Source organism: Chanos chanos, chromosome 5 (genome assembly GCF_902362185.1).
Source record: "Chanos chanos chromosome 5, fChaCha1.1, whole genome shotgun sequence".
Classification (NCBI taxonomy): Eukaryota; Metazoa; Chordata; class Actinopteri; order Gonorynchiformes; family Chanidae; genus Chanos; species Chanos chanos.
In genome coordinates, this window is record NC_044499.1 from 48673700 (window position 1) to 48734647 (window position 60948).

The 60948-nt window shown below is 40.5% G+C and overlaps 6 protein-coding genes across 6 annotated transcripts in view; 3 read left to right on the forward strand and 3 right to left on the reverse strand.

The window, feature by feature from the left end:
• Positions 1–6453, forward strand: part of LOC115812652 (alpha-N-acetylgalactosaminide alpha-2,6-sialyltransferase 1-like) — a 10714-nt gene extending 4261 nt beyond the window's left edge. Inside the window, exons 4-9 of the mRNA XM_030775136.1 lie at positions 2197–2365; positions 2844–2982; positions 5082–5185; positions 5719–5802; positions 5928–6027; positions 6268–6453. Of these exons, the coding sequence (XP_030630996.1) occupies positions 2197–2365; positions 2844–2982; positions 5082–5185; positions 5719–5802; positions 5928–6027; positions 6268–6453 (782 nt within the window). The remainder of the gene's footprint in view (positions 1–2196; positions 2366–2843; positions 2983–5081; positions 5186–5718; positions 5803–5927; positions 6028–6267) is intronic.
• A 4138-nt stretch (positions 6454–10591) lies between these two features.
• Positions 10592–16137, forward strand: kctd17 (potassium channel tetramerization domain containing 17). The gene is made up of 6 exons (XM_030775535.1): positions 10592–10936; positions 14120–14228; positions 14383–14474; positions 14939–15034; positions 15561–15686; positions 16045–16137. Exons 1-6 carry the CDS (start codon positions 10592–10594, stop codon positions 16135–16137), a joined length of 861 nt encoding a protein of 286 aa, XP_030631395.1.
• An 8122-nt stretch (positions 16138–24259) lies between these two features.
• gucy2cb (guanylate cyclase 2Cb) lies at positions 24260–38791 on the reverse strand. Its single transcript, XM_030775137.1, has 27 exons — positions 38665–38791; positions 36839–36951; positions 36335–36402; positions 35757–35972; positions 34851–34972; positions 34415–34514; positions 33960–34068; positions 33563–33704; positions 33150–33232; positions 32820–32946; positions 32514–32598; positions 32222–32324; positions 31848–31910; positions 31304–31375; positions 30722–30826; positions 30487–30573; positions 30146–30278; positions 29221–29358; positions 28279–28367; positions 27702–27793; positions 27365–27520; positions 26504–26696; positions 26106–26280; positions 25697–25795; positions 25434–25528; positions 25032–25108; positions 24260–24455 (listed from the first exon to the last, which is right to left on the reverse strand). Exons 1-27 carry the CDS (start codon positions 38789–38791, stop codon positions 24260–24262), a joined length of 3165 nt encoding a protein of 1054 aa, XP_030630997.1.
• Positions 38792–42688: 3897 nt separating this feature from the next.
• Positions 42689–43668, reverse strand: csdc2a (cold shock domain containing C2, RNA binding a). The gene is made up of 3 exons (XM_030775818.1): positions 43499–43668; positions 43060–43182; positions 42689–42851 (listed from the first exon to the last, which is right to left on the reverse strand). The coding sequence occupies exons 1-3, from the start codon at positions 43666–43668 to the stop codon at positions 42689–42691; spliced, it is 456 nt and encodes a 151-aa protein (XP_030631678.1).
• Positions 43669–50224: 6556 nt separating this feature from the next.
• aco2 (aconitase 2, mitochondrial) lies at positions 50225–58772 on the reverse strand. The gene is made up of 17 exons (XM_030773130.1): positions 58737–58772; positions 57316–57458; positions 56791–57049; positions 56387–56479; positions 55997–56155; positions 55646–55796; positions 55250–55354; positions 55042–55133; positions 54333–54438; positions 53485–53642; positions 53262–53335; positions 52917–53028; positions 52380–52658; positions 51804–51995; positions 51294–51426; positions 50726–50847; positions 50225–50390 (listed from the first exon to the last, which is right to left on the reverse strand). Exons 1-17 carry the CDS (start codon positions 58770–58772, stop codon positions 50256–50258), a joined length of 2349 nt encoding a protein of 782 aa, XP_030628990.1. The 3' UTR covers positions 50225–50255.
• A 392-nt stretch (positions 58773–59164) lies between these two features.
• Positions 59165–60654, forward strand: phf5a (PHD finger protein 5A). The gene is made up of 4 exons (XM_030773132.1): positions 59165–59241; positions 59796–59819; positions 60113–60279; positions 60500–60654. The coding sequence occupies exons 1-4, from the start codon at positions 59190–59192 to the stop codon at positions 60587–60589; spliced, it is 333 nt and encodes a 110-aa protein (XP_030628992.1). The 5' UTR covers positions 59165–59189; the 3' UTR covers positions 60590–60654.
• The last annotated feature ends 294 nt before the right edge of the window (positions 60655–60948 follow it).

Below are 60948 nucleotides of genomic sequence, written 5' to 3' on the forward strand. Positions count from 1 at the left end.
CCCATACGAACCACCTGAAATTAAGAAACTAATCACAGGAATCCTTTCTTCTTCTGCTCATTGTGATACCTGGAAAGCATAGAAGTTAAAGACAGGTATGACAGGCATTAGAAATTCGTCGTGATGGATGAGAACATCGAAAATCCACGTGTATTTTCACAAATCTACACATTGAGAGCAACAGCACAAACTGGTTCTCAGATAATGATCTTTGAAACTAAACACAATGATGTTGTATACCAAGTAACCCTTATTGTCTTAAGAAATACCAGCGCCTATTACCTTTTGGATCACTATGACCCCGGTCCAATTTTTCATAACTCAACTAGACCTTTGGATACAAATGTGAAATTTTGCACAATGTTACCGCCATAAGTGTAGAATACAACCAAATAGTCATAAACAACATCAGCTGTTTTGTTAACTCTCTAGCCCTCCCATGCACTGGAAAAACATGAAAACTGTTTTGTATTTTGGTGAAATTGTCATAATATTCCTCAAAATACAATTCTTAGCCTTTTAAGATGTATGGGACTCTGATATTTACTAATCTCAAGATAAATTAGGTCTATAGTACATTAACCCTCCTAGCCAGCAAACTGAAGCCACCCCATGATCTGGGAGCAGTTTTTATCCTTCTTCACAAATAAAATAAATGAAATAAAAAGGGTTATGTAACCTTTAACGCTATTCCATTGCCACACTACAACCCCTCTGCCTTGCTCAATAACTTTGAGGGCCTTTCTCTATGCACTTTGACAGACAACATGGCCAAATTAAAACCTTCAAGTCCTTCCGATCTGATGCCTGCCAGGTTTCTAAATGAGATTTTTAACAGTGTTGGGCCCACTATATCTTATCGACTGTAAATAGCTCTCTGTCCACTGGATGTGTTCCCTCCTGCTTTAAGCATGCAGTAGTCCACCCACTACTTAAGAAACCTAACCTCGACCCTACAGGTTTAAAAAATTTTAGACCCATCTCTAAATTACCATTTTTATCAAAAGTTTTGGAGAAGATTGTCCAATAGAGTTGATTTCTTTTATGAACAACAATAATGTTTTTGACATATTCTGGTCTCCGTGCATGCCATAGCACTGAAACTGCTCTCATCAAAGTGACAAACGACCTTTTACTTTCAGCTGATGCTGGTGATTGTTCAATTTTAATTCTTCTTAATTTAAGCTCTGCATTTGACACTGTGGATCACTCTGTCCTATTGGATCACCTTGAAAAGTGGGTTGGCATCAGGGACACTGCTCTAGACTGGTTTAAATCATATTTACTGAGAAAGTTCTGTTGGATAGTGATGGGAAATGCCTCCTCCTCTGTGGCCCCTCTGTCCTGTGGTGTTCCTCAAGACTCCATCCTTGGCCCCCTGTTGTTTTGTATATATATGCTGCCACTAGGACATATCATACATAAATACAAAATCCACTATCATTGTTATACAGATGACACACAAATCTATGTCCCACTAAAAACCAGTGAAGAAGGCTGTCTTCATCATCTTTTATCTTGCCTTGCAGAAATAAAAGGCTGGATGTCACAAAAGGTTCTCCAGCTCAGTGAAAACAAATCAGAAATAATTATCTTTGCTCCATCCCCATTTTTCATAAACATCTTGGATTCCTATCTATAATTATCAGACCTGCTGCCTGGGTGTAATATTTGACAGTGACCTTTCATTTGAAAAGCGGATTACTAAAGTTGTGCAATCATGTTTGTATCAGTTACGTAACATCTCAAAAATTAGGTCTTTTCCCTCTCGGCCTCATCTTGAGAAGGTCATCTATGCTTTTATTTCATCTTAGGAAGCTACATAGGAGGCCATCTACTTAGATTAATGTTTTATATCATTTTCTTCTGTTTGAATATGATTTTGGGTCATTATGACCCCAGGACAATAGGAGGGACAGGTCCAACATGAATGTATACAATCGGCTGTGTGTGTGTATATATATGTATATGAGTGTGTTTGTTTTATTTTAGTTTGTTTATTTTTTTATTGGTGTGCAATATGTTTTATGTTTGTATTCTTTTTTTTATTCTAATTCTTATTCTGTGTTTTATTTTTTATTCTTTATTTAACCATGTAATTCTCAAAAGATCTAAGGTCTATTTTAGAAACCTTAGTGGAATCGCTGGCTCACAAAATCATCTTGTGCTTTTGTTCTATGTTCTCATCCGGTGCAGTTGTAAAACAGGCAGTAGATACAATCCCTAAGCCTCAGAACTCTCGACTGCTGCTTGTCCCGAAGAGTGCGAAGGATGGATGCATCCGCTGTGCTGTCATTGGCACCGGGGGGATCCTCAACGGCTCCAGACTGGGAAAGGAGATTGACTCCCACGACTATGTGTTCAGGTGAGTGAGGCACAAAACATCTTTTGACTGTGTTCTCTTTACAATGTGTAGAATAACACAACAAATTGTGTAAGTCATTGGGAGCACACTGTCCTGTTTGGTATCAGCCCTCATACTCCTGGTTCCAGTCCAGGATGCTGAACTCCTTCATCAGCTAAATAACAAATGTTAGATGAAGGATGGAACAAAACCCTACAGCAGGTCAGATCCCCCAGAAGGATCCGGGGCTATGTCTGGTCTTAATGACAGGGGGTCACACTGTGTTTGTGAGCAGTACTTCTTTGTCTATAACTGTTTGCTGATATGTCTTTCAATAAAGCAATCAGGGTGTTGAAAAATTTTAGATTTTCTCCCATTGAAAAGGGTTGAAGGCAGACCCCTGCCTTTTCCCCTGGGGTGACATTAGGATTTTTTTTTTTTAATGTCTTTTAATCTGGTTGGTTTGATTAGTAATTCAATTGCTTTGTGATGTCTGCAGGGTAAACGCAGCCATTACTGCAGGTCATGAGGAGGATGTGGGGAATAAAACCTCAGTCTATGTGCACACGTCCCATTCTATCATCACTTCCCTGATGATGCACAAGAAGAGAGGTTTTCGAAAAGTCCCTCATGATGAGGTAACTGACTATGCCAAAGCAAGATGACTGAGATCACTACCAAAAATGTGAATGAAAGTACAGGTTACGTATTCAGGTCAAAGAAACGAAATCAGCCTCTGCTTCTCTCAAATGTTAGAACAAAAGAGCACATTTTCATCATCTTAGCACGGAAAACCGGTGGCATTTAAGTGTAATTCAGTGATTCTTATGGAAGACAATACTGGACTTTACATATGATTTAAAGTCATATTCTGAACTATCAACTTGACGGTACTGCCATGTAGTTTGATTGGCATAAGGTAATAAGAAACAACTATAAAAAACAACAACAACAAAAACATAATTTTGGACTTCATGCTCCCTTCTATTTTTAGTTATATTGTGCAGTAAAGCAGTTGAAGGCATTTGCGCATTTGTTTTTTTGGGCACCAAACATTCATTGAACTGGTCACTGAAAATCATTTGACTGGCCATTTGGAAATCTTTGTTACCACCTGTAAAGGTCTAGTGGGAATTATTCTGGGACTGTGGGTATTTATCTGGAATCTAGGAATGTTCCCTCTTCTTCGCATTTTTCCACAAAGCAACAGGTCGCTGAGCCGGTCCGTCGTACTCTTGACTGATACATGCACAGATGCTGTCATCATGCACCAGTGGTACTGATTTATATGAAAGCTTTCAACAGTTTGTCATGTGCACCATAGTTGCACAAGCCAAGTGAGAGACTGAGTGAATACAGGGCTTAGATAGGCAGGGTAGATTACTCATTGGAGTCGCAACTGTCACTCTCTGGTTTCATTTTGCTTCACAATGGAAGATAAAGCAGTGAAAAACATCTCGTCTTTCTTGTGATGTTACAGCTGTCTTTGTGCATGCTGGAAGTATTTTGTGTTTTGCCTTGTGACTGGGTGTTTCTACAATGGAACCCTTTGAACGGGTGATAGCTGTAGCTCCGTCTTTTCAAGGAATTCATCTAGTTCAGTAACTCTCAACTTTTGATTCGTCAAGGATGTCAAGCAAGCACATGCTTCCTTTGACGTGTTTGACCAGTCTCATTCCTTAGCACTCCTGGTTTACGAGTCTCAACAGGAAACATTTAATTCCCATCTCAAAGAATCCGTTTCGTGCACTGATGAGTTGTTAGTCACTCTATGCACTGCAGAGGGACAGCAAGAGATGAGGGCCAGCCATCATTAAGTGTTGTAAAAATCCAAACTCGATACCCATGTGTAGTAAAAAGAAAATAAAAAACAATAGAAGCACAAAGCAGAAAATACCAGCTTTTTTTTTTTTATTCTTTTGCCACCTCAAAACTTAAACAGAGTTGTGTTCAACTTTCCATCTGTTTCCGTTTCGGCCACGGCTGCATTCTGCTGGCTCTGCCCTGCATACGCCCAGAACTGAATGAAAGCTGTTTTTGACATACTTTCATAGAGCCCCTCCCTGTATATTGTATGTACGCTGATAATTGCGCTCACATCATTCGAAACAATATTTAATTCTTTGGAGAACAATAATACCAACCTCTTTGAAAGCCGTGTCTTGCCTTGTCAATCCTGTTATTACTTTTTCTTCTCACCATTTGAGAATATGATGTTGTAATGCCGTACAGGTGTGTCAGCCAAAGGAAAAAGTGAAGAAGATTCTAGAAAGCTGAGAATGTATCTCAATGCAAAAATAACTAGACGTCAACAAGTATCTTTGCAAGAAGCTTTTGTTTTTACTCAAAGAAAGTTTTGTGCTGTGTGTTTTCTCAAGAAATCACACTGAGAATATTTATTAGGTTGAATTTACTCAAATCATCTAATCAAAGGCCAAGATTTTAATATTGTTTCAATTAATGTTATAATTACCCACACATTTAAAACACATTAAACCCTGGGGTGGCAGCATATTAAAATTCACAAAACACTTTGCATTTTGTTTTTATACATACTGACAAAACAGCTCATCTGCCACACCATGCAGATCATGTGACAACCTTTCACCCCCTGCTGCACAACAAAGTCTCATTACTTAATCTGACAGATTAATTTCATATTTTTGTAGTTAATTATCTGTCCTGTGTAACATGTTTTCACATAAGTTTTTTTTTCTATCATTATTTTTTTTGGAAGGGCATAAAGTATGTTTTGATCCCAGAACATCCAAGAGACTACAACTTCCTTCAGTATTTGATGAAGAACACCAAAATACCATCTGGCCATTATCGAGGGCGGAGGTGAGTTTTCCGCTTTAAAAATGGTGACAGTGGTCTGAATTCAGACAACCAAATTCTGAGGGAAATGGTACAGGATAAATGGTGAGCCTCAAACTTCATTACGTTGTCGTTTAACTGGGATCTCTTCCCGAAAAGACATTTAATTTCATCTCTCCAGTCTTTCAAAAGATACTGAGTCGCATGAAGAGGGCATATGTATAATCACTATAAGAGTGACAGAATAGTCAGAAGAGACAGAATTTCTCCATTAAAGTAGGCTGTATGTATCCAGGCCATGGTTACAGCACAGTCAGAAGTTAATGCTAATCTTGGTTGTATGAGGTGCACGAATCCCAGTTAATCACTGCTCAATATATTGTTCAAGAGCCTGTTTAACATTAAGTTAAAAGACTATCAGTAATAAAGCTACAAATGATAATGCCTAAACACCACAATCTGATAATATCATACGTCAGGGTTCATCTTTATGGTTGGTGCAACTGAAGTTGGGAAAATCCTTTGTACAATGTATTCATTGAACTGTTCTTCTTAAGTCCCAGGAGTTATTATGGCGGCCATTTCAATGAGAGTATCTATTATGTTCTCCACCCTGACTTCCTCAGATATGTGCGGAACCGGTAGGACATCAATTAAAACAAAAAAAATGTATTGTGGGTGAAGCTACAGATTTCATATTGAATTAACTTTTGGTCGGGAGTGGGTGCTTCCTTCTCGTGGCTAATGTGATTTTGCCTTCCTGTAGGTTTCTTATGTCAAGAAGCCTGAGGACCAAAAGATGGTGGTGGTTCAGACCAACTAATGGAGCGTTCACCTTGTTTCTGGCGATGCACACTTGTGACATTGTAAGGATTTTTTTTTTTTTTTCAAATTGACATTTTCCATGTTGATTGTGCAGTACGTCACTCTCAGTATAATGACTACGCGCTAGCATGGGCGGCTAGCTTGGTCAGATTTTTCAGTTAGCTGGATAACCACAAGTCAGAAGTCAAAACTGCCCAAGAAGAGAAGAGAGAGAGAGGTATATAATGCTACAGTAAAGTTTAAATCTCTCTCCCCCTTTTTTTTTTTTTTTTTTTTTTTAGGTGAGAGCCTATGGTTTCAGCACAGCGGATTACAAGAACTACCCAAACTACTACTATGACAGCAAGCACACTCGAATGACATTTTTCTCCAATCATGACTACAAACTGGAGATGAAAACATGGAAGAAACTACATGACAGCAAAATGATATGGTTATATCAAGGGAAAACAGATGATATAGGTTAGCTGACTGAGTTTTTAAAAACTCATAGTTTTAACCTTGGAAATATGGGTGCTTTTTTTCCCTACAGTACATGAAATGAAATGAGAGAGAGAGAGAGCAAGAACAAGAGAGAAAGCCATAAGAACCATATATATTTATAAGAAAACTGGCTGAGATTCATTGTCTGCTCTATAATGTTGTCTACCATCCTGCTGTTGATTTTCACCTGTCAGCATTCACAGTAATTCACACCCGGGGGACGGGGGACGGGGGACGGGGGGGGGGGGGGGTTGGAGAGCACGTTCTTGTAATCTCTGACTGCATTACTCTTACCCTACATCACACCATCACAGTTTCACCGAACATGGGGAAAAGCTATTGGGTAATAATTACGCCATTCTGACGAAGGCAGAGAAGATTGTGAATACCATTTCCCTCCTCTTTGAGAGATGGGCAACCTCCATCACTATTTCTTTGTTTTTGGTTTTATGCACACACGATATTTCTGATATATCATCTTTCCATCTTTTACTCTACAAACACTCTTTTTATAATGTTGAAAAGTCAATAAATATATTGTCAATGTATAGAATGATGCAGCTTGTCTGTATGTTGAAAAACCTGTTAGTACTGTTCTAGTAGTGGTCTGATGGTCTCTTTCAAAGGATCGAAAGAATTGAGCCCATGAAAGTTATTGTCTGGATTTAGCCTGTGAAGTGAATTGGTACTTCAAGTTTATTTCTGTTACTTGTTTGCCCAAGGTTGTGAGTAAAGGCACCAAGTCTGCTGTTCTGCAGTGATTACAGTTAGCAGATAGGACATTACGTCCTGAAAGTTTGTGCCTTCGAAACATCACAGAAGCATTCGGTCACCGCTGTCTTCTCCTGGAACACAGCTGGACTGACACATAACTGCCTAAAATAATCAGCATTCTTTTACTTATTACCACACACAATGAAGAATAATGCAATGTTTATGCAAGTTTAGGAGAAACAGTCATTTTCTTAGACCATTTGTTTGATGGTGTACCTCTGTGGCAGCATCCTTTGTCAGTGCAGGGTAGTACTGACTTGCATAGTTTGAATGTTGAGCATTGTCAGTATGTTGTTTTTGCTTTTTAAATAGGTCATGTTGAAGCACTGACATTGCTTTGAATGTCACCCTTTAATGTAGACAGAATGACTTTGTCTGCTAAAGAATATAAACACAGCAAACAAAGTGTAACATATGTCACTACATTTTTCTTTTTTTTTTTTTTTTTTAAATGCCACCTGAGGAGCCATTTTATATGGAACATCCAAAAACAGAACTCTGACAGAGTGAGTCACATTCACTTTACGGCAATGTACGGCCAATACCAGACAGAGAGAGAAATAACATGTACTCCCACTGAGAGGGTATAAGAATAATCACACAGAGCCCCGCGTTAACTTCAGCTAGTGTCTACATAAACAAACTTCTTCCATGTTACCAAAGGCACGGGTTTAATTCCTTCAATCATTCACTAATTCATTAATGCATTCGACTTTCTTTATACTGTGTCAGTGTCTGTGAGACAACAGGATACTGATTAAATCTACTTACAGACACTGTGCTCTTTTTTGTTAGTTAGAAATGTTTATAACAACTCACATGCTTTACATGGCTGTGAGACATGAAAATACAGTCATCTAACCACATGTGTTGTTCATCCAAACAGCTCCTTTGTGTTCAATAATATCCTCAAGTCAATTTACAGAACTGAAAAAAAATAGCAAAATAACATTTACCTGAAAACCACTGCTAAGCATATTCACAGAAGGCCGGCATAAGTTCTGACATAATCTAATCAAACATATCTGGAGCATGGCCAAGGCTGGGTATCATTTTCTCTCATAGAAGCAAAACAGATTAGGCTGATTTGTCAGTATGTAATCAACAACCATCACCAGGGAGGGGCAGTATTGTCAGGAACAGTCTAGTCTTGTTCTGAGAGATGAGGATGAAAGCCCGCATTTCTCAGAACAAGAATAGACTAACGAGTTTCAGAAGAAAGTTCTTTTTTTTCTGGCCATTTTGAGTCTATAATTGAACCCACAAATGCTGATGCTCCAGATATTCCACTAGCCAATATTATTGCTTCTTTAATTAGCACAACAGTTTTCAGCTGTACTGACATAAAAAGGGTTTTCTAATTATCAATTTCCCTTTTAACATGATAAACTTGGATTAGCTAACACAGTATGCCATTGGAACACAAGTATGATGGTTGCTGAAAATAGGCCTCTGTATATATGTGTGTGTGTGTGTGTGTGTGCAGCAACAGAGTCAGTCTGTTGACCACAGTTCAAACATTTTTATTACATATATTCAGTGCTCAGTATTCATTGAACTGCTGTGGAGGGTATTGCTTTCAGGCTATCCTGTCTCAAGACCAGTGGAGACCATAAAAAATCAATATGTCTGTCTCAGCATAGGTGCTCTTGTCCTCAGCCAATGATCAAAGACAAGACCTGCTGCACCTTAAAATATATCTACACACTCTTTTGATCTTGACAGCCAAAAACTTCTCTTAGTTTTGACTGGTCTAGTCTGGCTTTGGAGTTTGTGAGTACAGTTCTGGAGCAAACTAAAAATGAATATGGTGTAATAGCTCATAGAAAGAAAATGTTTTTAGATGAGAATTGTACTTCTGAGCTCCAAAGACAAATCTTGAGACGCCTGGTGGAATTTGTTTGAGTTTTGTACTTTGGCCATGAGGGACACAGGGCAGACCTTTTGTAAGGGATTTTTTTTAAATCGAATTTCGCTTTGTCACTCCGTCTCCAAACCACTTGGTGGCGCTAACTTGCTTTGTTTTGATTTGGTTTGCCCACCGCGATAAAAATGACAAGGGGTGGAAAAAATCCAGTAAGCAAAAGCTGTTCAGTCCCTTACGATACGCCGAAACAAGGTTTTGACAAACCTTCAAAAAGAAGTGCATCTTCCCCTAACGGTTTTGATTAAAAGAACATTATTTCATAGCAAACTCATGTGTACGTTTTCATTTGAATCTCAGGGGTGCAAGGTTTTAAGTGGTAACAGATAAATCCAGATAAACCCAGACTGCCAGTAGGCTATGCCAGCAATAAAATGAAACAGAGATTTTATAATGCAGTTTTATAATGCAGTTTATATAGAGAATTCATTCAAGTACTCGGCACATTTAAAAAAATAGTCTTCCTTTGCTTTAAAATGGCAAAGAAAGACTGTTGTCATGGTAATCCTTTATTGTAAATAAACAGTGTTCAAAGCAGCCAATGGTGTTTAATGCAGCGTAGGCAATTGGGAATTCTGCTATGCAGGCTCTTGACATAGAGTGCAGTGAAATGGTTCTGAAATGTCCTTAACCAAACCCTATCGTTTCATAGTATGATTATGAACAATTCTGCGTGTTATGTTGTTTTACACGCAGAAAAATATTTTATTTTATTTTATTCGAATATTTGCATTTGGAGTTGAGCATATATATATACATATTTTCTCTGAAAATCAGTCTTCATTGCTGTATAATTTAATTTCAGCTTTTAGATTCAATTTTGTTTTCCCAGACCGAGGCGCAAATCTCGGCAGCTCCGTATTCTCACTCTCACTCCTTAAGCTTTTTCGGTGTTCAGGAATATATTTTCGCTTTACTAGTCTGAACATTGGACAAAGACCTTCAAAAAAGTCTTGTCTGACATTTTGTAAGTCTGTAATAAGAAAGCACTTTGATGCCGACTCTCTTAGACACTTGACTCCAATGTGTTACACCTCTAAAATAATTTATATACATCCTATCATTCTGTTTCGAAATCCTAAAACTCAGGTTTTGTAGGTGGATACGTTCATTTAGACGTCCATAGTTTAAATAATACATCTCTATATTCTTATATCAGATTGTTTTAGGTGGTCGTGCAGACGATGAAATGAACCTTTTTGGACAGCGCTGAATGCCTGTGCACACTACAATAACCATAATGCATCGTTGCTGAATGAAAACCTATGTCTAGGCGGAGTAAACGACAGAGAGTAACGCTCAGGGCTTGGGGAAGGAACAAAACAGCAGGAGGATCGCGAGTGACACATAACTGGGGGAGTGTTGGTCACCAACAGTACTGCACACAAATAGCCCATTCCTGATTCCTCTCGTCTTTCTTCCTAATGGCAGCGGAGGATACACGGAAAGCGGTGTCACAGCCTATTTCAGAGGTCGGTTCTCTCTCGACATCCCATGGCAACCACAACAACAACAATAACAACAACAATAACAACAAAGATAGTGAAGGAAGCGAAGGCACAACGTCAGCTGCTGTTGAGTCAAGTGGTGCCGAGCCCCAGATCATTGGGAACGGTTCTGGAATCGGCACCAGCAGCGGCAACAATGGTAAATGGGTTCGTCTTAATGTTGGTGGCACCGTATTCCTGACCACGCGACAGACTCTTCTGAAAGAGCAGACTTCGTTTCTGTACCGACTATGCCAGCAAGAAGACTTGCACTCTGACACGGTAAGGCACTGCCATCCTCTATTTGTCGGTAAAGTCTCTTAATTCTGACTCATATTTAAATGAAAATGAGCCTTCAGCCGGTGATGCATTTACTGGTCTTCATCGGTCAGATGGATGCACACGTGCCGCGCAGCATCACAGCAGTTGTGTGCATGCCTCACAGTGAGCCTATACAGTGATTAGCCCATACAGTTCCAAGCATCAGTGTTACTGAACGCGTTATACTGATTTGACCCCCACCCCCGTCGTCTGTGTGATAACATGTGAAAGAAACAGTCAGAGATTGACTATTCTCTGTGCATTGCCTCATTTGCTTGCACGGTTGCCCTGGGTGAAAAGAAGAATTCTGAGGCGTGTATATACGACCTTCACACAAATGGACAGAACACGTCTGCCCGAAATCAAACCCTGTCTCTTCAGAGTGCCTGGTTTTTGTAATCGCATTTCTTCTGCTCTCCTTCACCGTCTGTTTAATCGTTTCATGTTCTCTTGCAGCAACTTTTTCTAGCATTCGGAAAGCACACCTCCCTCCATTCATGGTCTGCACTGTATTTTCAGTGTTCTATGTGTTTTTTTTATCACTTTAAATGGTCCTTACTGAATATTTGGCATCTGTTAAGATCATTGAATTATTTCCAGGCTTCTGCACTCGCCCCACACGCGGGCGTCATAACGCGGCGTCTCTATATTGTTAATGCATCACACGGACAGAATGATCCGTAGATGAAACTGCGAGTTAGCGTGAATTTATGGACAAAAAACTGGAGCTTTCAATGGCAACCAAAGTCTTTTCTCTCTTAACGGTCACATTGGCAACAGGCTGATTTTCTGACACAAGGACTTGTTAGGCAGTGGAGGCGGTGAGGAGTCGGGCTTTAAGACGAATGCTGCAGTGTTGTGTATACAGACTCTGGTAATAAGATTAGTGGCTTTTTTAAGACTGCCAAAGATATCCGTAATTTCTATTCTTGCTCTAATAAGGGCCGTTTTTTTCCTTTAGGGCGATGTTTTCTACTCCCTGAGGTTGAATACCGGAAATTCACCTTTGCTATCTCGTTATCACAGTTTCAGTCCATCTCCCGTTATGACAACGAACGGAGTAAAAGTCTGCAGTTTTTTATTATCACAGAGCAGTAAGACTCGGTGACGTGAATTGAGAATCGTGATAGAGGAAAGTTTTGATATTACAACTCTTGAGCAAAAGATGGTCAGCGATAGTTCTGTACGCTACACTGCAGTGCTTGTCATGACTAGTACTAATAAGCACACTGCCAAAAAATACATGCTCCAATACGATAACCTTGGACACGGGAATAGTTCTCTTCAGAGGACAATCTGCGTTCTGTCTGTCTGGTCATGAAGAGCGTTGAAATTAATCGTTTTTTCCCACAATGTTAGTCACTGAAGGTTTTTTTTTTCTCGTCGTTTAACATGAATTTGCAGTTGAAGTTGTGGGAGAGCTGATAGGGGGTTGTGTGGGTTGCCGCACTAAAATGATATGTTAAAAATTCCTCCCACAGCGCAAGTGCTAACATGCCGTTGACTCAGTGAAGATGTCTGTGCCACACTTTTATACTTTGGTCTGTCCTTCCTGTATCTCTCTCTCTCTCTTTTTTTATTCACAATAACTAATAAAAAATAAAACCTTGTTTCAATAAAGCAGATAAATAGCCAGACGTAAGTAAGGTAGAAAGTACGCGCACAGAAGCAAGAGCTAATATAGCTCTGCGTGTTGAGATAAACAAGTCCTTTGTTTGCCTACAGGGTATTTCCTTTGGGATGAAGCCTGTATGCCACAGGGACTCTCACTTTACATTGCCTTTTTACGGTTGCTGAGTAAAACATTAACACAGGAGAAATGTTGAACTTTCCATGATTGGTTTGATATGCCTCACAGACGACAGTGGGGGAATATTCTAAGGGAAAAATGACATGATAAAGCGGTGGCGTTTTTATGTTCGTCTAACTCCCAAATGTTGCTATGTGTTTGTCTCTGAGTGAGGACAGATTGTCCTCTCCAACTGGCTAAGATATACAGGAAGTTGCACGCAGGTGCTGTTGTGCCTACTGTCAAGTCGAGTCACGTTGAGTGTGGAGGTGTCTTCAGCTTTTGCTTCATGGCAAGAGGAATGTGTTTTTGTTGGAGCGTTGGTGTGTGTGTGTCTGTGTCTCTGTGTTTTTCTAATTCATGTGAATGTGTCTTCCCATTTGTTTGGAGGTGGGTGTATTTACATGCTGTCTTTTTGAGATTGCTGTTGCCCTTGTCTCTTTTTCCTTTTCTTTTTCTTTTTTTTTTTTTTGGAAGAGAAGTAATGTTATGTCATGTCCATTCCCTTTGAGTCTGCAATGATTGTGTCAGACTAGGATTATTCAGTTTGAACACGTTTGATGTTCCTATCGATTATTTTTTATTTATCCATCTGCCAGGGCACATCTTCACTACTCTCAAGTGTTTTCACTATTTTTCCATGAGCTCCAATACATCTATCAGATGTTTAGTCTTAGTGCTCAGTCTGCCTCCATACCAGATACAAGCTCTCTCTCTCTCCTTCTCTCTCTCTCTCTCTCTCTCTCTCCTCCCATTTTTTCAGCGTATCCTCTCCCTTTGAGGAGTCACACTTCAGGGCAGATTGTGTAATCCACTCTGGTGGGTTCAGTCTGGAGGAGAGTCCTTATCTCTCGGCTAAGAACAGGCCAAGTCAGATGAATGTAAGAGGCTGTGTTTTCCTCTGGTCTTACCACCACCCACGCCCCCCACCCCCCCCCCACCCCACCCCCTCCCGCAGCCAACCACCCCAAAGCCCTGGGGGGGGCTCTTAAGAGAAGTCAGCTCACTGCAGAGCAGGTTCACTCAGCCATGTCACGCCTGTGACACTGACCATGCACTGGAGACTCACACTGCTGTTCTCAACGTTAAGTTCCTTTTTTTTTTTTTTTTTTCCTTCACTTCCCTCTCGTTCTCTCTCTCTCTTTTTTTTTTCTGAGGCTATATCCGTACGCAATCCAGTGATTTTATTTCAGCCAAACCAAATTCAATGAAGCTCATTATGTACCGTTAGATATGGAATTACTCGATTGCACTGTGCGTGACGGCTCTAGGGAGCATAAACATGGCCTGTGTGAGTGAGTGGGCATGATGGGAAGTCGGACTAGAGAAGGTGACTTGTTCTCTGTTGTTTGTAGGATGAGACTGGTGCATACGTGATTGACAGAGACCCTACCTATTTTGGCCCCATCCTGAATTATCTTCGACACGGCAAACTGGTCTATAACAAGGAGCTGGCAGAGGAAGGTTTGGGTGGTTTTGTTTTTGGTTTTGTTGTTTGTTTTTTGGTTTTGTTTGTTTGTTTGTTTGTTTTACATTTCAGCTGGGGGACTATTTGCATAAGTCAAATGATTTTCTCGGAAAGTGATTTGAATAACTACTAACGTTTCTGTGCCCACAGGCGTTCTGGAGGAGGCCGAGTTCTACAACATCACGCCGCTGATTAAGTTAATCAAAGAGAGGATTCTAGAGCGTGACTGCAAGGCGACACAGGTATTACAGAGTCTTACGAATAATCTCTGCCCAGGCTCTCCCGTAGACCGCAAACCATGTATAGGCATTATTCATAGCTGAACCTGATGTACGACGCTCGAATCTGTATCCCTTTAGCATCTGCTTCACATCCTTCTTTTTATATTCTCGCTTATGCAACAGCTCTCCTCCTACTCACTCCATATTTCTTCATTTTCGCCTCTGGGTATCACTCTCTCTTTTACCCTCTGTTCCACTCTTTCTTTCTCTCCTTTTTTCCCTCTCAATACTTCACTTGCTCTCTCTCTCTCTCTCTCTCTCTCTCTCTTTATCTCCCCCACCAACTCCCCCACCCCTGTCTCTTTCTGTGTCTTTCAATTCATCTCAATCATCTAAGAGAAAAAAAAACAACTCTCTCTCTCTCTTTCAATCTCCCTCCCTTTCTCTTACTTTTTTTTTTTTTGCCGTTTTCTGTCGTACAGCAGGTCCCTCCGAAGCACGTGTACCGGGTGCTGCAGTGTCAGGAGGAGGAGCTGACCCAGATGGTGTCCACCATGTCGGACGGCTGGAAGTTTGAGCAGGTCAGCGTGCGCACCTGCCGAAAACCTCGGCCTGGACTGCTGTGGACTGTGGGTTGGACCGACATTGAGTTCGTTCCCTCCTCCCTTGTTCCCCCCCCGTGTTCCTCCTGTTTTTTTGTTTTTTTTGTCTGCTCTTCCTCTCAGCCACAAGGTTGTTCTGGAAAGTCGTTTTTAAAGAGACACCTGTATTTAACGGAGCTTCGCAGTCGAGCATTCCCAAACAGACCAGGGTCGCCTGCGACTAACATTCAGAGCTGCTTCATTTATATAATCTGATCAGACTAAAGATACCCTGCTGACTCCGGCACAGAGCTCAGGGTTTTGATTCGTAGTGTTTGGTGGACGGCAACAGCGTTTGACCGAGCCTGCCTCTGTTCCTTACAAACCTCTACACCACTCTCTCTGACTGTCTGAGTCTCCTGTTTCTGTTTTAATTAAGCTAAGCACTCCTCTTTCTTTCTCTCTCTCTCTCTCTCTCTCTCTCCCTCTCTCCCCTCTCCCTCTCCCTCTCACTCCTGTACTATAGATGGTGAACATTGGCTCCTCTTATAGCTATGGCACAGAGGACCAGGCTGAGTTTCTGTGTGTCGTGTCCAAGGAGTTGCACACATCTGGTGGGGGTATAGGAACAGAACAAAGCCACAAAACTAAGGTTGGAGCACATACACACACACACACACACACACACACAGTCACACACTTGAGTTTTCACTCATTTACACTGTCCAGTCATTTAAAGCAATTTGTCTGGCATCGTTATAATTCTCACTGCCATAAGTTACTGTCAGGTCTGCAGAACTAAACGTCCATCTGTTTATTCTCATCCCTCTGTTGCATGTACCACTAGCAGGCTTCACTCATTAAGAAAAAAAAAAAACCTCACTGCAAATCATCTACATCCCTCTCCCTTCCTTCACACGATTCCCATTAAACTTAATTCATCTTTTTTTTTTTTTTTTGGTCGTCATCAATGTCATCTGCGTTCCGTCTTCCATCCATTTAACAACAAGGCCTCGGACGTGCAGGAAGAGGAGGATGGAGCAAGAGATGAGGAGGAGGAGAGAGAAAGACATGCCACACCGAATGAGTGCGCTAGGGATTAGGAGACTTATGTCCTTTTTTTCAAACACAGGAATATGGGTGAGGAAACATTCTGGCATGTTGGTCGTTATTGTTTAGTCTCTTTTTTTTTTTTTTTTTTTTTTTTAAGTATTTTCAAACTGGGGATGTGAGGATGATGGGAAATTGCATTGCATTGCATTGCACTCAGAAATTGTAATTTGGTGCCTCCAACCAAAACAAACAATGATTGAAGCAAAACTGTTAGTAGAATTGTGGCAGTAATCCATCAGTGTACCACAGAATGCCAATGAGAGAAGAAAAAAAAAAAAAGTCAAACTGTCTCAGTGTTAAAGCGCATTTTTACCTTTTGGGAGCTACCTACATTTTTTGTATTAGCATTATAAGCAAAAAACGATAGATCAAATCTGCAGTCATCTCTGTTAACTCTCACTGCCTGATGACGTCAGTGAGACAGAACTCTGAGATGAGCTAGCATGTTAATTAGCAACGACTGGCCCGGCAGAGCTGTGGTTGTCCTTTGCCTGGGGTTGACTTGACATTTGCTTCCCTGGCACTGGTCCTGACCTGCCTTGCTACAAATAATGACTCGCTTCTTGTGACATGTTTCTCTAGTCTGTAAATAGGGTTAGACAGATGAAGTGCCACTGCCCTCCAAACGTTTTTTAGCTTGATTTTCTTTTTTTCTTTTTTTTTCATTCAGAACAGAGGGCTGGGAGAGTGTCCTTTGATTAGCATTACCGCCAGGCACAAACACTTTTAAGACTGTGTCCATCGCCTTAGCTGCTAGAAACAGATGAAAAATCAGAATGCAATGAGATGGAACATCCCAAAAGTTCTACGCTAGAAATGTTTAAATATATTTTTTCCTTTAAATTCACCTGCTAGGAAAAACATGCAAACACCACCAAGCACACAGACACACACACACACACACACACACACTGAGTTCATATTCATAGAGTAGAGTCAGGATAGAGTCAGTTACACCAGGTTTAATGATTGATTGTCAAGATATGAAGCTTTTTTTTTTTTTTAAAGTCTAATAATATCATTGGTATCTTGATGGAGCAGTTACACCGGCCTCTATTAATTGCACTGTTGAAATGAAAATTCTTCAGACTTTAGTGCAGATGAGCACAGAGTAAAACTGTAGATACACCAGGTCTTAATCAGAATACATGATCTTAAACGCACAGTCGCTTCCTTAAACTGTCATCAGCGTCATCTCCATCTGCATCAGCATTTTTCTGTTCTGCTCAAGTGCTGTTTCAAAACAGCTTCTAAACAGCAGTGTTGTGTGCAATCACATGTTGTTTTTTCCATTTTATTACATCTGATTTTCAAGTGTGTACTTGGACTGAATGTAGTCATTATCAGGTGCTGTTCACCCCAAATGTATATTTGTAATGATTTTTTCTTTCTTAACTGTTTTGCAGCTTTTCCAGATGCATGGATCCCGGATGTAGATAAGAGATTTTTTTGTTTGTTTGTTTTTGTCTTTTATTTTTCCCGTGCTCGTCAAAGAGTTCACGATTACAAGTTCATTTGTGCTTCGACGTATTTCTTTTGTCCGACAACATCCCCGTCGGGTGTCGAGCGAGGAAAGAACGTCCGCTTTCCGAGCGGCACGATCCAAATTAAACGTAAAAAAAAAAAAAAAGAAAGAAAAAAAATGGGACAGCAAGCACATCTGGGCAAATTATTACGTTTGGAAGCCAATGAAGTAGAAAACGTAACCAAAGAGAGCGAACTAATTATGGCTATATTATCAGTAACATTTTATGCAATGAATGGAGGATAAAATGACTGATCATCACAGGGCAGGAAGAGAATAGGGCTTGTTTGGTTTTTTTTTGTTTTTTGTTTTGTTTTTTGTTTTTTTATGAAGCTTCCTGTTTTCATCATATCTGTATCACCACGGCAACTGTGTGTCATCGGTGACCTGAAGACACACAGAGCTTTGCGTGTGTAGTGAGTTTGGTGTTTGTCGGCCTTCCTGTCTGATTGCAGTGAGATGACTTAACCGTTCTTGTACCTTTTGTACAGTGCGCTCTCGCTTCAAGAGCTACATGGGCACGCATGTGAGATGGCTGTGTCATTACAGGGCATCATGCAGGGAACTGCCCACATACTGGGTACCATCTCCACTGTGTCACCTTAGTTTTCCACCAGCATCTCTATGCCTGGGCCCTAGTGAAGCTCATGCTCAAACACAGTTCACTGTTGCCCAACTACTGTTGTGCTCTGTGGTGTCTACCTTTTTCCGCAGAAGACAGTCAGTCAATAACAATGACGGTGTGCGTGTGCATGTGCGTGTGCGCGTGTGTGTGTGTGCATGTGCATGTGTGTGTGTGTAGGGGTGGGTGGGGGGGGGTGGAAGGTGTCCATTCTTTTACACGATGGATTTTCTATCAGAAAAGTCTAACACAAAATCTACAACTAATTCTTTGCTCAACACTTGGCTGTCCAGGAACATTTTCAAGGGCTCTCGACATCTCATGGTGCCCCTTCCAGTTCTTTCCGTCTGAATTTGCTGTGCAGTACTCAAAAGTACTCGATACCTATTGGGTGTGTAAAGTAAATTCAAACCCTTCTCAAACGATGAAGCCTCAAATAACCAGATAAACAAAGTGGATTTGTTCTGATCCCTGGAGCTCAGTGCTGATGGAGGCAGATGTACCTATGAAGTACAGTCAGGGGTGGACAGTAACGAAGTACATTTACTTGAGTACTGTGCTTTACTTGAGTATCACTTTTTCTGGAAACTTAGGACTTTCACTCCACTGCATTATAAAAGACAGATATTGTACTTTTGACTCCACTACATTTCCGTGAAGGTTCTCATTACTCGTTACTTTGCTGCATAGCTTTGAATTTTCTTTACTAATATGCGATAGGCCATATTGTGTTCGTCACAGGAGAATAGACAATCACAGTAAACTACCCCTACGCTGTCAGTCCAGTTCAAAGCGCATGCTGCATTTTTTGAACAGATGAACTTGGTGGTTGTAATGATGGCTACTCCTATAGCAGATAAAGACATAAATATAACTATAAAGATGATAAAAAATAAAGGTTCCTCACCAGAGCACCCGTGGCCATATCTGAAGTCCATGTTTGAGATTTTTGAAATGAAGAAAGATTCGTGTCGTTTTAGATGTTTGCTCTGTTTACTGCACACTAACTTCATCAAGGCCTTCAAATACTCGCCATAACACACACACACTGCCAGAGCTGTGTCAGAACACTGAAATGGGTGGGGTGGGGTGGGGGTGTTAAAAAAAATGGAAAAGACAGTGGCTGTCCTTTTATCAATTAAGTTGTATTTTGTATAGGCTTTACAGCATATCCCAAAAGCTTTTTATTCTACAGGTTCTACAAGCGAGTGCATTCAGTAGGTTGTTTCAGAGTCATTAGGCTCTGTAAATGCATTGTGGGAACAATGCATTGACATTAAAAAGAAAATGTACTTATGAACACTTAAGTATTTTTAAAAGCAAGTACTCCAGTACTTTAACTCAAGTAACAGTTTGACTGAACAACTTTCACTTGTTTTGGAGGAACATTTGACCAGGAGTATCTGTACTTTGACTCAAGTAGGCTAATGGAGTTGTGTACTTTGTCCACCTCTGAGTACAGTGGGCCATAGGGAACTACTGTATGCCTGTACTTGCTTATCCCACATAGATTTGCACTGATAATGTTTTGAATATATGTTTCCTTTGAGGAGAAAGCGTTTAGAGATTGGTATATATTTGACCATTTGGCATTATTTTTCCATGCGGACTGTTAGATGAGTGTTGTGTTTTGACTTAGAAAACTTTTTTTTTCCTTTGATAATCTTTTTGTAAAATTAATTTGAATTTGAAGAGAAAAAACTGTAATGTGATGTTAGAATTCGTTAAGTTTTCCATCTACGTGCAAAGGCCTCAAGAGGTATTTGCAGTATCCCTGCCGCTGGTTCATGGCGAGTGCTTTTTGAGGTCAATCAATCTTCATTACGTTCGTGTCAGTTGCAAATCCATTGTGTTCTGAACGAGCCGTAGCCATGCTTACGACACGGCTGGACCAATCACGTTCGAATGATGTGAAATAAGAGACCTATGCTCTGAGAAGAGACTTATCAAAGGGAAGCTGGGGGGTCGTTATTGTCGTTTTGCTGTTGGCTTAGTTGTCGTGTGGCACATTAACCAAATCAGTAATGGTTTCCATTAGCGGAATAACAGTCATCATACGAGGTTCTTTATTTGAATTACAATAGGCTCACAAAACACCTGGACGGGTCCTGTGTTTCATTTCAAGGTGGGCTAATGTGATGGGAGAAAAAGCTAGTTGTGTTTTAGCATTTAATCTGACTTTGGTTTTATATTTTAGACCTGAGCAGTAGTGATTTGTGATAAGTTTACCATTCGCTGTGGTTCTTTTTCAAAACAAGTGCTTGAGTACAAGATACACAAATTGAACACGTGTGTAGCCAGGGCGTGCGTGGGATGTTTTGAGTGGTTAGTTGTACTCAAAGGTTTAAGGAAACATTCAAATATTTTGTCACGGCTGAAACGTGCGGGATTTAAATGTCTTCGTAGTGAATTGTATGTTCGGCATTTTCATGCTAGCGAAGCGAAGGTCTCTTGTGATCTTCTCATTAACGTTACAGAGATTTGTTACAAAGATCTTATAAGAAACATCTGGCAACAGTTGACTTGAATGATAGTCGGTTTATGACTAACAAAAAGCTGTTATGAAGTTGTAGTTCCTTGTCATTCGACGTCTTATGTCAATGAAAACGATGCAGGTCCAACTCTCACTGCTCTAAATGAGTAGACCACAGAAATACTAGCGGTAGTTCAAGTGGAAATTTGCCTTTACTCATTAGATCAGCTGCAGATACCATGTGTGTAAAATTCTCGCTGACACTCAGCAATCAGTCTTCCGCAGCAAAGTGGGTTACACGGAACAGCGTTTCTCCATCCTTCTCTTTGAGCCCCACAGTACTACACATCTCAGATCTTTCCCCCAGCTCAGACATGAGTGATCTGCAGTTCGCGAACGACTCTTTTTAGTGATTCGTTTGTACCGGTTCACCAGCGCAACTGAGTCATTCTTCTTTTTTTTTTTGTTAGTCGTTCTTTTTTTTTTTCTTTTCTAATTCAGCTGCTCCCAAGCTGTGTTTGCAATGTTCCACTCACTCACTCACTATATAGTGTTTGGTACATGGAACACTCACTGGGGGATGAGGGCAGACAGCTATCGATACATTTCGGACACTATTTGGATGTTACGCTGCTACATTATTATGCGCTGGATATTCGTAATTATTATCTCCGTCGCATAAACAAACGCCAGAACATTTGCAAAAGATTGGTCTGTAAAGACTTGCATGAAGGTCTAAGTCAGTCGATGTAGGGGTACCGCTTCTGTGCGCTACGTTTTGCCGTGCCTCGCGACAGTTTTGTAGGGCACCATATAGTGTCGTAAATTTACAGTCGAGATTTTGAACAGCACTACAAAATGACCGATCCACTATGTAGTGGGTGAGCGGACATTTCGAACACAGCACCGGTTCAGTTTCTCGAAATGTTGTAAAAGAATCGGTTCACTAAAATGAATCGAACTGCCCACCACTATCAAACGCACCTCAGTTCAACACATCAGATTATTATCTATCGTTTAATTCGCTGAGGTAGCTGTGATAAAACAGGGAGAGATCTGAAATCTAAAGTGCTTTGGGTCTTCAGAGGCAAGAGGAGGGAAGGCCTGGTTTAAAGCACTCCATAAAGGGATGGCTGTTAACGTGGTTAGAGAAAAGTTTAAATTGGAGACAGTGAACTGGTTCTTCTGTAGATGCAGGACAGTCTGAATCAATGAGCAGTGGGCAAAAGACATTTTTGTTGTGTTCTTCGTTGTACAGTTTTTTTTATGTTTGGATTACACATTTTATTTATTCTGACTGTTACTGTTGCTTTTTTTTTTAGCTTTCGTGAATCACTGAAATCTAAAATTTTTCAACCAGGGCTGTGTCCGAAATGGCATACTAGCGTACTGCATACTGCATACTACCCTAGTATACACTGTACACTGCACACTAGTCCACACGCTAGTATACAGTACGGTACGCAATTATGAGAACTTTCGTGTAGTGTACTACACGTTTGCTATCGGTTTGGCTATCTGTTGTGTTAAAATCGAACAACACACGACTACAACAAATATCTATCCAAAGTAGCCCTATAAGAAAGCGTATGAAGACTTATTACACCAAAATATGCAACTGATACATTTATATTCGGAACTGCAGCTGCAGTTGAAGTTGAAGCCACTTCTGTCGCTGTCCGCCACGTTTTTAAAATTTTTTGACAGTTGGAAATCACCGCGTTGCTTCATGAGATGCAGTACCCGACGAAGTGAGCTCTGGATGTATACTGCAAATTTTCACCAGAGTAGTACATCATCCGGGTAAATGTCGTGTACTGCAAAATTTTTATTTTTCACGTACTGTATACTACTTGCTACTTTTACGTCAAAATTAGTATGCGAGTAGTACATAGTATGCCATTTCGGACACAGCCCAGGTTTTTTGTGTTTAACTTTTTGTTGAATGCGATATTTAGCTGGTAAAATATACATTTTTGTCATGTGTTTTTTTTTTTTTTTTTGTATTTCATTTAAAATACTATTGTACTGAGTCATTTTTTGCCGAGTCATTTTATTCATGGTTGTTTAATTGAGTGGTTGAGATGATTTTTCAGCTCAAATGAATCATCAGGGATTTCACTCCAAATGCAGACGTTCAAATATAAGCACTTACATGCACACACACACACACAAACTCCCTAATGAATCCCAGGTTACTCTTTGAAAACAGTTCAAACCAGGAAGATGAGGCCTCAAATGAATGCTTGTTACAGGAAAAAAAAAAAAAAACATACCACCAATATTTATCTCATCCACGTTTTTATTATTTTTATTTTCCTGCCTTTCTGTTGTACGTATGTGAACTACTGAGATGTGTATTGTGATTTATACTCATCTTGTTATTAAGCTGTTTTGTCCCAGGGGAGGATCTGTATTACTTTGGAGAGATTAAGAAAGTTCATGTTCCGGAGAGATATGAAATATTTCCTGATTGTGAGTTTTGAAATGGAGATGGGAGAAGAGATACAAGGCATGAAACGTCTGTGTGTTATAGAAGTCTGGTGTTACTGTACGTGTGTGTCTGATATTTGTGCCGCAGAATTCAGGACGTAATTCTTCCCCTTTAACTACTGTTAAAAAGCAACAACAATCAGAATATTACTTGAGATATGATGAAAATTAGAATTTTAACGTACACACCACAATTTTCCTCAATACTTTTATTTTGTTTATGCCAAAGAAATTGGGATCAGTGGCCCATTTTGCTTCCTTAGCCAAAATGTACCAGGCTCGTTTTAGAATTACTTTGTGAACATATCAAATATTACCAGTCCAATAAAATTCTTCTTTTTTTTTTCTTCAAATAAAAAAATAATCAGATTGAGTGTTTTGTGGGTGGGCACTGCTTACAACACTAGAACAGTATTTCTCAACAGTATTAAAGAAAAGCGTTACTCATCACATTGAAGCTGCATGTCATTCCCAGGTCAAACTGAATGTCAGCTTATTGATTAAACACAGATTTAACGAGCACTCTAAATGTGATATCTGATAACTGAAAATACTGCAAATATAGTTCACAGGATGAATAAACTGGATTTTCTTGCAATACAGGTAGGACGTACAGCTATAGCTCTCATGGCAGCTACAATTTGAATATTCCACGAAAAAGTACGATTTTGTCAGATAGCCAAAAGTGATACACATCTTATAACTCGAGCACACACTGGTTAACTGAGCAGCTGTGTTTTGTGGAATACTCCCCCTAGCGGTCATCTCATGTTTAATAATGCAAGCTTAGCTTAAACAGCAATTTTTGCTACCTGAAGACACTGTCAAAACCCCCCCTAACTAACGCATTCTTTTAAAGTGCTTGTGTAAGAAAGAAAAAAAAAAAAAGACTATAATATACAGTATATACATTAAACTTACAGTTAAATGTCTGCGCCCTTTTAGTTTAACTACACTGAAGTTTGCATTGCTGTGGGAGAGATAAAGAAGCTGAGGGGGTTACTGGTCTGTGCTCTGGTTGTCCACAGTAGCCAGGTGTAGGTATTCAGGCTGGCTGTCACCTTGCCCTTCATCACCGACTACTCTCTTCAGGCGCGTGGAAAGGGTCTTCCGTTTCTCCATGCTCAGAGAACGCTTCTCCAGGCACGTCTGGATCATCTGAGCGAGATCCTGCTGTAAGCGCTGGAAGTTTTCCCTGCCGGCCGGAGAGAGAGAGGGGGAAGCAAATGAGACAGTGGAGAATGAAATGGAGACCTTTGCGCAAAGCATTTCGCCAAAAAAAAAAAAAGAAGGCCTCAAACCTCAAACTTAAATCCAGTCGCGACATAAAATGCCAGCTTTATCAAGTCACCAAAAGTCATTTCATTGTTATTCTCAGAGAACTCATAATTCAGTACAGGATCCAGAGCATGAATTATACAACTTTTTCTCCAGGGCTATATAGCATAGGATATATAAATGTATTGACCCCCCCCCCCCCCCCGAACTGTTGGGGGTCCAAATCTTAACTAGGAGGGTTAGACCCATCCCCCACGTAATTCGAACCCTGACAGGATCATAGAGAATGCTTTCATCAACCAAAATTTCACCTGTACAGCTGTGGCCCTTTTTCACCAACATGTCATAGGCTACTTCACCGACATGCTGTAGTCTAGGTGCTCCATAAATTCATGTACATTAGTTTGGGAGAAGGAAGCAGGGATACTGGAGGCCTAGAGGGGAAAACCTCGGGGAGGGGGGGGGGGATTTATAAGGTGATGGATGAACTTACACTGTGGGGGGTGTCGGCAGGTTGTAGTCTTGCCCTGTGATGCCTGTTAACCAGTATGTCATCTCCATACCTTTTCCCTGCAATAAACATATACACATTCACAATCACTTACACTCGTACACACTGTTATGTTACATAACTTAACTGAAGTCATAATCCAGCCAGCAGTGAGAGATTTATTGTGAAAACAGTAAAAAAAAAAAGTTTTATGTGTGAAAACAGTTTTATTGTCTCCTGACATGCCTTCAAAAGTACAGTTCATTCTGAAATCTTATTATCACATTATAGGAGCTGTTATATGGGCTGTAACATTTTAACTCCAAGTCGTTTCACTACAAATTACTGGCCGTGGTATTTAAATTGAGTATTGGAAAATAAAACATGTAAGAATGAAAAACAGACCTTTAAATATGTCTTTCCTCTCTCCTCATACTCAAACTTGCAGTCTGTGAGCTTCAGAATGTTTAGCGTTGACTGACTGACGTGGATCCGCAAGGCTGAGAGCAGATCGGACACCACAGTTACAATTTTAAAAAAAAAAACTCAGAAACTGGAGAATATTCCAAACACTGCAGGAGATTACGGACTATATAGGTTAGGATGATATAGATATATTAGATAGTTATATAGATTATGGTGCGCGTCTTCTTTCAGGTTCTGCTTACGTAGTCCCGTAGACTCCATTCTGGAGGCAGTATTCACTGTGTCCCCAAACAAGCAGTATCTCGGCATTTTAATGCCCACCACGCCCGCGGCACAGGGCCCTGCAGGCACGCGTAAACAAACCGCGTGTTGATCAGTGTAATCTCTTCGAACAACGCTGAACGGCAAAGTGTAATCAAAAGCACTTATTTATAAACATTATTCTGTTTTGATTTTTTTTTTTTTCAAAAGATTTATTTAAACATTACCTTAAAATCATTTAAATGCCGTATAAACACTTTTAAAATTCCTGAAACATTTAAGGGCAAATTTATAGGGCGATTTAGACTGCCTGCACCCTGGTAATGTCGGTGGGTTAGCTGCTGGTAGGAGCATAGGGCGGTTAGAGGGTGTATGTCGGCAGGCTGGTACCTGAGTGTATCCCGATGCGGATCCACACGGGCAGGCCGGGGAGATGGCGCAGCTCAAAGGTTCCCATAAACTCCAGTATGTCCAGTGCCATGCTAGAAATGTCCATGGCATGCCGGTTCCCGTTTCGCTGTGGGAGACCAGACGCCACCATGTACGCGTCCCCAATCGTCTCCACCTGAGACAAGCAGCAGGCCGTCACGCCGAGCACAACACTTCTCGCCGGTTCGTTAAGTTAAAAAACTGAACATATCAACACATTCGGCGGAAAACACTCAGCGCGTAAGCAGCTCTCTCCCTCACAAAGAGCTGAATATGGTTATCTGTTATATGTATAGTTTACTGCTATTTCTAAATACGTTGCCTCAATCAGTGTCTAAGAAATCAGACCTCACTGGTACCTTATAAACATCATGGTTGTCCAGGATGCTGTCAAAGTTTTTGTAGATGTCATTCAGCATGTCCACCACCTCGATGGGTGTGCTGTAGTGACAGAGAGTGGCGAATCCTACTATGTCACTGAAGTAGATGGTGACCTCATCAAAGAGCTCTGGTTCCACGCTGCCCGTCTCCTTCAGTGAGCGTACCACCGGACTGTGAGAGACAGAGAGTATCAGAAAGGTTTCTGCACTAGCCAGCGCATGCTCTCAGTCTCCTGTGTCGTGCAGATCCACCTGAAAGCGCTGCTTCATTGTAATCTGTCATAAATACACTGGATTCGGATAGTCGAAAAGCCCTAGTGCAGGAGTGTCGATATCCGGTCCTCGAGGGCCGGGGTCCTGCTGATTTTTATTTTCACCTCTTAGTTAACTGTTGATATTCACCTTGAAAACAGGTGTGGACACCCTTCAGCCAATCAGAGATTCTATTTAGTTGGTCTACAAGAAAAACAGCAGGACCATGGCCCTCCAGGACTGGATTTTGACACCTGTGCCCTAGTGTATCAGGACTAATGGTCCAACTGAATGAGGTCAGTTGGGGTTAGGCTGAAAGGAAAGTGTATTGGAAAATGGCCCCTCCTAGCTACATTTGGAAAAGACACTACAATGGTTTTTTTTGTTGTTGTTTTTTTTTTTTAAAAAAAAGATAGAAGTAGATATGCTCAATATACGAGTCAATATCCAACAGCACAGTTAGATGAAGTCACATTAAAACGTATTACTTCTAGTGACCCACACATCTTTTACTGTCTTGACCAACCAAACATCCCTACACTGGCCTGGCATTGAAATGATCTACGTCCGTTCTGTCTTGGCACTGACCCCGGCAGCAGCATGAAGTTGAGGTTGTCAGCACGGTCTCTCTCTGCCTTGTACAGAGCCGTTCTCTCCTCCACCAGGTGCTCCAGATTGCGGGAGTACATCTGCAGACGGCGGATCAGGTTTCCCATGTAGCTCTCATTGGCCTCGTTGTGCAGGCTAATCAGAGAAAAAAGTCAGAGATGATCTAATCAGGAGCTGCTCTCTCTCTCTCTATACGATCCAGTGCTTTTAGTTAGACTGTCAAGTTAAACAGAGAATACTATTTTCCTCTGTTTTCCCGTTGAATTTTTTTTTTAAAGTTTCAAGAAGCCGCTGGAATGTGTGAAAATCAGCGAACCTGACAATCTTTCCCAGCATGCTCTCGATCCTCTTAAAGTCGGGCCTTTTATCTGGATCCTCATCCCAGCAGCTTTTGATGAGCATGTATACCTAAAACCACATCTTAAAATCAGGACAGGAGACACGTATGCATGCGCACACACACACACTAATACACCCACACACATGCACACACACACACACAAGCACATACACACACACATACACACACGGACAGACAAACAAACACACACATACACGTATACACACACACACAAACACACATACACACACACACACACACATACACACACACACACACACACACACACATACACACACAAATACACACACACACACTAATACACCCACACACATGCACACACACGCAGACGTATACACACACACATACACACACAAATACACACACACACACTAATAAACCCACACACATGCACACACACACACACACACAGACACGCAGACGTATACACACACCCACACAAACACAAATACACACACACACACACACAAACTAATATACACACGTACACACGCACTTACTCAATCACAAACAAACAAACACACACCCTTACCTCCAACTCTCTTTCACCAGCTGTTTCAAAGTCTAAGTCAGGTCTGAAGAAGGAAGTTATACCGGGATATTGTACTCTGGCCAACTTTTCTAAAAAAAGTAAAGGCAGAAAATCATCAGTATGTTAATATTTACGTACATTTAGCACCATGGCCCAGTTGTTCAGAGGTAATCCGTTCGGATTTTGGCTATCGGATAGGATCAAATCTTGAAAATGGGTTGTTCAAAAGAAAAAAAGGATTCTCAAATCAGATTAGATAACGTAATCAATCTTGGTTTTGCTCTGGATCAAATCTTCAGTAGGTGTTGTTCAAAACTTTTTAGTAGGATTGCGATACCTTTGATCAGGATTATCCTGATCTCAGCATAAGGTTGGATTCAGGGTGGGTTTCAGGAACAAAATGTAACAAAACTTTAAAATCGGTCAAATAATACAACATTTGTACCAGGAAGTATATACACATTTATTTATATTTTGCACTTGATTTGTTTAACCATTTCAGTGATAAAGTAGAATCCACCCTTCTGCTGGGATCAAGATAACAAGATAATCCTGATTTTTTGGATCAAAGGTATCCAAATCCTACTAAAACGTTTTGAACAACACAAACTGAAGATTTGATCCAGACCATGATTGGATTACGTGATCTAATCTGATCCAATCTGACAGCCAAAATCTGGGCCCTTAGGTTACACTTTTGCTACAACACACCAGCAGGAGTCAGTGTTTCTAAACTTGATACTCTCATGTCGCGCTGTATCAGTGTAAACAGGAAACCGGACTACACATCAAGTCAGTAAACAAACCCGAGTCTGTGTTATACAGGGCACTTTTTCCACTAATGTTTGTTTCACTAATGTGTGTATACTGTGATATGCTGGATGAGTGTGAGATGATAAAAAATATTGCTAAACTTCCTGTGTGGTGGCAATTATGCCTCACCGGCTCGGTCAGAACAGGCCTGTGTGTAAAAGGTACACTTCCTCATCATGATTTCCTGGGCAATGATGGCAAAACTGTAGACATCCCCCTTCTGAGAGATGCCCTGTTTCCGCAAGTGCTCTGGAGCTGTCCACAGATCTGAGAGACAGAGAGAAAGAGAGAGAGAAAGAGAGACAGAGAGGGAGAGAGAGAGAGAGAGAGAGAGAGAGAGAGAGAGACAGAAAGAGAGGTGGAGAGATTCACTTATCAGCATGAAAACAAGTTTATGGCTTCTCTGTACGTGAAACGTTCAGATCAAACAAGCAAGAACATCTCCTACAATACTCTCTTGATAACATCTACTACTTTTGACGTTAGTTTTTTTAACTCTGGTAAAATATTTGATTGGAGTTATATGGAGTTATATGGACAGCAAAGCAAACTGTGATCTTAGAGTTCCCTATTTAAGGCAAGAGTAATGGTTAAAAATAAGAAAGAGAGACAGGGAGAGGGAGAGAGAGAGAGAGAGAGAAAGAGGGAATGATTATTTATGACACTGTTATATTCATTTTTACACGCCTGTATCACGTGTAACGACTTAAAAATGTTTATTCCCAATGTTAAATTTATCTCATAAGCTCTGCTGTAACAATGTAGAGCAAAATGAACTTTCCAAAAGTCTTTTTCATAATCGTCTGTGTAAAACCACAAGAGGAGGCCATAAAATATTTCCTCTGATCTCCAATCCAAATCCTGTTGCAAGATGATGGCGTCATGTCACATGTTTATCAGATATCTCTCTCTCTCTCTCTCTCTCTCTCTCTGTCTAAATATGGTAACTGCAATTAAGTTATCAAGGTAGCAAAGACTTCTGTCCCCGTTCCTTTTGCCTGGCTTATGCTTCATTGTGTGTAATGTCCATAAACAATGCTACATGGGCTCTCACCTCTGCTTGGACTGAGAATGGTGTTAAAGCCAAAGTCGGTGATCTTCACCACCATGCGATTGTCCACTACACAGTTAGTGGATTTCAGGCGTCCGTGAACCGCGATATTGCTGGAGTGCAGATATGACATACCCTGCCATAGGAGAGAGATGGGAGGAGGGGACAGTGGTCAAAACAGGATTTATATGTTTATAAAGACTCACATACTTCAAGGGTCCACTGTTCACATTCAGAGAACATATGAGAAGAGGAATAACCTAGTCTTAGGCAGACACCCTCAGGGCATTCCACACAAACTTAATGTGTCAGCAGACATTAGAGAGTTGCTGCTGACTGATTACCTTTGCAATATCGTACATGACAGAAATTTTAAACTCCCAGTCCATGAAGGTCTCCTCTGGGTATGAGATCTTGTCATTGAGGACATACTGAGAAAACATGTGACATGAGAGACAAACGTAAAAAATTATCACTTGGTCATATTCATCACATGGTAAACGTGGGTTAGTCGGCACATAATATCCAGATTTTCAGATGTGTAAAACACTGTTCATGTGGAGAAAAAGTTTTGTCTACCTTAAGGGATCCCCTCTCGCCATATTCAAACACACCCAGCACCTCCTGGTCGATCTTGACTGTCCCGTAGAATTTTGTCAAATTGTAATAATCGATTTGGAGGAGCTGCAAAAGGGCAAAGAGTTGAGCTGTATCAAACACACGTATCAGAAACAGAGACGGAGAGCGGAGAGAGGGGGGGGGGGGGGGGTGGGAGAGAGAGAGAGGGAGAGAGAGAGAGAGAGAAAGAAGGAGAGAGAGGCAGAGAGAGAGAGAGAGAAAGAGTCAGAGAGAGAGAGAGAGAGAAAGAGAGAAAGAGTCAGAGAGAGAGAGAGAAAGAGAGAGAGAGGCAGAGAGCGAGAGAGAGAGAGAGACAGAGCGAGAGAAAGCTCACAGGGCAGAGGCTGAATTCTGTGCTCATTTTCTGAGATCACTTATGTACAGTTTTTAAGGAATATATTAGGTTAATACTAAAACCGTCAATGAATATTTAAGAGTTTAGAATAAGGAGCGGTGACAATGAGAGGAATCACGTCGTAACGCATCCAATGTTAAACTCTGAGTTAAAAACATATGAGCCTTAAAAAATGAGATGTGTCTTACCGTGTTCAGTTCTATTCTTTGGACTTCATTAAAATAGCCATCTGAGTGTTTCAGCTCCTTAAGGATCACAATCTACAAACACACACACGCACGCACACACACACACACACACACACACACACACAACATGAATACTTTCATTCACACATTCCTGCTCTTCCATGCAGTGCATTCCATGGGAAATCATTAATAAAGGGATATGACCTTCTTCTTACATTCGTGGCAACTTTCTCACATGACTGAACTGTTTATAATGAACCCTGACTGATTTTGAAAAAATAAAAAAAAAAAAACATTTAGCAAGCCTGAAACAAAACTAACAGAATCCAGTCGGAGAACATATAATCTCAGACACAACATATGGAAAGTATCTCCTAATAATACTGCAATATCCACAGGTCTAATGTACGATATACAGTCAGGTGCAGATTTTTTTTTTTTTCCCCCAAAAAATGATCTATCTCTTGTAGAATGGGAAAGAACCAGGACATTTACTGAATGACTCATGGCTGTGTGGAGGATGAGCAGGAGAAAGACACAGTACCTTCTTATCGTAGCGTGCCCGACGAATTTTGAAACTCTTATTTTTCTTGCCGTCCTCTTCAATCTTAACACCAAAACATTTGAGATGACTATTTTAGATAAAGGCTAGTTTAGTAAGTGTTGGTTTAGTTTAATATTGAAACACTGCTCTCTTCTACAGAACACTGTAGAGACACGTAGCCTCACTCTAGAGAAACCTCTGGAGGGAGAAATTTTTCGCCCGAGTCTGACTACTCTTGAGTGTTCAGAAACAGACTCGCTCAGGGGTTATCAAAGCCTCGTTACTTCGTGAGTACATATCAAATAAGTGCAACTGTTGGATAAATAACAGAACAATCTGTCTGAAAACTCAGTATCCATTTTTTGCTCAGTGACCTTGAGAGAAACCATGTTGTGCTCGGTGGACTCCAGAGGCGTGACTAGATCAGAAGGAATATGAGACCATCGTTTCTGACTGCGACGGTAGGACCTGTTTTGCCTAAGAAACATACACAACAGTCACTCAGTGCCACATAGACACACGATCACAAACCTCAACACAGAATAAACATTTACTCTATATATCGGTGACCAGTTCAATTTAATGAATCAAATAAAATATGTAACAAGCTGAAGGGGAGGGGAGATCGGGTCACCTGGGGTTGGAAAAGAAGTTTGAAACCCTTACCAGTAAAAGATGAAGGCGATTGAGGCCATCACTCCCACCATGGATGTTCCCAAAACCAGGACAATAATTTCATGTTGTTCAAGACCTGCAACAAAGAGTTAGGGAAGTAATTCTGTATACTTCAAAAACATGAAACACAGGCCCTGTTACTCCTATGCTACTAAAGGACTGTTTATTGCCTTGATAACAGCAGTCTTAAACACTATTTACCTGCTCATTAGTCCAATAATAAACAACTTATATGATACGTGTAAAACTGCGTATCAGAGCCAGCTCACGTAGGCCAGGCTGCAAGTGTGGACCAACCTGCTGCTTTTAACATAGGCTTCGGCCGGTCTTCTGGGAGACAGTGGTCGGCCCAAATGAACGAAGGATTTAGGTCGACCAGAACGGTTTCGTTGATGGTGGTGTTGAATTCATACAGAACTTTGTACTAGATGAAAGACAGAGGAAAGTGTGCTTTCATTACACAATGACGTTTATACGAAGCAACGCTCAAGACAGAAATAAAACTGTTTTAAATTATCTCGATATCAGCAGAAACACATTACATTAGCTTTATTTTATTTAAAAAATTTTTTCAATGAAGGAAATCTATCAAACGCATCAAACAATGTGAGAGAGAACTCTTGCAACCTCATTCTGCAAATTGGTGTAGATCACTGAAAACGTGACGTCTCTATCTCCACGTTCATCCAGCTCATAGGGTCCGGCAATACCTGCATCCAAACACAAGATTACCTTCACTGCTGCCTGACCAAATTTTGGATAAAACGAGGAACACCCTCAAGTCAAACCAGTCTTATTATACAATATATACTATATTAACCACGTTTGGTGGTAAAATACATTGAACACTTTGAACACAGTTCTCAGTGAGGAGCATGCTCCACTTTGGACATTAGTCTTACATTCAGAGGCCCTCCAAACAATGCAGGTTATAGCACAAAGCAATGTTTTGCACATTGCTTCCTGATTCACAAGCCACCACTTACAAAGTGTTAGACAACAGAGGAAGACTGGGGTGAAATGGTTGACTTTGAGTTCACCTTCAAACGACACACTCCTGAAGAGGTTGCTGTTGACAAACTCCATTCCCTCCAGTTCCGCCCCCGGCTTATTCCAAATATTTCTCATCACCTTCTCAAACAGCAGCACAGCATCGTGATACGCTGCCACATAGTCGTTCATCTAAAGAGAGGATGAAAAACGGAACAAAAAAGAGGCAGTGAATAGAAAGGTAAAGGGAGGAGACTGGGGTAGGGGAAGAGAAGTTTCCGGATGGTATGATGAACATTGCAGAAAATGACCTCAGCAGAGAACGAAGGCATTAAAACGGCGAGAGACAGAACAGAGTCGACATGAACCAAGGACAGATGTCACCAACGGAAAGGAAAGAACACAGACATGCACGGACGTCGCAGACAGACAGAAGTGTCCTCTCACCGTAGCGGTACCGTTGATTTCTGTGATGGTATAGTTTCTGGTATCGGGCATGGTGAGAACCAACACGTTCCTCATGTCTGGAAATGATTTCTCCTTGTAGTATTTGTCACTGTGTGAAATAGATATAAATATTACTGGCTTTGAATGCTTCCCTATTCTCAGCTCACCATTCTTTTGTCATTCACTTAACTAATTCAATGTGTATATATTATGTGTGTATATGGATAGATAGATACACATATATATGTATATACATATGTGTGCGTATATACACACATACATACATATCTATATCTATATCTATCTATCTATCTATCTATGTATATCTATATATATATAAAACATACATATGTATTCATATGGTATATATATTGTGTAAATTCAGCGTTTGGTGAATCTAAGCACTCCAGGCCAGCAGTATTACCACAGAGCATTTTAAAAAATATACAACTGACCTGTAGAGGTCGATCAATATGATAGCGACTTCGCTATCATATTTTAGACTTCCGTTCTTCAGGTGAACTATGTCATCCGGCGTTCCACAAATGATAAACACTGGAAAGAATAATAAAAATCAGTTTCTTTAAGGTAAGTACATAAATGTGTATAGGAAAGGCCTGCTTTGGCACCTGTGGTGATGTGTTAGCATATGTGGTAGAACATGACTTGGCTAAATGATCCGCAAAGAGAAACAGACTAACACAAAGTGTATCCCCAATAACAACTATATATGGTATGTGATGTGAAACTTACAACTTTATTTCACATAGTTTCACAATTAGGCTGTGTCTCCTGCTGAATAAACAGTAAACCTTAAGAACAGGCCAAGAAGTCCATTAGAGAGAAACATCCAAGTCAAAAAAAAAGGGAATAATAATATGTATTCCTTACAGTTACTGTCCCTGTTCTTATTGGCAAAAGCCATGCGGAGGCTCTCTTCTGTCCTCAGTACCACACGCCTCTCCAGAGTGGGAGCAAAGTAAGCAGAGGCTGTCTCCAGAGCATTGATGTACCTACAGTAAAATAAACAACCGAAGAAAGAACGAACGAAAGAAAGAAAGTTAGAAAGAAAGAAAGAAAGAAAGAAAGAAAGAAAGAAAGAAAGAATGACGCGTCATCACATTTTCACAAAATATTCATGTGATTAGAAAAAAATATTCAGCGGACCAAGTTTGAGCGTTATGCATCTTTATCAACCGAGAAATTAAATGATAACATTTCAAATTTCACCAGCTTCATGTCGAAAGTGTATTGAGTATGGCTTGTGGGAAAAATATCGCTTTGTTTTATAGCTGTAACTTTTAGAAGGAAAAAGTGCCTAATGACTATCGTCATTAATATGATGGGGATCTGCATGTTTACTATACGCTGTAAGAGTATATCTCTATGTTAGAGCAGTTTACTATATGCTGCAGGAATGTTTCTGTGCAGGAGAACAAAGAGCATGTGTCATGTAGAAGACAAGGCCTGAGTAAAGTGTTTAGTCTGCACCACTCGGGGAGCAAACATCAGTTATCCTGTGTTCTCTGAAAGGGGCCCCCACACATGTCCTTAGACGCCTATCTTCACATATAAAAGCTTTGCGTTCCTTATCCTCGGTGAGAACGACGCTTCATTTCTGAGGTGTGCTTCTCCCGTGCACATAAACTAAAGAGGAAAAGATTCATCATATCTGAAGTTTGGTGGTTTGGTCTCTGAGACTTAGCAACTCTCCATACAGGAGACTCCAAATTTTCCTTACATGCTGCACGTACGTTATGTGTATGGCTGAAAGTTGAGATTAACAATGAGACGTACCAAAAACAATCCTCTGTGTTTGTTGATTTCTTATAGATGTACGTGTTGTTCCACTCAGGCTTAGTGCGATCCTGGTATTTCCAGAAGTGAAGGAAGAAGGTGGAGACCTTGCGCGCTGGAGGCAGCAAACGGGTGAGGTTAGCCTTGTAGTCACATGACACACCGAAGCTTCCGGCTGAGATGATTGGCATGTTGACATTCAGACCAATCTCAAGACTGAGGTATAGAAACAGCCACACACACACAAAAACACACAAACACAGAAGCACACACACACACACATGCACACACAGGCAAAGAAACACACACACACACACATACACACACACAGAAATACACAGGCATACGCACGCAGATATGATCAATACAACTTCCTTAAAATGCTATATGACAGAAGGAAATTTGTAGTTAAAATTAAGTTACTTTACTAAAATGTTTAATTTACTGTTAAAGTGCATAAATATGCATTTGGGAAAAAAAATGAATGCGGACAATGAAAACAGGCGTTACGTTGACCTGCACGCACACAGAATGTTCGGGACTTTATGGGAGTGCTATTTATCAATAAGTTAACTTACTCCACCAATTGGAAGGTTGCGTAAGTACAGGTCGGTCCCAGTAGAGTACAGCCAATGTCTCCTGTATTCTAAAACATAAAACAAGCTTTGAGGAGCTCAAGCAAAGTACTCATCTATTCATACAATGCCACAGGGAACTAGGGCATTAACGGGCAGGACAGAGCTGCCGTCTTACAGAGCTAATATGTACATTTCTAAAATAATATACCCATAAACCCACCTCAGATCCTACTTCAGTGCTGTAAAATGAATTATACTTTTACCGTGCTGAGAATTTAGACTGCTTTGCATCTTTTCCTCTTAAATTAATTCTCACAAACATTCATTTTACTAACTCTGTTGCAAATCAGTATTGCATTAGTACATCTATATTTTTTAATCCGAGTGTCGATTCTACAGAATCGGCATTGTACAAAGTTAAAGACAAGGCACATGAACAAGTAGTTGCGTGGCCCAAATCGGCTTCTTGTTTCAAGGATAGGCCTATACAAAGTCAAAACTCACAGTCAGGTTCTTCAGAATTTCTACACCCTCACAGATAGAGCTGCTACAGCCTTTGTGTTTATAAAATGTAGTCTGGAACCCGTTGTAGCTGGCAGTTAGATTGTGCTGCACACCTTTAACAAAACAAATGATAAATGTCAGAAAGTGTTCATCAGAGGACAGAAAAAAAGAGTGTTACATCACGTACAGTTATTAAGGTGTCAATTTGCATTCCGCAGATATCAAAATGTCAGTAATTACTTGTTAAGAGAGAAAACACGTGCCCAACGGAAGACGCAATGGGGTGACATGAGACTTTTGACGTGTCAGAAACATTAAGGTAACGTTACTTTCCAAATACACATTGAAGAACCACATATTTATTTAAACACTTTACCAGGATTTTAAGCTAGGCTACTAAACAGTTAAGAAAAGTGAGTGTCGCAGCTTTATTATCTTTGTTCACTCTCTTATTTTCCTTCAACATTCTCGCATGTGTATCTGGTCTGATACTGAACTTAGCGTCGGCACTTATACAGCAGTCAGCTCCTTCGTGGCTACGTGCCTGGTTTGTATTCTCCCTGTCTTAGACGTCACTTTGGATAAAAGTGTCAGCTAAATGAATAAATGTAAACGTAATGTAAATGTTATTCATAAGACTACTACGAGACAAGCGTTTGCGCAGAATGGTAATCAATATTGCCAAAAAAAAAAAAAAAAAAAACAACACCACCATTTTATTTAACATTACTTCAGGCAAACCGTAAGACAGGATATGACCTCACCAGGAACGACACATAAGACCCTATGCCTCCGCAGAGATCAGTAAATTCTCTGTAGATGTCAGATAATTTGACATTTCTCAGATGCGATAAACTCAGCTACCCATGCCTAATGGTGTAGCTGCTGAGAAACTTTGAAACTATGATGTTTTCTGCAAAAAGCTCAAGACCTTATGAAGATCTTATAAATCCATTTGTAAGTGGCAATGGTAATGACTGTTTTTAGGAAACCATTTAGGAAACCAAAATGACTGGTTTCACCACTCTGACGTCAGTTACACCGTCTGACTGTAATTCCATGCTTTCTCAATCCAAACTGCTACTAAAGTTAATGCATTTGCATAAACTAAGTATAACTTTAACTTTTAAAACGCATACAAGTAAGTTATTTGTGAACAAAAAGAAAAGCTCCATTATGTGAGATGCATGTTAGTCATAATAATGATTAATCTTTGCATCTTTGCTCAATAGAAAGGTTTTTCACAATTTGAAATCTGACCCCCTGTGCTCCGTATTGGAAAAACATGTTTCTATAGTAGCAGTTTTATTCAGTTATTGATCAATGCATGACAGAGCAAAAAAAACTGTTTTAAAATGCGTGACATAGTTACGTTCTAATCAGAGGAACTTCAGCAAACAAAACCATTTCATATGAGACATGATCAATAGTTAAGGATATAATTAGTAAAAAAGTGTGTGGGGAGGTTTAGGTAGGAATAACAAGGAAGTTTATCTCTTATAACACAATTACTTCTGTTTAATACTCTCATTCCACTCCACAAACACCAATCATGAGTTTCATACTTATTTAAAAACACTGATGAAGTACATATATAAAAATATAATCAAAACCATTTATCCTAAGTGAGAAACTGTCATCGGAGGTTCAGGGTCTTCTGGATTCAACCATCACTACTTGTCCCTGTATTAAAAGATTTAGGGGCCCAAACTACCAGGCGTCAGGCCAAATTACAAACACATCATGCCTTTTTTCTTTCGCTGCAGACATGATAGTTTATCTAACACACTTCTGAATTTGTCTACATAATAAATTATGAAGGTTACCAGCTCGAGAATTGATTTGGTGAATGGCTTTGTCGACTGGTCCTTCCACGTACTGAATACTCCAAGGTAAGTCTTTGTCTTCTAGCAAAACCACATTCATCATATATTTTCCATTAAGGCAAGGCATTGAGCACACGGTCGAAACTAGAAATCCAGCTAACAGCCACGGGCAGTCAAGCAAGGTCATCGTAATCAGTTCCGTCAATAACCTCGTGAGAAAAAGGATCTCCAGTTGTAGTAGAAGTTCCACTCAGAGAAATTCGTCCCCCAAAAAAAGTCCACATGCACAGATGAAGTCGGAATGATCCAGAAGCTTTTTTTCCGGTGGGGAAGTTTAAGCATTGGACTTCTCATTGAGACTGGGGAGAGTACAACTTCCACAAACAGAAGGGCGTCACAACACCACCCAATCCAAGGTTGGCTGATCTTACCTGAAGCTTTGTTAATGAACAACTGGCACCGTCATTGAAATCAAACCTTTGATATTATCACATTTAAGTAGGTTGTGTGAATCACAGCTTAATTCTGATGTAACCTGCAGAAAAGCAATTAATGAATCTAATAAATCATCTATTGTTATGTGCATGAAGGTTGTATTATGGTCTTGGGGCAGTAATTTATGATGGCCTTAATGCTGTAATATTAAGTTGATATGATTAGTTCTCTTCACCTAAGCTTTGATATTTAGACTTTAGACCTGCTGTAGTAGTCATTGTGATCTTAACACAGTGAGACTTTTAAAGGATACTTTGATTCACTGTAAGTGGTGCACAGATGTTGATACACTTTTTGCTTTTGTTTGTGAGCTGAATTTCAACAAATGACATTGACTAACTTAACTGAAATGAAACTGGACTCAATTCAACAGCCGTATCCGACGACGACCAATAAGGAAGTTGTGGATCATCTCCTTTGTGCTATTATAAGTGACTAGAGTTGTCTTTGGCAATAAGACAGATAAAAGATTGTTATCATACACCACACAGCTGGTTCTGCATATGAGATGTGAAGGAAACTAAATGTACGAACTCAAAAGGATGAGGAAGAGTGACTCGCGTGGTGAAATCTATGAAGTGTCATATAACATCTTCCACAGAAAAAAGAAGAAGGAAAAACAATCAGAATATAAAAAGTGTGAGTGTGAGTGTGAGTGTGAGTGCGTGTGCGTGTGCGTGTGTGGGGGGGGGAGGGTTGTCTGCTGTGTGGAAGAAGGAGGGGACGAGGAGTATAATACAGGAACAAAGGCCAAAGGTTGGAGAGAGAGCTGTAAAGCCAGAGGTCTGTGAGTCTTTGACAAACGGAGGCATCATAAATGGTTAAACCTTAATAATAAAAAAACGATTTGTTGTGTTTGTGTTCCCATGCTTATTCAGCCCGTTGAACAGACAAGCAATATAAGAAAACAATTACCAAATTACAAACAGATTCACCAGTATCTCAAACAAGTGATTTACAACAGTTCAGACATGTTTGTGTACCTCGTTGTGCGCATAAACCACTTACAAAGATTCCCAATTTACTTCATTTTGCTTTGTTTTATTTTATTGAGCCCTTGCCAAGCAGGTAGCTGTAAAATAAAGCTAACAGACAATAGACACACGACAGTAACATGCCAAAAAAAACAACAAAAAAAAAAACACTATTCTGATTTTCAATCTCTGTAATGGAGATAAAATGTCCCTAATTCTAAACACTTTTGCAAAATGTTCCAAAAGAATGGAGCATTATATTTAGAGGCAGTCTAGTCAAAATCGAGAGCCTGGGGTGCCGCAGATAAAATGTATATTTTCTTTCTTTCTTTCTTTCTTTCTTTGTCTCTCTGTCTCTCTCAGTCTCTCTAGCTGTTTGTGTATGTGATTGTGCAGGCCAGCATTTTGAAAAATGACTCTTGTCTTAAATAGGGAACTCTCCAGTCATCATATTTGTCTCTACGAGTTAACAACTTTTTTCCATCCTATGGAGAATGGTTCCACCTTTTTTTCAATTCCAGTCAAATCCTTTACCAAGAGGAAAACATCCAGACCCTGTCTAAATCAGAATATCAAAATATGTCTGACAAGAGAGTAATGAATGAGATGTTCTTGCTTGTTTGATCTGAAAGTTACACGTTTAGAAAGGCAATAGACATGTTTTCACGTTGAGAAGTTAATCATTAGATTGCTCCGACCTTTCAGGCTAAACATAACCACATCAAAGTGGTCCCAGAGACTTCTTATAAACGCACAAGAATGAGCCCAAAGTTACATGCAGGAGTAGTTCACCTTGGACTGGTATGAAAACCAGTAATTCTTTACAATACCTCTCTAAAGGTATTGTTTCACCTGTCTGTAGAGAACTTACCCTTCTGCCCAGATGACGTGTTTTTTTTTTTTGTTTTTTTTTAAATCAGCAGCTTGAAAACAACCCATGGCAATTTCATGCAAACCTGCTGTATACTGAATGGCACATCCTGCTTGCCTGATGATGAATTTGATTTTATTGATGCGTATATAGCATCTTGATTGTTTTACCACATAATAGACTCAATGCGACAGGCTGGCGAACATGGCACTGGCGTAATGGAATCTCTTGTTCAAGCCATCAATTTATTTTTAATAATTATAATGCTTTTACCATCAGACACTGGGCTAAAGATGTTAACAATAGTTATCATTGTGGGGTTCATGTTTGTTTGTTTATTTGTTGTTCTTCTCTTATTTCTGTTTTTTTTTTTGTCCATTTAAGTCTTTCCCTAACATGGTGCTCACAGACAAAGAGAACTGATCAAAGACTGCAGTCCTCCCCTGTTGTAAAGTCTCAGGAATTAGTATTCAGTAGTCAGGAGTTAGCATTCAGTAGTATGAGAAACTAAGCTAATGGTTAAAAAGGCACAGCGAGGCCTGATTAAGAATGAGTCGTTCAACTGCTCATACGAGTAGAGCTGAATAATAAAAGGATTTATTAAAAACTACATCCTGCGTGGACTAAAACACAAGTCACAGTAATTTGAACAAAACCGCTCAAAACGGAATCAAACTTCTGAGTTAATTTTCCTTAAAACACTTCTATTTTACTTTCGTCACAATGAGTTATGATGATGGCATCAATGAACGTGAGAAAAGCCTTGATTATGTGATACAGCAAGTAAGGAGAAGTTTCACGCTTTGCTAATATGACATCGCACAATAATTCTTCATATACTGCGTGTAAAACCAGTTATGAAACTCCCTGTTGTAAAACGGTGAATTACATTATGATTCCTTTTCGACATATAATAGTTTATCCTGTTATTACTACTGTCTGCTTTCAAATGATATTAATGTTTACTATAACTGACACTGACACAGATTTAATGCAACACACACAGCAGACTGAATATGAGAGTTGTCAATGTCACAGGTTCTGTTTTGACTATAAGCACAAATTACAGGCCTTGGCCAGATTTCCCAAACAAAGGCTTTTTTGTTTCACAATCCTTGCACAAAATTCTCACTTCCATTTTCAAATAAACTAAGAATAGAAAAAAAAAAACCCTAAAAAATAAATAGTTTCAGAAATACAAATAAAGACAACAAAATTCAGACATAAACTAGATGCTCTTTGTTTTGCAGTAGTAGTAGGCATGTTGTTTTACTGCAAAGTGCTGTTTCAGAGCCTAACTGACTTTGCCAAGCTAATTGTTTTGTTTTTTTTGTTTTTGTTTTTTCTTTTTCTTTTTTTTTGCACAAAGGCCTCCCGCCGCCAGCTTTTTACTTTCCTCAATGCTACTTCCGAGGTCAAAAAAAAAAAAAAACAGAACTTGCGTAAGCCTCATTCTCATTCCCGGCCCGAACCCACGCTCGTACATAACGTCATTCCAAACCCCCCCCCCCCCCCCCCCCCAGTTCTCTGTCCTGGTTCGAGCTCTTTTACATACTCTTTCAAACTTCTTAAGCCATCCTTTGTTCCGTATCCTTCCCTCCGCTTCCTTACACTCGTCTTTCCGCTCAGATCTCTTCCAGCTCTCCTTCTCTTCACCCCTCTCCGTTAAAGTCGACGTCCCATCTCAGGAGCTGATGATCTGGCCGGACCAGGTCTCGTGCTTGGTTCCGGGTGTGAGGTGAGTGATGACCACCTCCACAGCTTGGATCTTCTGGTTTTTGGGTGGTATGGGACAAACCTTGTACGTCACCTCATCCCCCTCGACGGGAACATATTCCCCCTCGATACTACGGGAGGGGATTTAGAGATACAGTGTTACGTTACCGCAGTGCGCCTCTCATTTCAGAACAAGCAAATAAAAAAAATAACAATAACTTGAAAAAAGTGACAATAAAGGGAATCATTGCATATTAAAACATTTAATACATTGTGAGTTCGTGGCAGTTGTTGTTCAGTAAGTTGGCACTCTTGAAATGAGGGCCTTTTTTCACTCACTCAGAAATGTGAACAAATATGTCCTCTCCTCCATTGGAAGGGCGTATGAACCCATGACCCTGTGACCTTGAGAAGTTCTTGCAAACGCCCTTGAACACTGGCCCCGACCTGGCCCGGACCGTGCTGATATCAGATTGAAGACAAGAAACAGGAAGATTACCCAGCATGCATTTGAACTAAAGAGAAGAGGTCAAGCGTGTACGCGCCTACTTCACACAGATGTAATAAACACAAACACTACCACAAGAACTCAGCTACAGAGTAAATTCATCCCCAGTCGGAGCAAGATTTCTTTTTGATTTAAGACGAGAACAGGTTTGGCAACATCACAACCTGTTCATCTGGTTTGCCTCAACAGCACTGAGACAAACAGGTGGTCAAATGGCACTGACTGTTTTGACCGTGTGCTTATAGTGTAGATTGTAAAGGCGACACTCACGCGGAGTACGTTCGGTTGCGTTTAGTCGGCAGCGGACTGGGCAGTCCCCCAGACTGAGGTGGCCTCCTGTCCCACACGCGGCTCCCCTCCCTCAGGAAGGGGAACGAGAGCGACAGGGGGGTGTGTGGAGGGCACAGTGGGGTTTTGGATGGGGATGAGGAGTCTGCCATCACTCTGGAAAATAGCTTGGTTCTGTGGGCGTTTTGAACAGCTCTGTGATCCAAAAGGGGTTGAGATAAAAGAAACAAAAGTCATCCATAACCTGTTGACTAATCCTGACTGCTCCAAACGGTTTGAAGTGATTTCCTACAACAGCTGTAGCCACAGCTGCATATAAGAGTAAGGCAACTGTAACTGATCTATTTAATGATCCTTAATGATCCTATAAAGATCAATGTGAGTCTGGTTTCCATTGTTTGCCTTAGCAGAAGGCAAACTCACTCATTATGTCCTTGTGTTAAAGTAGGTCGCTGGTAATTAAGCTGACACCACCGTATTTTATGGATATTAAACTTTTTTATGGATATGGTATTTTTTTGCAGCTTCACCCCCCCACCCCCACCCCACCCCACCCCCCCCCCCCCCCCCCCCCAAAAAAAAGATATCATGGAAACATTTAACAGAATTTAAGGAAAATATGTGGAAAGTGAGGGGATAACTAAGCCATAGAAACAACTACTGCAGTGAGAAAATACATACAATTGCATCTTTAACCTACAAGTGAGAACATACTTAACTCCTACCTTACACAACAGCATTGCTAAACATCATATTAGAAGTCCGCGAGCAGAAGCATCAATGCATTAACAATATAATAATTTAAGTGCAGCAATCATAAGAATAATTCCTCCTATCATAAAAATATGGAGACTATAGTATTTTGTGTGCCCGTACAGCCGCTACTGTTTTTAATGTAAACACACAGGCAGGATGGGCACTTACGATAAAGCAGGACCCAAATTTACAATGAATGTTCTGTTCAAACAAACTGCCCCTGTATTTATGACTGAATGTGCGGTTGTCTGGACTCAGTAAACAGAAGCTGGGCTGTGAACTGCTCCTGCGTAGTAATAAATCCATTATTATTTAGTATTTCTTGGAGGTATCAGAAAATAAGATACTAATTAAGCTGTTTCCACGCCGATCTTACTAACATTAACACGTAAGACACGCATGTCTTGAAAACACACGATTCTTTTTAGAGTGGCAAAACATGTAACTGAGTCTCCTCATACCATTTATTTTTTTATCTTAGCATGACGAGACTGGCGACACGCGGCAATATCAATAGATGTTCCACACTGATCAGCTGCTCTGATTCCAGAACATTCATGACGTGCAGGTGGGATGAAAAAGTGGACTGATGTGTTCTCTTAATTTTGGCCTGTAGCCACTGTCAATGAAGAATCTTTTTTTTTTTTTTTTTAAATTATTGTTACTGTAACGAAATATACATAAGTCATAAGTCATTTCCCTTATAATGTTTCATAATGTTACAGAGGATGATATACAGATGTTTGATGTACGCTAGCTTAAAATTAATAATGCTGGCCAACACAAATACACCAGTAACAATTAGGCTATTTATGTTCTTACCGTTTAATACTTTACGCTGCGCTCAGACGGAATCACAGAGGTTGTACTAAAGCATTATACAATACTGCCAGCAATAAAAGAATTGCTGTTCGCTCCAAAAATTCCTTTATCGCGGTGTACTATGTACGGTTTGTTCAAGAGGCTGCACTCCGCATGAGTAAACTGCTTGGCAAAGGGAGGCACGGAGGTTGAAGGGCGGGATTTGATTTAAAGGACGACCGGTTTGGCTTTGATGCTGTACAATTTGTTTTAAATGACGACACGGTGTCATTTCACTTATCTTTTCCGAGAGAATGTCATTTGGTCTGAGGCTAAAAACGTTGCTTGCAAGGCGTTAGCTCACTGCGTCAAGAATACGCTATGTTTACGGTCACGGGAACGTGGCGTGATGTGACTGGCATTCCCAGAAATGCCGAGAAATTTATGCCATCTTTATCTCAGCGGAAGAAAAGGACACCAGTAGCCTACAGAAGTGCAAAGCCTTTGTCTTGGATCCAGGCTATGAAGCATAATTATTCTTTCTTTCTTTCTTTCTTTCTTTCTTTCTTTCTTTCTTTGATTTTTTTTTTGTTTCTTTGTTTATTTTGTATTTGATCACATGGGTCTAAAAGTAATTACTGCTGAGTAACTCACACAAAGCATGATACATTTTACACTCAGAATACAGATTAATGGGCGAATACAATATTTAGTAAATGAGCACAGGTTGAGTATCCCTTATCCAAAATGCCTGGGATCAGAAGTGTTTTGGAAATTTTATTTATTTATTTTTTTTTTTTTCAAATACAGTATTTGAATACACATAATGAGATAACATGGCACCAACAGAGCGTCAGAGCCCCACATGGGCTAGTGTAGTCAGGTGTAGAATTTCCCACTTATGGCGTCACGTCGGCGCTCAAAAAGTTTCGGATTTCGGAGCTGTTCAGATTTGGGATGCTCAACCTGTCTTGGCTATTCATACGCCTTTCTCACGTAAAGAAGGCCGACTTTCCGGTCTGAGCCAACAGGGGGTATCTTTACTTCCGGCTAGCCATCTTCCCTGTTACTAGCGAATTTACAATGGCACAGTCGAGAAGCAAGAAGTGGTATTGTGCACCTTTGTGTACAAACAGCAAACAAAAACAGCCCTATTTAAGCGTTCACACATTGCCCCGTGATGAGGACCACAACAGAGAGTATGGATTCAAGCAGGGCCGCCGCTACATACACACGCATCACGTGCTGTGCGTAGGGCACCTAATCAACCTAATGATCATTATAATAATCATAATAATCATAATGATGGAATAGAGCTGCAAGCGGCAATTATGGGGTACAAGTAGATCAGGTGTAACGCGTACAGAGGTCAAAAGTTAAGACCTACTTCAGCTGCATGTTTTTCACTTTGTACTGTAGTGCCATCGTCGGGACAAATGGACCAGTTTTCATATGAATCCCTATTGGATACGTCCTACACAGTCCTGCAAAGTTTTATGATATGTCATAGCAAAGCTAGTTTAAAGACTGCTGAAAGTTGATTGGCTGATGGCAGCCACTTGTTTTTAGTGATGAAATTGTCCTTGTACACTTAATTTCAACTTTTGACCAACACAGAATATGCAAAAATTTGTTCATCAGGCAACTGGTTTAGAAATTAGGACCATTTCTTTGCTGCTGCAACCCCTATCGATGGATTTACCCCACATTTCATAGGCTTAAGTCTCATGTCCTATAGATGACATATCTCAAATTTTGTGATGATCAGACATTGCATTCAGGAATTAGACCTCATTAAAGCAATAGAGAACACACCCAGAAAATCCATTGGGTTACTGCAGCCAAGTTTTTTAACATAGCAACTTTCTTTTTATAACATTTTAAGATAGTGGTCTAAAGAAGTTGTGTACCAACTGTCATGTGAATTGGCCAAACTGTCTGGGACGAGATAGATTTTTAAGATTTTTCACAAAATTCAAAACGGCAAAAATCCAATACGGCACATCATTTTGGTCCAAGAGGCTTTTTCATTCCTCTTGAGGAGAGGCATCTAACAGATCTAGTTCTATGTCTGCAGGACAAACAGATTAAATGTTATGACCTGTTAAATTTGAACATATTTCACATTGCTCTATAGCGACCCATTGGGTAATCCTGCAAAGTTTCATGATGATAGGTCATAGTTAAATCAGTTTAAGGGGTGCTGAAATTTGATTGGCTGCTGGCAGCCATCTTTTTTGAGCTATCAACTTGCCCTTGTAGCCATTATTAAAGTGTGTTTTAACCGAACGCAGAGCAAAATTTTCAAGCGACACGAATGCATGAAAAGTCAATGGCAGGAGGCGAATGGGTTAATCGCGGCGAAACTTCGAGCGATGCAAAATGGGCAAAAATGAGCGTTCGCCTGAGTTTAAAAAAGTTCAACTCGAGTGAAAATTTCGCTTGACGAAAGCCAATCACCCAGAGGCTAGAAGCCACACCCCCTGGCCTAAGGGCTAGAGAAGCGGGTTTGTGACCAAAAGGTCACTGGTTCGATTCCCAGGACCAGCAGGAAAACATCTATGGCTGAAGTGTTCTTGGGCAAGGCACTTAACTCCAAACTGCCCCATGGGCACAGGTGAGCTGCCCACTGCCCCTGCGCCTCGTGGTTGTGTGTGTGCTCACTACTGGTGTGTATGGACGGGTTAAACGCAGAGGTCAAATGCACATTGTGAGTGTACAATCATGGAGATTTAATCTCTTAACCTTTAATCAGAAACGTCTTTGGTCTTGTGTAATCTGATTGGTGAAATCAAAAACGCTTGCTGTGACGTAGCACGAAATTCAGACGCTCAGTTTTCTGAAGCAAGCGATCAAACAAGCGCAGGGAAAGCGAAGCGAAATTTTGCCTCGCGCTCGGTTAACACACCCTTTGAACTTGGTCGGGCAACAGGTTTAGGAGCTATAACCATTTGTTTCCTATAGCACCACCTACTGACGACCAAATTTTGTAGGTTTAAGCCTCATGACCTATAGATATACTTTTGTGATGACTGGACATTGGATTCAGGAGTTACACCTCATTATATCAATTGAGGCCACGCCCACAAACTTCATTGGATCACTGTGGCCACGTTTTCTAACGTAGCAACTTTCTTTATCTTAGGTTTAAATATATTGGTCTGAAGATGCTGTGTACCAAATTTCATGCAAATCGGACAAATAGTCAAGGAAAAAATTCAAAATGGCAGAAAATCCAATATGGCACAACACACTAAAACAACACTACTATTAAAACAATGTATTGTTCAAAAGTGTCATAATAAGCATTATCAAATTCTCCTTTGCCTGTTATTGAATTTTATTCTCTTTTATATAATGCCTAATCCTAAATCTCTCAAATTTATTCATAATGGTTTTCTCTGACTTTGATAACTCTGAATACTATACTAACACATATAGTAAGAATCAGTGTATAGCATGCCACTTTTCCAATCATTGACAATATTTTTTTGTCGTTGTTGTAGAAAACTATGTAGACATCGAAGCAGCCTTGTGCATGGTAATCCCTGAAACATAAACCTCTTCAATCCTTATCACAAACTGCCCATCTTAAAGGACCATCAGTCAGTGATTTAAACACTCCCAAACACAGGCAAACACTACTGTTCCTTAACACGGGAATTTTATTTTACAACTATTGTGCAGCGCTCATTTGTCTTAAATGAAAAACAAAAAGAAAGAAAAAAAAAATCAAACACACACATTCACATATAACCAGAGAATTTTCCAGATATTTGAAGACAGTGAGTGATCAAAGAATCAAATGGAGTTCAGTCAGTCAACGGTTTGGAGTGTATCTGTGTCTTTGAGTATCTGTGAGGGGAATTAGGATCAAAAATAAGGGGGAATCAGACTAATTCACTGGGAAGCAATGCCACTATTCCTCTTGTTGTAAAACAAAGAGCTTCCACACTATCAGTCTTTTTCTGGTTACTGTACAGTACTCTAAAACATATAAGCAGGTGGGACCATGGCTTTTCATTGTAATGAATTGTTCAGGCTGGTCCACATATACTTATAATACACTTTTCATCTGTTTCCTTACACAGCGGCTCTCTCTGAGAGTGACGGTACTGAGTTAGTGAGAAAAAGTGAATTTTCACAAAACTCGCAATAAAAGGAGTGTCATTTAGTGTTCCTTCTTTGACAAGGGTTTTACTCTGTGGTAAAAAAAAAAAATAAAAATATTAATATAATAACAACAAAGAAAACAAAAAGGTTGTTCAGTCACACGGAAAAGTTCTAGAGGTCCAAACACTGAAAATTCAAAGAGAATTCTGCGGAAAATCGGAAAAGGAACATCAGAAACATGTTTTAAGTTTTAACTTAAATAAATAACCCTCATCTTAACCCACTGAAGGATTTGACCTGTTAAAGTATTTAGTACAGTACCACTTATCTAGAATATACAGGAGTGTAGTGATAACAGTAAGAGGATCCATTTCAGATTTGAAAGATGTATCAGTATAGGTCCATCAATGTCAGTATTCAAAAAAAGCATTGTGGGCTTCCCCCACAAACAGCAAAACAACCAAAACGCACTTACTGTAAAGGTAATTGGTTTTCAGGTGGAGGTAGGAGGAAGGGAGTGTATGTTCGCATCTCCATGACAACGACCGGATTGAAAACACAGATGTCACATGCAGCTTCCTTCACAAGATATTGTTAACACAAATATTCACAGGACCACTGGACCAGTTAGCAAGTACAGTTAAAATGTGAATGAATTAAAGCCTCACCATAAAATTGGATTTCTGTTATCTGAAGCCAATCTCCAGCCTGTCCTCCTATCTAATATATCTGATGCACGTATTATGAACCAGTTACTTTTTCCTGCCCACAGAACCTAACACAACCAAGCAGTTTTCTATGTGCACTGTCGGGTCTTCTCTACATCCTTCCGTAAGTGGGGCTTGTTTCTGCTGTGGTGTGACATAAATGTACAACACTTTTTTTTGTTTTCTTTTGTTTTGTTTTATGATAATATGTAACTCTAGTTTGGATGAGAGTCTATGACAAGAAGAGACAGTGGCTTTTATCCCTTTCTAAACCCGTTGATCCCTCGTCAATGCATGGCCCCTCCCCCGTTTCTGTGTCGTCAGACAGCCCCTCCCCTTCCTATCTCGAGCCCGATCTCGCCTCAATGCTGCAGCTCCTTCATCCTGTTTAGGGCACTGCCTGCCTGGAACCACTCAATCTGTGTCTCATTGAAGGAGTGATTCAGCTGAATAGTCTCCTCGGTGCCATCGGCGTGTTTTATCACTGCTTGCAGAGGCTAAAACACACACACACACACACATACACACCAGAGTAAGTGCATCATTGCTGAGGAAAAATGGTAGTTGATTTGCTGATTTGCTTTTCTAAATCCCTAACAGGAGTGTTTCCATACACTTCCTAATCCTGAGAGCAGGTCTCTGAAATCAGAGCCATGCAGTGCTCTGCTCCAGATGCTCTTTCAGGATACTAATAAATTATGCAGTAAAGGAGCTAATGATTATACAGCACTGATTATGTAAGAAAGGATTACTCATTCCTCCTCCTATCCCATTTTCAAATACTTTCAGGTTTTAGAATGAAAAAAAAAAAATGTCATTGATTAAATCTCACCTTTCCAGGAGCAAAACTCTCAAGGCCTTTGATGGAGATCTTGTCATCTGGGCGGATTTTGTCATAGTCAGTGGGGTCAGAGAAGGTCAAGGGAAGCAGACCCTGTTTTTTCAAATTTGTTTCTGAAGAAAAAAAGAGACGCAATAGTTTTAGAGCTTTATGAGGTGGAATGATATGTATCAAGCAATGCAGAGTGACAGTGTTAATCTGAGATCAGTTCTCCTCAGTCCATATGACTGTATGTGTAAGTACTATGAGAAGTATAAACTGATCATAGATCAGCCCTTCCATTCTGAGAAATGAACATCAAAACTCAGAAGAGGCAAATAAATTCAGAAAATGGACATTTGTGAGCCATTCAAACATTCCAAATATAGATAGATAGCTAGATATAGTGAGAGAGAGAGAGAGAGAGAGAGAGAGAGAGAGAGAGAGAGAGAGAGAAACTTAATGGATGACCAAATCAAAAAACACTGAATGTACCAACAGATTTACCAACTCTAGAGAGTCGACCTGTTATCACAAAGAGTGTTTTGGCTTGAAGTTAAACACAGACACAAACACACACCATGGATCCTGGCAAAGCTCTTTACGATAATGGCCCGTCCTCCCAAATGTCTGGGCTCCAGGGCGGCGTGCTCTCTGCTGGAGCCCTCCCCGTAATTCTCATCCCCAATCACCACCCAGGAGAGGCCGTTCTTCTGCAGGGAGGAAAAGAACCGCACGCAGGGGTTCAGTGATTACTTTAGTATCATAAAATACTAATAGCATTACACCAAACACACAGCATTAATCATACACCACAGCAGGATTTGTCAAAAAAAAAAAACCCATATCTGATAAGAGTAGAAGGGAGCCTGTGAATGGTATTACGTGTAAAAACTAAATCCTGGATATTTTAGAAACCCTGGAGGGAGAGTACTGTAGATGGTACTGGACATTTATTAAAGTGTATACACAGACTGAGGAGTCTTCCACTCCAGAAAAAAAAAAAAAACTCAGAATTTGTTTCTATTTGATTCTCTTTTTTTCCTGGTTGTTTTCCTTAGACAAACATGACATAAACTGATTAACCCACCTTGTAGTGTCTGGCCACATCAGGCACGCCTCCATACTCCCCCGTCAGATGGTTACGGATCTTATTGACAGCGTCATTCTCGATGTTCACGGCTCCGATGAGCAGGTTGTTGGAGATGTTGTCCAGGTGACCGCGGAATTTGAGCCAAGGTCCAGCAGCACTGATGTGGTCCGTGGTGCACTTGCCCTTCACCTGATGAAGGTGAAGAACAGAAACGGTGAGGAGAGGAAAGGGATCAGCAGGAGGTGGAGAGAAATTGCTCCTCCTTTGACTACTCCGAAACACGTACGGAAAAGTCCGATTCAGATAGAATTTACCTTCAGATAGAAGGTAGAATTTCCATGCATGGACAATTTTTCAAGCTCTAAAATGGGGAGATCTTTTCAAAAACCCAAATGTTTACAAATCTGCCATGGTCACACTGCTGAATGATCTTCACACTGAACCTGAAGGTATCAGGCATGGTGATAAAGTTATCCGATTAAATCAATATGAAAGTAAACCCATCCAGCCGAGCACAAACGTGAGTTTGAGATCCTTACATCTACAGATTCTCACACATCCAACGTCGTTTACCTTGATGAGCACTTGCAGGTCCTCCAGGTCTTTGCCGTTCCATTTGTCGAAGGGTTCCAGCAGCTGCAGGCGGTTGCTCTGGGGGCTGACGTCCACTCTCAGGGAAGAACCATCAGCGGGGGGGTGCTGGTAGGTGTCCTGGCCTGGATCAAAGTCTCGGGCTGGCAGCTCGTCGCCCGTCGGTGGCTCCAGTTTGAACTTCTCCCCGTTTGGTGCCGTGAGGTAGTCTGTCTCAGGGTTAAAACTCAGCGACCCTGCGATGGCTAGTGCGGTGACAATCTGACCAACAAGATCAAAGGAAAAGGGGAACAGGGTGAGTGAACGGGGGGGAGGGGAGAGGGGGTGAATGAATGACCAAAAAAATAAAACACATGAAAAAAAATCAGCAAAGAAAACAGGCATTACGAGTTTCTAGTGTGTGTTCCTGTTTCTAGTCCTGTTTTGATTTTGATTGTTGTGGCGTGTAAAGCCCTTTGAGACTGTAAACAGTGATACTGGGCTCTAAATAAACTTGAAACTTGTTAGCATATGCGGTACCTCTGGAGAAGTGACAAAAGCATGGGTAGCAGGATTAGCATCATTTCTAGCGGTGAAGTTTCTGTTAAAGGACGTGACAATGGTGTTCTTCTCTCCCTTCTTCACATCACGCCTGTGAGACAAAATTTAAAAAAAAAAAAAAATTATACAGGTATCATTTGTTCTGTAATCTAACCTGTAGTAACATGATATGGAAATCTACCAAACAGCACATATACGGATATTGTTTAGATCAACTGATGAGGAAAGAAAAAAAACAAACTTTTTTTTATCAGTGGTCTCATCATCCCTTCTTATTGTGTCCTACAGGTTTAGAGAAATCTAGGAAAACTAGGACAGAATTACCTGTCCCACTGTCCAATGCAGGGTCCACAGGCATTTGCCAGGACCACTCCACCAACATCACTCAGGATCTTAGCCTGCAGTCACATACAGACACTCAATTATGCCACTCAAAAAAAAAAAAGAGATTGGTAACTGTTAGAGTAATCTTTACAACAGCTTCCCAGGACGGAACACTCAAACACACGTTGGTGAACCGGCACTTTCCCATAACGTCAGGACTTACATATCCATCTCTCTCTATGGTGGCACGGATCTGCTCCGACCCGGGAGTGACGGTGAACTGGGCCTTGCACTTGAGGCCGTGATCCAGAGCCTGCTTGGCCAGTGAAGCAGCTCTTCCCATGTCCTCATAGCTGGAGTTGGTGCAGCTTCCAATGAGACCTGAGAAGGAGAAGGAGGAGGAACACATTAACATATCATGTGAAAATGTAGGCATGAAGGATCATTCTAAGACTATGTAAGATTATAGTGACATCTGAACAGACGTGGTTCATGATAGGAGAACTGTTTAACCTGATGGTCTTATTACCATAGATACACAGAAAGCTTCACACCTTTGGCGCCACGTTACAGTTGGAGCCAAGAGCAATTGATTAAGGCAAAATACAACCGGTAATGGGCGAATGGCAGCCATCACAGACAAAAGGGGAATTTAGCATTAACACCTAGATTCTGATTTGCATCAAGCAACGTTGTACACCTATTGTCTGTTTGCTTCATGGTATAAAAGGCAGATCACGGTAACAGTTCTCTGAGTTAAGCTTCAGCGCAGGCAGACGTGCTGCCGCATTCCAACACCACCAAACAAAGCTTTTCTCCAAGCGCGCTTTTGCTCCGGTTCGTTTACTTGTAAAATCACAAGAAAATCCAACAACTAGAGGAATCAGAGACTGTTGACAGTGACTGCATTGTCTTCGGAGCCTTGAGGATTCGTGGTCTACTCACTGTGCTGCGGTGTATGAGAATGGCATAGTTAGCTAGCTAATATGGTTACTTTTTCTGGGTAACTTACTGACTTAATAAATATCGTTAAAGGACCGGCGGTGTGTAAGAGAAAAAAGCTACACTGACCGACTTTGACATCCAGGGGCCAGCCATTCTTCTCGGCCACTGAGCCAATTTCTGAGACAGGATGCGCCAGGTCTGGAGTGAAGGGGCCGTTGATATGGGGCTTTAGCTGTCAGAGGGACAATGATGAGTCAGCAGATTTTTCTTAAAACATCAATTGATTTCAGTTGCACTCAATGATTCTTCATAAAAATGGAGGCACTTTACACAAGAACCATCTCAAAAACATTTCTTAGAAAAATTATACAAAAATAATTTGTCAAATACAATAATACATTCTCGCTACAGCAAAAACAAAAACGTAGTGCAATTACACTCTCACGACTCATGCCTTTTCTTTTCTTTTTTTTTTTCTTTTTCCCCACTTTTCATCCAGTCAGGAATGCCCAATTCCATGTACTGTCCTAAGTTCCCATGACGACACAACCCCTGTGGCATTCTGGGAGAGCGAGGGTCTCTGTATGCGACATTTCAGCTGACTTTCTACTGCGTCACCCAGGTGCTTCTCACTGTTTATTTTCTATACCCATCTCAGGCAACGATTATCACATAACAAATCACAGGTAATGTCATTGTACCAAACACCAGAGGCCCAGGAATAAGATAGGATAGAATTTTGTTCATCTTTATGCATTAGAATGTTTCTGAAGCACGCTTAGAGCCTGGGCCTTCATGCAAAGTTATTTCACATTAAAATGCCAACCACTCATACCTCGCTGAGGTTTATCTCAATCAGCTGGTCGTATTCACAGCCAGCATCAGGCACCAGCAGATCCTTATACTCATCAGCCAGAGAGGCGATTTCTAAGGAGAAAGCAGTGCAAGAAAGGAAGGGGGGGGGGGGCAACAATACAATGGATGTGTGTTAAGATGAAGGACAATGACTATATCTAAAACGGTGACGCAGGGCCCCTGCTTACCCCCCCTTCCTGTCTTCTCCAGGTACGTCCTCATTCTGTGATTGTAAGGGAAGACAGAAGTGGTGGCCCCGATTTCAGCTCCCATGTTGCAGATTGTGGCCATTCCTGAAGAAAAGCAGGAAGATGTTAAAAAAAGAAAAAGAAAAGAAAAAAAAAAGGAGTAGACTGTGTGAGAAAACGAGTGACATGGAAGTGGTGCATCACTGTAATAGGTGACAGATTACATCAATTATTTACATTTCCATAAAATAAAATGTCTTGTGCGCACGTGACATGTCTTCCAATCAAACTACTGAGATATTTCTGTTAACTAGCCATCATGTGCTGTTTCATATTACAAAACTGCGTTTTCCTGAGGCTTTAGAAACAGTGGTTTCTGTGGAGGCTGACACACACCAGTACAGGAGATGGAGTCGACACCAGGGCCGTGGTACTCCACGATAGCTCCAGTGCCACCCTTCACTGTCAGGATCCCTGCCACCTTCAGGATGACATCCTTCGGGGAGGTCCAGCCCGAGAGAGTGCCCGTCAGCTTCACTCCAATTACCTACAACAAAATTAAAAGAAAAAAGTAGAACACAAAAATTCTATAGGTTCAGTATTCAAAAATGGGACCAAAACTGAACGGTTTTCCAGACCTGTTCTAGAGTTTTTTCAGAGCAACAGGTTAACGTGAGAAGTGACTGATTTGTGATTTTGGAGGCAAATGTGAATGCGTGACCACAAATGAAATGCATCTGTGCTTACATTGGGACACTTCAGCTCCCAGGGGATTCCAGCCATGACATCTACTGCATCAGCCCCGCCCACTCCTATGCAGATACTTCCTAGACCGCCCCCGTTAGGCGTGTGAGAGTCCGTGCCAATCAGCATGACACCAGGGTAAGCGTAGTTTTCCAGAATAATCTTTAAAAGAGAATACAGGGGAATTAGTACAGGGCAAGTTTTGCATGTACATATGCACAGTTGTAAACTGTTGTCTCCTGTGAAACATGCCTGACAATCCAATAACAGTACACCGTCAAAATATTTGGAGAAAAGTATAATTCAGATATCAGATAAAAAGCTCATGAGGGTAACTGCAAACTTAGGATCTAAATGAGACTGTTTCTACAGTGAGCAATCTCTATACTCCACCTGGTGGATGATTCCAGAACCTGGTTTCCAAAAACCAACACCATATTTGGCTCCAGCACTGGCAAGAAAGTTATAAACCTCCTGATTCACCTCCTGGATCCCACAAAGAGAGGTAGAAAACAGTGAAAAAGCAAAAACCGACATTTCAATAGCTGCTTTATTTACTAGTTCATCACTTGAGTAAACACACATATGGGATTAACTGTCCTAATCCCACTATCTCAGTCTGTTCTTGTCATTCCAACAACATGGACAGCGCTACACAGTGCTGGACGAGCGCTACACAGTTCCTGCTCCTAGGAGGCAACGTGAGTTATGACTGGCCATGTTTTTCCACAAATAACGCCAGACGGCATAACGTAAGCATCCGTGAAACGCTCCTTCCCCAGTCCTCCCTGACTCACCTTTGCCCTCTGCAGGTCTTTGGGACCTCCGCTCTGAGCCTCGATCAGATGGTCACAGTGGATGGTGGAGGGCACAGCTACTCTGGGCAGTCCGCTGCTGATGAACTGCAGCATGGCCATCTGGGCCGTGGCATCCTGCATGGCCACGCGGTCAGGCCGCAGACGCAGATATGTACGCCCTCGCGCTATCTCCTGACCCGCAGGGTCGTCAAGATGGCTGTAGACAATCTTCTCAGATAAGGTGAGGGGACGATTCAGTCTGGAAACGGGGTGACGGGTGAAGATACCAAAGTTAGCACGAATTCTCCTCAGAAAGTAGTGGACATAAGGCACACAAAGTAATGTTTTAAACTTTACTGTGATATAACTGAAAACCTTCAGGACAGTGTAGACAAAATGAGAATCAGACAGCTGGTATAGAGCGTTGCTCATGAGGTGGAAAAAGGCAAACTGGAGAGTTGTGATAAGATCGAGATGGTGTGTGAAAAACAAACAGGCGCTAACACGCTGTGGGATCGCCCTCACCTGTTGCGCACAATGTTTAAGTTGGACTGGAGTTTCTCATAATTGATGTGGGAGTTTGACTCAAAGCGGCTCATCGCCACTTTGGCCTTCGCGCTCAAGGCGGCCGACACATGCAGCCGCCGTGCTCCGTGCCCCAGAGCAAGCTGTAAAAAAAAAAAAAAAAAAAAAAAAGAGAGAGGGAATATTCATTTAGAGGGCTCCTACACATGCTGTAGCTCATAAATAAAGTGATTTGACAGTTATTTCAGTTTCATTCGAATGAATAGTGCACTTCCTTTTACAGACTCAAAAACAGCCCAAAAACTCTGAGACACTACATAAATATTTGGTTAGTTATTTAATGTAATTAAGTCTTCAAACCACATGGATTTGGAATATGGAATACATGGAGCAAAGCTGAACCGTGTAAATCTAGCGGTTTACACTGGCATTTCTCAGATTTACTGATAAATCTCACAACTGTAAACAGCAGCAACAACAACAAAACATGATCCAGTGTCCAGGAGCATAAAACATCTTGAGGACAATAAATAATACATGCAACTGGAAGGCATACATAAAAAACAGTAACCTGTCAAATGACAAATGCATCGAAATAATTCAAGTAATTTAACTTATTGCCCTATTACGTCCTCATATTAAGGAAGCCTTCTATGAGAACAACCATTACAACTCTACAAGAAGGAAGGATGTTGGTCTACTGAAATTCAACCATATCATGAAAATGATCAAATAATACCTATGATTATTAGAAACTGTACCTTCAAATGTACGGGGCGTAATGAAACTGAATTCATACATTCATTAAAGTAAATTCAAGTACATGTGCTGCAATGGTTGGGTGTAATGGTTCAGAAGACCAGTCTGAAACCCCCTTTACAAGTGAATAGTTGTTTTTTTCAAATAACGCCTTTTGAACCCTTCAGGGAACACGTGAAAACATGACCATTCAGATAACAACAGAACGTACACATAAAGGCACCTCAGAGGGAAACCAATCTTTCATGAGCATCGATTTGTTATATTAAATGTGATAGCATGTTATGCCTTTACTGTTCTCCTGGCGACACGATGTTTTTTAACCTTGCTTTAACCTTGCACGTGAATCAGACGCTACCCTTTTTAATACCCTTAACATGTTGATTACCTCAGGCAGATATATATTTTTATGTTCTAACATTTATCGATCTGTGGTTTTCCTTGTATTGAAAAGAGACTAATTAATTTCAATTCCTCGCCCATGACACAGGATACGTTGACCTGGCCTTGGTGGGGTCTACACAGCAGTCTGTAACGATAAAAGTTTCTAGACCTCGTCACAAATATTCTTTAGGCTCGTCCATATTTGCTTTTTAGTACTAGATGAGTCTTGAGAAGGAAATCTGTCTTGAGCACAATTTAAACTAAAATTGTTCACGTACCTGAAGCCGGCTGACAGTTAAGCAGTAAGTTGCCATTTTGTTTACTGGCAAAGATTGCCGCATGATGATGACGCTGTGATTTAAAGCCTTTAGGTTAATGAAAAACAATTTTAAAAACAATAAACACCAGAGGAAAAGGTAAGTTAATATATTTTCCCAGGCGTATATATTTGTATAATCCCAGATAACATACTTTATTCAGAAAACGGTTTTATAAAATATTGCTACGTTGGCTAAAATGGCCAGTCTCCAGATTTGTTCGTGTCCCAAAATAACCAGCCTTTGTTATTGATATGCATTTACTGTAAATACAGTTAAAATTAATGTTTTATTTACACACCACCTTTATAATAACTGAACCAACGTCCATAGTTGAAAAGTCAGAGTGCAGTTGGGTCAGAGTTCAAAGGTAACTGAAGGCGCCGCCACGACGAGTCGTATGTGTAGCAGACAATGGCTAAACATCACCCAGACTTGATATTCTGCAGAAAACAAGCCGGTGTCGGTAAGGATGTTTTTAGATTTTGCTGTTCGATAATATTATTCATCCATTTTAATTAATGTCTTTGCTCACTTTCCGTTTAAAAAACAGCACCTATCGCACAGCAATTTTATTAGCTTGTTAGTTAGCTAGTTAGCCAACTAAGTTAGCTTCTCTAGACTGTTCTAGGGTGGCATGCTAATGAAACCTTACTCTCATTCATGACTTTTATTGGCTGTTTTGTGATGTATAGTTTATCATATATGTAGATTATAATAATGAGGTACTCCACAACTTTTTGTCACTGACTATTTAAACATCGAAGCAAAGGCAAGCTAGTCCGGTTTAGCCTCGATGGCGGCTGGATCGGGACAAATTAATGATTCAAAAGGGTTAATAAACCGCCGTTCTGTCCTCTTTTTTACTTCAGTAGTTTGTTGCTGCTGGATTGCTACAAAAACAGTGATTTTATTTGACTGCATAAAACAGTAATTGTGCTAAGTTCCTTAATAATGTTTACTTCAGTAATGTTGAACTGTGAACCGTTTCATTCATTCTCGCTTATGTTTTCATTCCAGCCATTGGCAGATTATGTGAAAAATGTAAGTACAAAATCTTTCATTGTGATTACTAAGCATTTTTTAAGTCAGACTATACCAGTCAGCATGTTTCGATACTATTTTTGTAACTTTGCTTTATTGAATTATGTGTTATAACCGTTGCATCATAACATATTGTCCAAAACGTTGCTTAAATGAACAGAGCTTTGGATGAAAAGATTTTGTCAGCCATTTCTTTCCACAATGTTTGAAACAATTAGTTTCAAACATTAGGAGAAACAGACGTTTAAAAAAAAATGTATATTTATTCATGAGTGATTGTTTTCCGCTGTTAGGTGACGGAAAGTGCGTTATCTGTGATTCCTATGTCCGACCTTGCACGCTTGTACGCATCTGTGATGAATGCAATTACGGGTCATATCAAGGACGCTGTGTCATATGCGGAGGGCCGGGCGTGTCGGATGCATACTACTGCAAAGAGTGCACCATCCAGGAGAAAGATGTACGTAGTTTTCTCACACTGCACAATTAAACAGGCCAATTACTCTACAGTTTATACAACAGTAATTCTTTATTTGTACTGTACTGTAAACATTTGTCTTCACTTCATATTCAAGACATTGTTAATACCATTGTTTGTCTCCTAGTTGAAATTAAATATCATTTTATTATGTATTTCATCAGAACAAATATGCATTTGATTATTTATTCTCTCTCCACAGCGAGATGGCTGCCCCAAGATTGTGAACCTTGGCAGTTCAAAAACAGACCTGTTCTATGAGAGAAAAAAGTATGGTTTCAAGAAGAGGTGAAGGCTGTGCAGCATCTGTTAAGATTTTTTTTTTTGGTTGTACATTCAGTTCCTTCTGTATCAAAGGGTTTTTTTCATGATCAAGATTTTGACAATGTAATAAAGTTGTCTTTTTCTATTATATTTTGGTTGGTCTTTATTTCTTTACATGTCTGAGGCAGTTACAGATGCACATGCCTTAAGTTAGCTTTTTGGTTTTAAGCGTCTAAAAATAATTGGAAATCAAACTCAGCATTTGATATGATCAATTCAGTAGCCTATGCTGTTTCTAAAGGAATAAGTCCTGTCTGTCCCCTCCAGCTCTAAAAATTGTCAAGTTTCTTCCCCTGATGTTTTCTGGAAAATGAAGGACAATTGTGT

What these genes read in the sequence shown, in the direction of transcription:
- kctd17 (XM_030775535.1), top strand. Translation starts at nt 10,592, where the DNA reads ATGGCAGCGGAGGATACACGGAAAGCGGTGTCACAGCCTATTTCAGAG. An exon ending in ACGGCTGGAAGTTTGAGCAG is followed by an intron (nt 15,035 to 15,560) that starts GTCAGCGTGCGC and finishes CCTGTACTATAG; the next exon opens with ATGGTGAACATTGGCTCCTC. An exon ending in AACAAAGCCACAAAACTAAG is followed by an intron (nt 15,687 to 16,044) that starts GTTGGAGCACAT and finishes TTTAACAACAAG; the next exon opens with GCCTCGGACGTGCAGGAAGA.
- gucy2cb (XM_030775137.1), bottom strand. Translation starts at nt 38,791, where the DNA reads ATGCCTTGCCTTAATGGAAAATATATGATGAATGTGGTTTTGCTAGAA. An exon ending in ACACCAATTTGCAGAATGAG is followed by an intron (nt 32,947 to 33,149) that starts GTTGCAAGAGTT and finishes TCTTTCATCTAG; the next exon opens with TACAAAGTTCTGTATGAATT. An exon ending in TCATGTACGATATTGCAAAG is followed by an intron (nt 30,279 to 30,486) that starts GTAATCAGTCAG and finishes CTCCTATGGCAG; the next exon opens with GGTATGTCATATCTGCACTC.
- csdc2a (XM_030775818.1), bottom strand. Translation starts at nt 43,668, where the DNA reads ATGGCAGACTCCTCATCCCCATCCAAAACCCCACTGTGCCCTCCACAC. An exon ending in CGCAACCGAACGTACTCCGC is followed by an intron (nt 43,183 to 43,498) that starts GTGAGTGTCGCC and finishes ATCTGATATCAG; the next exon opens with CACGGTCCGGGCCAGGTCGG. An exon ending in ATATTTGTTCACATTTCTGA is followed by an intron (nt 42,852 to 43,059) that starts GTGAGTGAAAAA and finishes CCCCTCCCGTAG; the next exon opens with TATCGAGGGGGAATATGTTC.
- aco2 (XM_030773130.1), bottom strand. Translation starts at nt 58,772, where the DNA reads ATGGCAACTTACTGCTTAACTGTCAGCCGGCTTCAG. An exon ending in TAACTGTCAGCCGGCTTCAG is followed by an intron (nt 57,459 to 58,736) that starts GTACGTGAACAA and finishes TTTTTTTTACAG; the next exon opens with CTTGCTCTGGGGCACGGAGC. An exon ending in CTTTTGTCACTTCTCCAGAG is followed by an intron (nt 52,659 to 52,916) that starts GTACCGCATATG and finishes CTTGTTGGTCAG; the next exon opens with ATTGTCACCGCACTAGCCAT.
- phf5a (XM_030773132.1), top strand. Translation starts at nt 59,190, where the DNA reads ATGGCTAAACATCACCCAGACTTGATATTCTGCAGAAAACAAGCCGGT. An exon ending in CAGAAAACAAGCCGGTGTCG is followed by an intron (nt 59,242 to 59,795) that starts GTAAGGATGTTT and finishes TTTTCATTCCAG; the next exon opens with CCATTGGCAGATTATGTGAA. An exon ending in GCACCATCCAGGAGAAAGAT is followed by an intron (nt 60,280 to 60,499) that starts GTACGTAGTTTT and finishes CTCTCTCCACAG; the next exon opens with CGAGATGGCTGCCCCAAGAT.